The sequence below is a fragment of the Melanerpes formicivorus genome, unplaced genomic scaffold (genome assembly GCF_026170545.1).
Source record: "Melanerpes formicivorus ecotype bairdi unplaced genomic scaffold, bMelFor1.0.p_v2 SCAF_29, whole genome shotgun sequence".
In the NCBI taxonomy this organism is placed as follows: Eukaryota; Metazoa; Chordata; class Aves; order Piciformes; family Picidae; genus Melanerpes; species Melanerpes formicivorus.
This window is the reverse complement of record NW_027142381.1, coordinates 8,648,758-8,699,994: the sequence shown is the minus strand read 5'-3', so window position 1 is coordinate 8,699,994 and position 51,237 is coordinate 8,648,758. Positions and strand designations below refer to the sequence as shown.

At 61.3% G+C, this 51,237-nt stretch overlaps 1 protein-coding gene across 1 annotated transcript; it reads right to left on the bottom strand.

The window, feature by feature from the left end:
* Positions 1-236: 236 nt before the first annotated feature.
* MNT (MAX network transcriptional repressor) lies at positions 237-41,665 on the bottom strand. The gene is made up of 6 exons (XM_068154892.1): positions 41,461-41,665; positions 27,222-27,783; positions 24,922-24,963; positions 24,100-24,211; positions 4,973-5,165; positions 237-1,877 (listed from the first exon to the last, which is right to left on the bottom strand). The coding sequence occupies exons 1-6, from the start codon at positions 41,531-41,533 to the stop codon at positions 1,162-1,164; spliced, it is 1,698 nt and encodes a 565-aa protein (XP_068010993.1). The 5' UTR covers positions 41,534-41,665; the 3' UTR covers positions 237-1,161.
* Positions 41,666-51,237: the final 9,572 nt, after the last annotated feature.

The following is a 51,237-nucleotide window of genomic DNA, read 5'->3' as shown; positions in this document are numbered from 1 at the left end:
TCCTTTCTTTCAAGGTGGGTTTGAAATGTTAACAGAGAGGAAGGAGGGGGAGTGAAAAACCAACCAAACAAACAGCTTTCCCCCACCCCCACCCCCTTTGAACTGCCCCCTGGATGTCTCTGTGTGTGTGTGCACACCCCTGCTCCACCAAACCATCTGACCAACCACTGCTTGGGCAGGGAGGACAACTCTGCCTCCTTCCTCCACACACACACACCCCCACCCACCCACCCCCCCAGCAACCAAACCAAAGAACAAATAGAAAACAAAACACAACAACAGCAACAAAAAGCCAGCAACAACAAAGGCTGAGGTTGGTTCCTTTTGTGTGGGGTTGGTTTTGTTTTGGGGAGGGGGGCCCTGATCACCCTGCAAAAGAGTCAACCCTTTACAAGAAGGCCTCCTGCCGAGGTTATATTTATATATCTATATATATGCATATACAGCTATGTACACACAGATACACACATATATAAATATATGGGCTTCTGGGGGGGGGGGGGAGGGGGGAGGGGAGGGGGGGGTGTGGGTTTGGCTCCCCTCTTCCCCCCCCCTTCCCCCTCTCCCCCCATCCTTGCTCTACTCCAAAGGTCTCGATACAGAGATCAGCAAAGTTTCGTTGTTGTTTTATTCTACAAAGAAGCAACACAGAAAAGGGAGAGGGGAGGGGAGGGGGGAGGGGAGGAGGGGGAGGGGAGGGGAAGGGGAGGGGGGAGGAGAGGAGGGGGAATTAAAACTCTCTTTAAGAACAACATAGCCATAGGGTCACCGATTACACAGGGGAAAGGAAAACAAACCAAAGGAAATAATAATAAATCACCGTCAACAACGCCTCTGAAGTGTCCTCAGATTAGCAAAATTCAAGTGCAGAGAGGCCATCCCCTCCCCCCCCCACCCCCAGCCCCCCCTCCCCTCCCCCACCCCGCCCCCTCCTCACCTCCCACCTCCCAGCCCTGCTCCCTCGCTGCCGGCAGGGGCAGGTGGGGGGGGGGTCGCTGGACGGCTGAGGGTCGGCCCAGCCCTGCCTGCTGCCCCTCGCTCCCTCCCCGGTGTCCTCCGCGCGTCCCTCCCGCGGCTGGAATGTTTGGAATGTCGAGGAAAGGCTCCCGACAAAGCCCTCCTGGCTGCTGCGGAGCTCCCCTCCCCTCTCTCCCTCTCTCCCTAGGCCAGCTTGAGCGTGCTGACGGGGAAGGAGGGCATGGTCACCATAGTCACCGGGTTGAGGACCGTCTGCCCCACCAGCTGCGGGTGGTGCACCACCTGGGTGCCCACGGCGGGCTTGGCCATCACGGCCGGCTGGCCCAGGCTGGTGGTTCCGTTCACCGGCTGGTGGGAGATGGTGTGGGCGATGTGGCTCACCACGGGCTGGCTGACGGCCACGGGCTGGGGGTAGAGGGGCAGCTGCTGGCCCAGGTGCGCCATGTGGTTGATGGCGGCGGGGTGCACAGTGATGTGGCCGATGGGCTGGGCGGCGGCGCCCAGCGGCACGGGGCTGGAGGTGGAAGGTGCGATGTGGGCGATGTGCTTGGCCGGGGGGCCCTGCAGCACGTGGTTGACAGTCTGGATGACCGAGGCGTGGGTGGTGGCCGTGTGGGCGATAACAGTCGATTGCACGGTGGAGGCCGCCACCAGGTGAGTCTGTGCGGGCACCATGGCCTGCGGCGGCACCAGGGCTTGCGTCGGCAGCGGGGGCTGCCCGGGGGCCGGGGGCTGCTTCTGCGGCAGGGCGAGGGGCTGGGGCAGGACTGCCGGGTGGTGGGGCGCGGCGGCGGCGGGGACGGCTTTCAGCAGCTCGGGGTGCTGGCGCTGGGGGAGCTTGGGTAGGGAGTTCACTGGCCTGTCGTCCTCCATGTCCTCATCCATGTTGTCTTCGCCCTCTGCAAGAAATCAGAGCAGTGTGGTGGGCTGCACCGCCCCCCGCGCCCCCTCCCCAACAGGAAACCACAGCATCAAGAAGGTTGGCAGAGGCCTCAGAGATCACCAAGTCCAAGCTGTCACCCAGCACCTCCTGACAGCTAAACCAGGGCTCCAAGTGCCACATCCAGTCCCCTCTTGAGCACCTCCAGGGATGGGGACTCCACCACCTCCCTGGGCAGCACATCCCAAGGGCAAATTCCTCTTGCTGGGAAGAACTTTTTCCTCCCCTCCAGCCTAAACCTCCCCTGGCACAGCTTGAGACTGTGTCCTCTTGTTCTGCTGCTGGCTGCCTGGGAGAAGAGACCAACCCCCACCTGGCTACAACCTCCCTTCAGGGAGTTGGAGAGAGCAAGAAGGTCTCCCCTGAGCCTCCTCCTCTCCAGGCTAAGCAACCCCAGCTCCCTCAGCCTCTCCTCCCAGGGCTGTGCCCGAGGCCTCTCCCCAGCCTCGCTGCCCTCTCTGAATGGAAGCTGCTCACAAGCAGAACTACAATCTGCAATGGAATGCAATGGACAGGTACAAAATATACAGCAGTGGCAACATTTACAACTGATGGACAGCACAAGGACCTCCCTGGCCAAGGACCAGGAGCAGCTAATTGCTTCTCCCTTCCCTGCCTCCTTTCCTACCCTGCTGGTCACAAAGGGAAAGGAGAAGACAGAGAAGTTAAGATCAGCCACAACAGAGCAGTGCAGCCAAGGCCAAGCAGAAGCCACTCAGCATTTCCCAGCCCAAGGAAGCCAGGAGAGAGAGATGGTTTTGCACAAGCAGCTTCAGTCTGTTACCTTCTCCAGTGGGGATGTTTAGAGCTGTCATTCTTTTCCTTTTCACACCCAAGAGCGATCTGTTTACATTCTGCCACTTTCTGTCCAAGATCTGGGAATGATTCTTAAAGGCACAGCCTCGAACTACCACACTCCCATAGGACAGGGAAGCAGCAGGGCCCGGAGGAAGCAGCCTCCCTGCGAGGCAGTGCAGGCAGCAGAGGCAACAGCAGGAGGAGTCGCTGAGCTGCAGGCAGCACAGCACCGCCCGGCACGGCACGGCACAGCAGGCTCCACCGAGCCCTGCGGGGCTGGCACACTCCTCCCCTCCCCTCCTCTCCCTGCCTGTGGGTCAAGGATCTAGAGCCAGGCAGCCAGACCGACTCGAAGCCCCAACTAGAGCTGGGAGCTCACAAGAGGCTGAGAGATGTCTCTCAGAGTGAGAAGTCTCACTCAGCAGGCAGAGGCAGACAGAGAGCACCTGGGCTGAGCTGTGCCTGGCTGAAGAGGAGCAGGGTCTCCTTCCCTCTCCAGCTGTGCCCAGGTCGGTACCAGCCCTCCTGCCCCCAGAGCAGGAAGGGAGCAGCCATGGAGAAACACAGCAGCAAGCTCCTTGCCTGGTTCTGGAACACTGACCCTCCTCCAGCCCAGGAACTGAGGAAGCCAGGCAGGAAGGTGCTGACCCCATGGAGATCAGGAAGACAAGCAGGGCACTGCCTGCTGGAGGGCAGCCCAGCAGCAGGGGGGCCAGGGAGCCCCTCCCCTGCACAGGCTCTGTGCTCAGGGCTAGCTGAAGCGACCCTTGCGCGGCAGCCGGCTGCGGGGCTGGCACCGTCCTGATCAAGCTCCCTCCTACCCTTAGCTGCCATCCACCCATGCCTGGAGTCTGCCAGCGTGCTCAGAGGTGATGAGCCTGGCACAAGCCTGAATGAATCAGGAAACTCCAGGTCCTCCCTTCCTGGAATCTGCTGCACCATCAGCCCAGGGCACCCAGAGCAGGCACTGGCACAGCTTGGCAGGCCTGCTGCTGGCACAGCTACGCCTGCTGGAGCCTCCCCATCCCTGGAGAGCAGAGCTCTGTGCACCCACAGGCTGCCTGCTCCTCCTGCTGCAGGGCACTGCTCTGGAGGAGAGCAGCCACCCTCCTACCCCCCAGAAACGTCACAGGGAGCAGCACCTCAGCTACTCATCAGCATCGTTTCTTCCTCACCGGGAATCCTTTTCACACAACGTGAAGGCTCATTAAGCTCCTCAAAGGCTCTGGTGAGCCTTCCTGCACCGACTCCTCCTCCTCTACACGGCTGAGCACCCCCCACACACACCCACAAATCCATCTGGGTGCTCACACAGCAGGCAGCCGCAGCAAGCAGAGACGCAGAGCTGTGCGAGAGGAAAGCTGAGCTCTGCAGGCCAGGATCTCCACAGCCTGACCCTGCAGGCCTGCCCCCTGCAGCTGTCCACCACTGCTGCCTGCTTTTCAGCTCGCTCCAGGCAGGCAGCAGCGGTGCCACCAGCCCACAATGACCTCCAACCACCTGAACTCCTTCTGCCTGAGCCTGACACAAAGAACCACAGAATGAGTCACAGGCTGGAAGGGACCTCCAAAGCTCCCCCAGTCCAACCTCCTCTGCACTCAGCAGGGACATCCTCCACTAGATAGAATAGAATAGAATAGAATAGAATAGAATAGAATATAGAATAGAATAGAATAGACCAGACCAGACCAGACCAGACCAGACCAGGTTGGAAGAGACCTTCAAGATCGAGTCCAACCTCTCACCCAACACCACCTGATCAACTGAACCATGGCACCAAGCACCCCAGCAAGTCTCCTGAACATCTCCAGGGATGGTGACTCCACCACCTCCCCAGGCAGCCCATTCCAATGGGCAATCTCTCTCTCTGTGTAGAACTTCCTCCTGACCTCCAGCCTAAACCTCCCCTGGCACAGCCTGAGACTGTGTGCTCTTGTTCTGGTGCTGGCTGCCTGGGAGAAGAGACCAACCTCTGCCTGTCTACAACCCCCCTTAAGGTAGTTGTAGAGAGCAAGAAGGTCTCCCCTGAGTTTCCTCTTCTCCAGGCTAAGCAAGCCCAGCTCCCTCAGCCTCTCCTCACAGGCTGCCCAGAGCCTTGTGCAGCCTCACCTTGGATGCTCTCAGGGGAGGAGCCTCAGCCACCTCCCCGAGCAGCCTGCTGCGGCTCCACAGCCCCGAGGGCGCTCAGCGCGGATCCCCCTACCGCCGCGCGCAGGGGGGGGAGTGGGGGTGGTGAGGGGAGCAGAAGGCTGGTACCTGATGCAGTGGAGGTAGATGCCTGGTCATCCTCTGGCTGGACTGTCTGTCGAATGATCCTGTCAATCTCCAGGACGTCCATCCACTGGCTCAGCTCGTTCTTCAGCTCCGCCAGGCGCTGCTGCGTCGCGATCTTCTCCCGCGCCAGCCGCTCCATCTCGTGCTCGTACTCCTTCTCCTTCCTCTTTAAAGTCTGAACACAGAGGGAAGCAAAAGAAATGAGAGGAGTAAAGGCAAGCACAAGCCACAGGCACCTGCTCCCTCCCCTGCCCACAGCCCCTCATGCTGCTGTAGAAAGTGCTCAGGTGTAGTTACACCTTGCAAATTCAGCCAGCGGGACAGGAGCTGGCCACAAACCAACCCCAGCCCTGGAGGGTGCCCTTGGCCAACTGCCTTCTGCCTTATGAAGGAGACCTGATGAGCCTCCCAAACTGAAGTGCTTAACCACACCAGGTGCTGGCAGCTGCTGGGGAGGAGAGACAAGTTTGGGGCACAGAAGCTGACAAAGGGATGGTGCAGTTCTGTGAGCAGCACAGCAGTCCTGGGCAGGGAGCCTGGAGGGGGCCAGAAGGAAAAGCACAAGTACTCATTAGCTCCTGAGCCACACACACCACACCAACAGCTCCTGAGCCAGGAGAGGTGGCTGGGAGCTGACAAGACTTTGCCTGACACAGGAAATCCTGAGGTCAAACACCAAGGAGCAGTGAATGCTCTCCTCTGACGATGCTGGGAACTGGAGGCAGCAAGGCAGGGAGCTGCTGCCTCAGCCAGAACAGGACAGAGATGCCAAACACCACTGCTGGGGAACAGGAACCACACAGACCTGAAGGGCATCAGTTCCTGAGCAGGGCAGCAGGAAGGCAACAGCTGATCCCCACAGAAAGTATGGGGTCAGAGGACTTTAAGCCAGCAGTGAGCACTGAATAGCAACAGGACAGAGAAGCTGCTCCCCAGCCCAGCCCAGCACTTACCCTCAGCACAGAAGAGACAAACTGAAGACTCTGCAGACCCACACACAGCCTGCCCACCCCCTGAGGCTCTGGGTCACTGCTGGGATCCTCACAGACCCACACACAGCCTGCCCACCCCCTGAGGCTCTGGGTCACTGCTGGGAGCCTCACTCAGACCCACACACAGCCTGCCCACCCCCTGAGGCCCTGGGTCACTGCTGGGAGCCTCACTCAGACCCACACACAGCCTGCCCACCCCCTGAGGCCCTGGGTCACTGCTGGGAGCCTCACTCAGACCCACACACAGCCTGCCCACCCCCTGAGGCCCTGGGTCACTGCTGGGAGCCTCACTCAGACCCACACACAGCCTGCCCACCCCCTGAGGCTCTGGGTCACTGCTGGGAGCCTCACTCACAGACCCACACACAGCCTGCCCACCCCCTGAGGCCCTGGGTCACTGCTGGGAGCCTCACTCAGACCCACACACAGCCTGCCCACCCCCTGAGGCTCTGGGTCACTGTTGGGAGCCTCACTCACACTTGCCTCAGGGAGCACCAGCCCCAGGGAACCACTTGGTGCTGGCAGAGGCTGCCTGAGAGCCAAGCTCAGCCTCAGCAGGGCAGCAGGGATCAGCCCCAGGCTGCTCTGAGCACACACACTGCTCATTCCCCTCCCAGGTTCTGCAGTCTGTGTTTGATGGTTCTGCTGGGCTCTGATCTCCAACATCAGCCAGAAATAGCTCTGCAGCCTGCCTTTCATTCAGCCTCAGCCAGCACTGACTCAGGGAGCTCCTGCCTCCTCACACTACAAGGACAGCAAAGTGGCACAGCAAAGGGACCTTTGTCCTGGTAGTACCCAAAAAAGGAACTCTTTAAGCTGGCCAAACAATGCAGACCAGCAGGGCACAGCCCCTCCAGAGGTGTGTGTGCAGACAGCTGCTCTCAGCACAGCTCTGCCCCTGGGCAAAAGCCCCCCCAGCTGGGCAGCCTGCAGGCCAAGGGGCAGGCCTGTGCCTCTGGCTGCTCTCTCAGGCAGACAGCACACCTGGGGCTTCTCCACAGCAAGGCTTTGCAGTGGGAGGCCCCAGAGGCCAGGGCTCCCTGGGCCAGCAGCAGAGGCTGTGGTGCCAGGCAGGCAGGTAGGCAGGGTGGGGACTCCAGGACTCCCTGGCTCCCAGCCCAGAGACAGCTCTGAGATGCACACGTGGCTGAAGCCAAAGTCCAGGCTCCAGCCTGAGCCCCAGTTCCCCACTCTGCCTGACCCAGAAAGCCCCAGGGGCACCCTGCTGAGACGTGCTGGCAGCCACGGCGCCGGGGGTGGCACACGGAGGGCATGGGGGAGGCCGGGAGCAAGGTGCCTGCTGCTGTGCCCGGGGTCAGAGGTGCCAGCAGGGAGCTCAGCTGCCTGCCTGCCTGCTCTGGGGAGAGGGCAGCAGGAGCAGGGCTGAGCCTGCAGCCCCTGCCTGCAGCCAGCAGCCCCTGCCTGCAGCCAGCAGCCCCTCTGCAGCCCCTGCCTGCAGCCAGCAGCCCCTCTGCAGCCAGCAGCCCCTCTGCAGCCAGCAGCCCCTGCCTGCAGCCAGCAGCCCCTCTACAGCCAGCAGCCCCTCTGCAGCCAGCAGCCCCTCTGCAGCCAGCAGCCCCTGCCTGCAGCCAGCAGCCCCTGCCTGCAGCCAGCAGCCCCTCTGCAGCCCCTGCCTGCAGCCAGCAGCCCCTCTGCAGCCAGCAGCCCCTCTGCAGCCAGCAGCCCCTGCCTGCAGCCAGCAGCCCCTGCCTGCAGCCAGCAGCCCCTCTGCAGCCAGCAGCCCCTCTGCAGCCAGCAGCCCCTGCCTGCAGCCAGCAGCCCCTCTGCAGCCAGCAGCCCCTCTGCAGCCAGCAGCCCCTGCCTGCAGCCAGCAGCCCCTGCCTGCAGCCAGCAGCCCCTCTGCAGCCAGCAGCCCCTCTACAGCCAGCAGCCCCTCTGCAGCCAGCAGCCCCTCTGCAGCCAGCAGCCCCTCTGCAGCCAGCAGCCCCTGCCTGCAGCCAGCAGCCCCTCTGCAGCCCCTCTGCAGCCAGCAGCCCCTGCCTGCAGCCAGCAGCCCCTCTGCAGCCAGCAGCCCCTGCCTGCAGCCAGCAGCCCCTCTGCAGCCCCTCTGCAGCCAGCAGCCCCTCTGCAGCCAGCAGCCCCTCTGCAGCAAGGCTCTCCAGCAGGCTCTGTGCCCTGGCACGCAGGGGCACCACAGGACAGGATCCAGGCAAGGGCAGGAACCAGGCAGGGACAGACTCCAGGAATGTGGCTTTCCAGGAAGAGCTCAGCAAGAAATCCCAGCAGCCTGCTCTGCACAGCACCAGCATGCTCAGGCAGACTTGGCTTCCTTCCCTGCTGTGAGGGAAGCCTCCCAGCACCGGGGGAGAGCAGGCCTGGGAGGTATGGGAGGCAGCTGCTAATTAGTTACAAACTTTTAATTACTGCAAATGCAGGCAGACCCTTAGTGAGCAGCAGGAGGTGTCCCAGCCAGCTCTGGTGCTCCCTGGGTGCTGCACTGCAGCCCTTAGGAGCTGGCACTGCTCCAAGCCCATCCCGTGGGCTCCAGTCCTCCCCAGGAGCCCCCAGCCCAGGCTGCTCCTGGGGCTCCTCAGCCAGCCAGGGCTGCCAGCCACAGGCTGGGTGCTCTCCAAGGGAGCTGCTGGAGGAGCAGATGGGATGGAGTCTCTGCTGGCACCAGTCATCCTTCAGAAACTATTCTGGGATGCAGCTCACTGTGGATCTCCCTGCCGAGCTGCTGCTTGGGCTGAGGAGGCACTGGGTGTGAGTGATGAACTGCAGCCAGCAGCTCCCTCCTCAGCAGCTCCCTCCCCAGCAGGGTACAGCCCCTCCCAGGAGCTGCAATGGACCTGACCCTGCCCCACTGGCCTCCGTGCAGCACCCACAGGAACCTGCCAGGGAGGGGAGAGGAGCAGGGGGCCTCCTGCCGCTGTACTTCACAGCAGTATGGAAGGGCTGTGTCCCCCCTGCCCAGCCCCCCCAGCAGCCCCTGGGCAGGGGGCCACCAGGCTCTCTGCTGCTGCTCACCCTGCCCACAGCAGCTGCCAGGGCAGTAGAAAGTCCACAGTGAGAGCCAACCCTCAGGCATCCTGCCTTTGCTCACCTACCTACTCCCCAGCAGAAGCAGCTCTGGGGACATGTGCTGGGCCCCAGGCTCTCTCCAAGCCAGGAATGTCTCACCACAGCAGCAGCACCACCACAGCTCCTGCCCCAAGCTCCAACAGAAGCAGCTCCCACACAGACATTCCTTTCACCACACCTCTGGGATCTTCCCCCAGAGCTGGCAGGAGGCAACAGGCAGAGGGGACCCTGCAGCTCCATCAGATCACGTGGAGTTTCAGTAAGAGGAATTGCTACAAAGAGCCAAGCAGCTGTCTTCCATGGTCTGAAACCAAGGCCTGCAGAGAGCTGTGCCTGGGACCCACCCCCCAGCCCCAGCCCCCAGAGCAGCAAGGGTGAAGGTTCCAGCAAGGGGCTGGTACCTGGGATGACAATTCAGCCATCTGCCTGGATCCTGAGGGCTGCACATCCCCAGCCTTGGCCTGAGGCCTCAAACCCTTGCTCCTGAGCTCCTTCCACAGAAGATGCTGCTTTCCTCTGCCCTGTCTTGCAGGGGCAGGGGCCAGGTCTGGAGCCCCCCAGGAAGGCTGCAGGAAGGCTGCACCAGAAGGTGAGCAATCCTGAGGAGAGTTCAAACCAAGCAGCTCTGCCTGGCCCAGGCATGCCTTGGCCATGGCTGCTCGTGGCAGATGCCACCCAGAGCTCCCTGAGCAGCAGAGCTCTGCCCCCCAAAGCTGCTGAGGCTGGGTCTGAGCATGCCCCACGTGTGCCATGGATGGCAGCACGATTCCCCCCAGCCCTGCCCCCATCCCCCCTCCCAGGACTGCTCTTTTCCAAGCAACAAACTCCAGCACAGCCTCTTCTCCTTCTGTTTGCAGAGAGATGGTTGTGGGCTTGCTTTTTTTACCAGGAAGGAGCAGGAGGCCCTGGTTGCCCAGGCAACTTCCACTCTGCAGTGCAGGGAAGCTACAGAAGCTACAACTTTGAAGCTGATTTAGATTTTGCACTTCTCTGCACTTAAAAACATGCCACAAGAGCCAACAAATCCTGGTCCTGAGCTGGGGGAAGCTCATCTGCCCCAGCAAGCAAGAATGGGGCTCCTCACTCCCATGGGAATCCAGCCCTGGCTCTCCCTGGCTGGGGAGTGCTGCAGGGCAGCTGCTGGCTCTGCTGGGCAGGAGCTGATCAAACATTTGCAGCCTTCACAGTTCAGCTCCTGAGCATGGTGTGAGGCAGGGAGCTGAGGCTGGGAGCACAGCAGTGGCTGGCTGCAGGGATGAGGACCCCTGCAAGAACAGGTCTGAAGGTCAGAAGGTGGCAGGAGGGGCCCAGGAAAAGCAGCCTGAGCTGGAAGCTGAGAGGTCCTTCAGTGCTTGCAGAGGAGCCAGGACCTGGCTGTGAGCTGCTCCAGTGCAGCCCCCAGCAGAGCAGCTGCAGGCAGAAGCAAGGGCAGTGGGGCAGAGCTCCTTCATCCAAAGAGCAGTGACCCAGTCAGAATCCATCCATACCTGGCTGTGCTTGTGAGGTGCTCTGCCCCCTTCACAGGCAGCTGCCAGCCTCCAAGCAGCTTCTGCCCACCCAGGCTCCTGAAGCCAGCCCAGCAGCACCGTGGTGCCAGCTCCACCCCCCTGCTCCTTTGTGCCCAAGTGCTGGGGTGGTGCTGGGGTGGTGCCGGGGTGGTGCCCAGCCCCACTGGCTGTTATTTGGTGACCAGACACAGCCCACTGCTGGCCCTGCACTGCAACAGCCCCTTGTCACTGAGGAGGATTTGCCATCTCCTAGCTGCCTGTAATTAAATTGCTTTATTCTTATGGCATGATGGAAAACAATGCCCCCAGGGCTGGCTCTGAGCTCGCCTCCAGAGCTGTGCTGGCCCTGGAGCTGGCAGTGGTGAGGTTTAAAAGCCTCCTCTTGAAAGAGAACCCCAACACCCTCCCCTGACAAACACCACAGCAGCAATTCAACAACACACTTTCAATTACCAGCTCTTCCAGGAACATCTTCCAGGCTGCTGTGGTTATTAGGTGGTGCTCACTGATTAACAATTGCTCATCAATGAGCACTCACCACAGTGATCTGCAAGCCTCAGCCAGATGCCTTTAACCCTCTGCTAGTGGGACTGCAGCCACTGCAGTACAGCAGGGCCAGGGAGGGTTCCCCAGCAGCAATGCCACCTGCAGGACCCCCACAGGAGCCAGCCTGGCAGCACCTCCAGTGCCAGGCTGAGATCTGATCCCTGGATCAGGGGAAAGAAGCTCAGTCCTCAGGGAAAGATCCAGTCCTTGCAGTGACTGCAGTGGTGCAGCACACCTACAGTACAAGCAGTCCACCAGCCTGGCTCCAGCATGGCTGCAGCAACCAAACCCACACAAGGCACGGAGGGACCAGAAGACCTCTGGAGATCCCTTCCAACCCAGACCACTGTGATGCTGAGGAGCCTGGGGGCCGCAAACAGCCCAAGGCTGCCACACTCCCCTGCAGTACCCTGGGGTCCTGCATTGCTGGCAGCAGTCTGGGGCACTCCTCACCAGGCTGACTTTCCTCTCAAGCTCTTCAGGGGTGATGAGCAGACTGTGAGGCTCAGCCTCCAGAGAAGCCACCTGCTCCAGCTCCACCCAGCCTGCCGTGACGGAGGAGGGCCCAGGGAAGCTGGGAAACCGAGGGCTGTCTGCCCCTGTGGAGCCAGGCTGCCCCCAGCCCCTGCCCGGCAGCGCCGAAGGCACCACTGGAGCCTGCCTGCAGAGGGATGCTCCCTGCAGCTCCCAGCCCCAGGCTGCCTGCAGGGCCCCGCAGCGCCCTGCGGCGTGCAGGCAGGGTGGGGCCGGCAGGGTGGGGCCGGCAGGGCGGGGCCGGCAGGGCGGGGCCGGCAGGGCGGGGCCGGCAGGGCGGGGCCGCAGAGGCAGCAGTGGTTCCTCTCCCACTTGTGTGGAACCCCGGCCGGTTGCCAGGGGAACCAAAGCCGTGGTTGCCGTGGCAACCGCTGCCTCTGCTGGCGCCAGGAGATGGAATCCCGCAGCGGTGCCCGAGGGGCGAGCCTGGCACCGGCGCCAGGGACGGGCAGGTCCCGGCCCGAGAGCCCCACCGCAGGCACCACTGCACCCGCACCTGCCTGCACCCGCACCTGCCTACAGCCGCACCTGCCTACAGCCGCACCTGCCTGCACCCGCACCCGCACCTGCCTGCACCCGCACCTGCCTGCAGCCTCACCCGCACCTGCCTGCACCCGCACCTGCCTGCACCCGCACCTGCCTGCAGCCTCACCCGCACCTGCCTGCACCCGCACCTGCCTGCAGCCTCACCTGCCTGCAGCCTCACCTGCCTGCAGCCGCACCCGCACCTGCCTGCAGCCTCACCTGCCTGCAGCCGCACCTGCCTGCAGCCGCACCTGCCTGCAGCCGCACCTGCCTGCAGCCGCACCCGCACCTGCCTGCAGCCTCACCTGCCTGCACCCGCACCTGCCTGCAGCCGCACCTGCCTGCAGCCTCACCCGCACCTGCCTGCAGCCTCACCCGCACCTGCCTGCAGCCTCACCCACACCTGCCTGCAGCCGCACCTGCCTGCACCTGCACCTGCCTACAGCCTCACCCGCACCTGCCTGCAGCCGCACCCACACCCGCACCTGCCTGCACCCGCATCTGCCTGCAGCCGCACCCGCACCTCCACAGCAGCCTCCCCACAGCCCCTGCCCAGCACCACACCAGGGCCTTGGGTTCCCCCTGTGGAAGCACAAGCGGCACGACCCAAGGTGTGGGGAGGGGTCCCGCAGGGGCCAGGTCTCAGCGGCTGGGCAGCAGTCACAGCTTGTGTGTGAGGGAGAGGAGCAGCACAAGCACTGCAGGCTACCACCCTCTGTGCCCACCGCAGCCTCAAAGCCTCCAAAGCTCAGGCTCTAAGCCCCAAGCCTGCAGCAGAGACCACCCCGCACCGCTGACAGCTCTGGCCCCCAGCAGCCGGCAGGAGCTGCTCCCCTCAGAGCAGTCTGGGGTGGAAAGGACCTTTAAAGGTCACTGGGTCCAACCCCCCTGCAGTCAGCAGAGCATCTTCAGCCGGATCAGGCTGCCCAGAGCTGCAATCCCAGGCGTGGCTGCTGCCCTGCAGCCCCCTCCTAGCAGCCGAGGCCATGTGCAGTGTGGCTGAGCCATGGCCCAGCTCTGCCCTGGCTCCCCAGCCCTGCCCAGGCACCCTGGCCCTGCCCTGGCTCCCCAGCCCTGCCCTGGTGCCCCGGCCCTGGCAGGCCCTCAGCAGCAGCCTCCTGAGCCAGCTCTGCCCGGAGCCTACCCAGGGCCACAGCAGGCGGCCAGGGAGCGCAGCTGGGGGTGGCCTCAGCCTCACCTTGGCACTGCAGGGCACAGGGGAGCCCTTGGCTGCAGAGGCTGTGCTGGCTTTTGTGCAAGGACAGGAGGAACTGAGCTGGGCTGGGGCTTGCCAGCAGCCTGAGCTCCTGCAGCCAGCACTGCTCCAGCTGGCTGCAAGGCAAGAGATGGAGGTCTGATAGAAACCCTTCACCCCACAGGAAACCTGCCTGCGGCACGGCAAGCATGGGAACATGAGGCCAGGCATTGTTACTGGCACTGAGCATTGGCCATTGTGAGCACTGAAAGGCTCCTGATAAAAGAGGGGGAAAGAAAAGCCCTTGGGCCACAATCTCTGCCCCAGAGCTCCAGAATCCATGAATCCAGAAGCCCACAACCCATGGCAGCTTGCCCTGGCCTTGCAGATCCAAGGGGTCCCAGCCCCCTGCAGCACTGCTCTCTGGACAAGCAGCTGCCAGGGTAGAGGGGGGGAAGAAGCCAAATCAGGAAGACAAAGAGTAAATTCATCAACAAAGCAAGCAGCACAAGCCTGGAACACTCAGTACAGAACCAGGCCCAGGCCCAGCCATGCCCAGGGCAAGCACCAGAGCCATGCTGGCTTCCCCCAGCTCAGCACAGCTGCTTCCCTCCTCCCTCTGACTCTCTGCTGTTACCTGCAGTGCCCAGGTGTTAAGTTCTCTCTCCCCTCCCCAGCTTTGGTGGTTTTTAAAGCACCTCTGTCACCCCCAGGGAGGCCTCTCTCTCTCTTGGTGCTGATGGATGGATCCCAGACCCTCAGGCCCTGTGGGGTTTGCTGCCTGGGAAGCTATCCCCAAGGAGCTGCTTCCATTAGGCTGGGGTGGGAAATGTGTCTCTGGTAGAACAGACTTCTCTGCAAGCAACCCCAAAGTATGCTGCACTGCAGGGAGTGATGATTAACAGCACAGCTGCTGGACTTGGGACCCTCAGAAAGCCCTTCCTGAGCTATGTGGCCATGTGCAGACAGCAGCACTGGAGGGCAACAAGCAGGGAGGCCTTGGAGCTGCAGCCAGCTCTCCTGCTGCTGGAGATGAGGAGGAGATGAATGTGGAGACACATTATCAGTGCATCTGCTGGCTGCACTGCGCTGCTGGTTCTCCTGGAGGCATCTCACAGCAGCTGCTGTGGGAGACAAAGCAGAGTTTTGGAGGGGGCCTGGGCACAGGACTCCCTTTGTTCATATTCCTCCAGACTTGGCTCAGCCACGGAGCAAGGCCCAGCAGTGTGCTGCACATCAGAGCATGAGCAGTGCCCAGGCCTCAGTGGCAGCAGAGGTGAGGGCTTCCCCTGGGAGAGCAGCACAGCTCAGCCAGGTGATGCTGGGGGGCTGGCAGGAGGAGCCACCACCCTGCCCCACACACGTGGCAGCTGTCCTGGCAGCCCCAGGTCCTGGTGACTCAGAGCAGGATGCCAGCCTCCTGCACCACCTCTGCTCCCTGTTTCTCTATCCTTGTAAGGAGGTCAGTGCTGGTTACTCATACCCCAGTGGCTCCACCTACGGCCCACGGAGCAGATCTGGGTCAGCAGAGGATTTCTCCTGACCTGCCTCCCTCTTATGGCCACGGCAGCAAACCCAGCTGTTAAACATAAACCAGCCCTGGCACCTCTGGGAGGCTGTGGAGCCAAGCCAGGTACCAGGGCACAGATCTCTGCCTCTGTGCTGAAGGGCTGAGGGCTGCAGGCAGCAGAGCAACTCTGACACCCACCCTGCCTGCACACTCCAGGACTTGCACTCCCTCCCAAAGGTGGTCCCAAGGCTGAAGCTGCTCTGCATGGCACAGCACAGCCCCCTGGGCTGAGGTAAAGCCCCGTGGAACTCTTCACTCTGAAGGGGCAGGAAGGTGCCAGCTGCTGGGCACCAGGGGCTCAGAATCACCACACAGAGCAGAATGCAGCAGGAGCTGCCCAGCTCTCTGCAAACCCACCCAAGCTGCACAGCACCAGCAGCACTGCAGAACCTCTGCAGAATGAAATCAATCTTCTTCCAGAGACACTTCCAGAGACCTCAGCCTTTTGGGGAGAGGAGCAAAATAAGAGCTCTTCTTTCTAATGCCAAAGGAAAATGGGGAGGGACTTTTGAGGGTGTCAGGGAGGGGTAGGACTGGGGGGGATGGAGCAGAACTAGAAGTGGGGAGACTGAGATTGGATGTGAGGAAGAAGTTGTTCCCCAGGAGGGTGGTGAGAGCCTGGCACAGGCTGCCCAGGGAGGTGGTGGAAGCCTCCTGCCTGGAGGTGTTTGCAGCCAGGCTGGAGGTGGCTGTGAGCAACCTGCTGCAGTGTGAGGTGTCCCTGCCCATGGCAGGGGGCTGGGACTGGCTGAGGCTTGAGCTACCTTCCAGCCCTGAGAGTTCTATGATTCTATTCACAGCCAGCCCAAGGGAGCCAGTTCCTGGTCTCCTAAAACACAAACCACAGGCAACCATCAGGTACCTGCCCAGCTGGGAGCTGCTCCACACAGGACAACAGCTCCCCTGCCACCACCTCCCTCCTCCAACCACAACTCTCAAGGACAGGATTTTCCCCAGCTGCTCTCTGGAGGTGACCTGAGCAGCCTCCTCCTTCAGATCAAGAGGTAGCTCATCAGGACAGGACCAACAGCCCCTTCAGATCAAGATGTTGCTCATTAAGACAGGGCCAACAGTGCCTACTTGGCAGCCTCATTACCAGGCTGTGGGCTCTCTTTTCTCCTGTGGCTGCTATCCTGGCTGTCCCTGGGTGAACAGCACGTCACCAAGAGGGGACTGGGAGAGCAGGAGGAAGGCCACAGAGAAAGGGACATTCTAAACCTGAACTTGATACAGCACTTGAACTCACAGTGATGTAAAAAAGGAGCAGGACAGATGGAAGGGAAGAAAGCCCCTGCCTGACAGACACTCTTTAGCTGTTTGAGCCACATGTTCCCACCCTGAGCAGCAGGAAGGTCACAGCCCCACCAGGTCACCCCATGGCCTCCACACATCTTCCCCACAGTGACAGGGGGGAAAGAGAGCCAGAGCTGCACACCCAAGTGTGTGATCAGGGCAAGACTGGCAGGGCACATCCCAGGCACAGGCAGTCCCCAGGGAGCTGCATGCAGCCTCCCTCCCTTCCTCCCTCCCCAGCTCCCAGGCAGGCTCTATCAGCATTTACATCACAGCAGAGTAACACTGACATGACAACAGCAGATGAAGCTGATACCAACTTCCTGCTGCTGTACAACAGTCTCAAACCCACCCCCAGTCATTATTCTGCAGATGCCAATGTCTAGCCAGGCTGGCAGTGCCAGCCACCACCCCCAGCTCTGGGGCCAGGGGCTCAGTGCTGCTGCACCCAGGCACACCCGAGGATTATTCTCCCTTGCAACGACTTGCTTGCAAGTTTAATTGCTCAGCAGCTCCTCCAGTGTCACTTCCAAGAGTTACCACACACCCAGGGGGAGCTTTGCTAACCAGCACAGGAACCCAGCCTGCCCTGCAGCCTGTGCCACAGGCCCCTGAGCTCAGCCCTGTCAGGCTCTCGGGGAAGAGCAGAAAGACCAAAGGAAGCCAGCAGCCACAGTGGCCAGAGGGCTTCCTGTCTGGAGGCTTTGGCTTGCTTTGAAGGGAGGTGACTTCTGCAATCCTGCAACAAAGGCTGTGCAACCAAGCTGCCATCATCACCTCACCTGCTGCCACCTCACCTGCAGCCTCTCCTGCCCCGTGCCCGCCCCGAGGGCAGCTGCCAACCCCCACCGGCCACGGGCAGCCCCAAGGCAGCCCCAGAACCACCCTGAGCTGGGCTGCACTTTGCAGGCTGGTTTGGTTTTCACAGCCTGGAGAGCCTCTTTAAACTGCTCCCTAGATGACAGCAGCACGATGGAGGGAGGCTGCCTGCCCGTTCAGGAGCAGGCACAGGATCTGCAGCCCTGCTCCGGCGTGAGTCACTGCGCCGAGCACAGTCACCAGCCCTGCTGGCAAGGCTCTGAGTGGCAGCTTCCTCTCACTCACAGGTTCAAGCCCTGGGCATTTTTGAACACCCTGCTGCACGACACTCTGTGGCCACTCCTGCCAATAAACCCCTGGCTGCTCTCTGCATGGAGCCTCCCCTTCAAGCGGCACTGGGGAGGGCTGGCACAGGCTGGGACTTCAGGTGCCCGCAGCTGCCTGGGAGCCCATCCCAGCTCTGGCCAGCTGGAGCACCACAGACATTCCTGATGGGAATCCCACGTTGTACTGACTGTGCAAGCCATCCAAAGGGAGAGCAGTGTCAGTGCTCCTGCCTGCTAAGCACAGTCCCAGCTGCAAGCTGGAAGCTATTAGAACATGCCTGGCAGCGGGGATGCAGTCTGGCTGGCTCCGACTGGCACGCTGAGTGCCAAGGGGCTGGAAGCAATCTGAGCATCCCCTGGCTTCTCAGGTTGAGCACCCCATCTCCCACACCCATGCAGCCTGGTGGTGTGCCTCAGAAGCTCCAACCAATTCCTCAGTGACTCCATGAAGGGCAGCAACCTGCACTTGCTGTGCAGGAGCAGCTCCCCTGCCTCCCCCTGCCTGCACCCCAGGCCTTGGCCCATCCCACAGCTTCCTGCTTGCTCTCCTTTACCAAACACCACCTTTTCCACAGGGCTCACTGCCCTGAAATCTGCAGGTGACACCATGCTGCATGACCACAGCCTGCTCTTGCTGGAAGCCTTTATTATTGGCAATGAAATTCAGCTAATTAGAGAAGATGGAATCAATTGATCAGGTCAGGTAAACAGCACGGAGGAGCCCTGCTTGGCATGTGAGTGCTGCTCACATGAAGGAGGCACTGAAAGCACCAAAGCACCCAGCTCCTCCTGGGCAAGTCTCACAGGAGGAAAGCAGCTTCACCTAGGAAATGGCCCCCAAATGGCCAACCCCATCCTGGATTTGCAGGGTGGGGAACTTGAGTGATTCAGCATCACAGCATTTGGATCAATAAACCAACTGCTGCAGAGCTGGAACCTGAATGAGCTCCACTCTCCAGGCAGGACCAGGTGCTGATGCCAGAGGTGTGGGGTTTGTGTGTGGGATGGCATCTCCCTGCACCAGGGTCCAGCATGTTCATAGTGTCCTCCTCCACCTATGCAACACCTCAACCCCAACTTAACCATCACATGGAGACTTTCAGAGCCCACTGCAGTGAGCTGATGAGCACAGGTGAGGCAACTCAGGAGGGGTTCCTGCCCCTGGCAGGTCAGGGTCAGCTCTGCTGTGCACTCTGTGTCCTACACAGGGCCCTGTGCCCTCAGCTGCTGAGAACACACCCCAGGGACAGGGAGGTGGCAGAGGGCCACATGCTGCAAAGGGTGATGGAGGAGGAAACAGACCCAAGGAGAGTCAAAGGAACCAAAGTGCTGATGGGGAAATCTGCAGCAAGCTCCTGCATCCAGGCAGTGGCTGCTGCCCCATCCTGCACCGCAGGGCCACGGTGCTTGCTCAGGATGGGACAGAGTCTGCTCCCCCACCTGGGACAATCACCTCTCCCTTCTTCTTTACACCTGACAGTGACCTGGGAGCTCCTGCTCCTGCTGTAAGTCCAGCCTGAAGCTGCTGCACAGGACAATGAGGTGGATGTGGGCAGCAGTGACCCTGCCGGGGTCGGCTGAGGCCGTGCGCAGCCAGGTCAGCTGAGGGAGCAGAGCTGCTAATCAGCAGGAAATTAGGCACACTTCCCCCAGACCAACAATGCAGTAATTGACTTGGGGAGCTGCAGAGCACTCAATTACCTTGAGGCCAGGACATCAGGATTTGTACTTTTTTTCCAGCATGAACATTTTTTTCCCCAGCTCCTGAGAAACCATCAGAGCTCAGAAGTGTCACAGCCAGCACCTGCCCCAGCCCCAGCTGCCCTTGGCAGGCCAAGCTTTGCCAGCCTGGAGACTACTGCACTGCTAAGATGCCTCCCTGGTGAGCTGGCCAACAGCTCAGGTGACAGCAAAAGGCCTGCAGCCTGCCCAGACAATCCTGTGGCTCCTGCACTGCTCTGCCCCTCACTCACACGTCTCTGGAAGTGCACACAACCAAAACCATCAAAGGGCTGCCCTGCCTCAAAAGGTAGCTGGCTGGCTCCTGGCAAGGCTCCAGGCATGGCCCAGGAAGCAAAGTTCCAGCTCCTGCCAGTTAGTGGCCTTGCTCCAAACCCCACTGAGCCAGTGGGACACGGGGTACAACTCCAGCCTCAGCTCCTGGGGAGAAGAGACACTCTCCTGCCCCTTGCTGAGGCCAAGCTGCTCACTCTCCTGCCCCAGGGGAGGCCAAGCTGCTCACATCACAGCTCCTAGGTGCAGCACAGCTATTTTCCATCTCTAACACTACCAGCAGCCAGCAGGACTGGTAGATGAGGTCTAGGAACTTGCAGGCAGTTTGCCAATGCTCCTCTGTAGGACTAAGACAAACTCCTACCATCAGGGCATCCCCCACAACAGCTTCTGCAGTGGGCCAGCAGCACAGGCAGCTCCCTGCCTGGCAGCCTGCACAGCATTTCACTGCCTCTGCAGCCCTGGGAAGCTCAGCTGTGCCTCCTGTTGTGTAAGCACATCATTACTGAGTCAGCACTGGACTGGCTGTAGTGGGGACACTGGCACAGGAGCAGGACTTGCAGTGTGATCTGAAGGCTGCCACCATGCTGCTTGTGAGCTCTCCCTTTGGCTGCCCTGGTGTCACCCAGGGAGCCATCACTTGCATGCCACCTTACACTGGGCACCCAACAGGGCAGCACCCCTGGCACTGGAAGCTGTTCAGGTACCCGTGATGGGCACAGTCTGAGAGCACAGAAGGGAGAAGCCTTGCTACAGGGCCTCCACCAGCTCCCAGCTATGATTACAGCATCTCCTGGGGCACAAGGGATCCTTCAGAGAGAACCAACCCCAGAGAACCACCTGCAGAGACAACTCCTAGGCAGGGCCCTGCTCCCTGGCACCCCTGCAGCAGGGCTCCCTGCCAGCTCTCTGCTGGGGGGCACTGCCTGGGCAGTGGGTGCTGGGCTGCCCCAGCTGAGGGGAGAGGTCTCTACCCCCTCACAGCCAACAGTTTTTGCTTCCCACTGGGGTTTTTCCCCACACCACTTCATGCATCTCAAACGTTCTGGAGGCCTCCAGCACTCCCACTCCTGCCTGGGGGTGAGGGAGGCAAAGGCTGAAGGGTGAGGTGGCCTGGGTGACAAACTCTGGTCACAGGCTCAGGACCTGAGCCCAGCCCACTGCTGTGACCCACAGGCACAGCTGCCTCAGCCCAAGGCCAGGGCACTGCCCCAGCCTGAGCCCCCTCTTGCAGGGCTCACTGACCCCCAGCTGCGTTCAGCCTCATTTCCTCTGCAGCCTGGTGTTTAATTGCAGAGGCTCTCATTTACTGCTGCAGAGCACAGGCCCCAGCCCCAAGGATAAATTAAAGTGACAGCTCCATGGGAAGCCTGGAATTTAACTTTCTGACTTATCTGATCTGATGCAGATACAAATATTTCAATCCAGCCCAGGAAACAAAGAGCCTGCCTCCAAGGAGCTGCAGCTGGAAGAGGGGAGAGGCTTGAGCAGCAAGAGAGGCTGCAGCCATTAGTGCACTGTCATGCTCCTGGTGGGCACAGCTCAGCTAAGCAGAGCTTCAGGAGCTGCACTCCCCTGCCAGGCTCACCAGGGTTTGGCCTCTGGGTGCTCTTCCCTCCCCCCACCCCACCCCCCTAGTGAAAAGCTACTTTGCTACCACTGAGAGTAAGAGGTTTTAATCTGCTTTGTACAGCTCCCAGTCGGAGGCAGAGGTAAGCACCAAGCCTGCCGAGTGCAACACACCCAGGCTGGCCCAAAAGAGGCAAAGTTCCTTCTGCTTTGTGCTGCCATGATCACAGCTCTGGGCCTGTCTGCAGGCTGGGCTGGGCTTAAGCTCACCCTGCCTGAGCAGGGAAGAGGTGTCCCAGCCCAGCCCAGAGTCCTACCTATGTCCTCTGTAACCCCTGAGGAGAGGCCAGCAGCACCTGCAGGCTGCTCATCCCCACACCCAGGCACCTCCTCTGTGGCTGGGACAGAGCAGAGTGAATTCAAACTGAACTAACTAACTAATTAACCAACTAAGCACTCACTCTTTCCCAATGCTGATGTTTGATTCTGAGCTCTGAAAAGGCCTCTCAGATCTGTGAATTGAGCTGATAAACAATACATGTTTATAGCAAAGGTTGATAGATACCTGAGGGCTGGGGGTCGAGAGGGAGGGGACAGGGCCAGGCTCTGCTCAGTTGCACCCCGGGATGGGCCAGGGGGCAATGGATAGAAACTCCAGCACAGGAGGCTGCACCTCACCATGAGGAGGAGCTTTTGTGAGGGTCACAGAGCCCTGGAGCAGGCTGCCCAGAGAGGCTGTGGAGCCTCCTTCTCTGGAGCCTTTCCAGCCCTGTCTGGATGTGTTCCTGTGTGCCCTGTGCTGGATTCCATGCTCCTGCTCTGGCAGGGGGTTGGACTGGATGATCTCGGGAGGTCCCTTCCAACCCCTAAGCTCCTGGGAGCTCTCCAGCCAGCTGTTTTCCGCGGGCCCACACCGCGGAGCCTTCAGCACAGGCACATCCCGCGCTGCAGACCCAGCCCCGCGGCTGCCATGCGAACACCGGGAGCGGGGCTCGGGCTCCTCCCTGCGCGCAGCGCCGGGCTCCGGCCGCCCCGGAGCGCGGGAGGAGGCGGCTGGGAGCGGCGGGGGGAGGTTACACAAGCGGCATGACTGTGCCTTGTCAGCTGCCCAGCGGGCGGCAGGCCAGCGGCGGGGCCGGGGCGGGCACGGCGGGCAGGCGGCCGGGCAGTCCCCGGCGCCGGCCATGTGCTCCCCGCACACGTGGAGCCGGCCGCTGGCACCGCCGCCGCTGGCACCGCCGCCGGCACCGCACGGCGAGCGGCCGGCCGGCACCAGAACGGGGTTGGTGTGACCTTGGCTGCCATGGCAGCGAGTGCCCGGCCGCAGGGTGCTGCCGGACGGACAGACGGACGGACGGAGCGGCGCACGGGCTGGCCTCGGCCGCCGCTGCAGCCACAGGGCAGCTCCCTCCAGGGCGCTCCAGGCAGACTGCAGCCTTCGGCGGGGCTTTGTTCCTATACTCCACCTGCATCCCACCAGTTCTCAGCCACCTCTCCCCTGGCCTCCCCTGCCACCCACGGGGCCAGCCCAGCGCGGGGGTCCCGCAGCATCCTGACCCTCTGTGCTCACCACAAAGCCAGCTCCACTACCCTGGAAGCCACCTCTGAGTGGGCAGCCAGAGAGACAACATTTGGACAAGAGTTCACTGTCTGTGCACTGAAACTGGTGGGAGAAGAGGAGGGCTGCCCCTTACACGCTCCCCAAACCCAGCCTGGAGGGAATGTGGGCAGCTGGGGGGCTGTGAGAGGCTGGCACCAGTGCCATGCATCCAAGTCACCACAGCAGCTTCCCCCTCCCCGACCTCTGAGGTGCAGAGGCAGCACTGGGATGGAACCCTCAGAGCTTCCGCACTTTCCCTTCACTCAGTGATGGAACACTGCAGTGGTACCAGCACAGCACAGCTGCTGGGCACCAGGCCAGCACGGGCACACGGGTGGGTGCACAGCCCTGACCCCAGCTACACTGACTCCCAGGGTGGATCCATGCTGGGGGAAAAGCAATGCAAAGGCAGCACTGAAACAGACCCCGAGGGGCAGAAACAAACCAAAAGGCAGTTCTGAAGGTGTGAACAGCTCCTGGGCCAGCGGAAAGGAGCTGACACCTCCCAGGAGGGCACACCAAGAGCTGCCCAGCAGTTTATGGAGATGCCAGCACGGATGCCTGGGGGTAGCACAAACCTGCACTGCATCCAAGCCTCCAACCCTTCACAACAGAGCCAGAGAAGAGGGAGAGGAAGAATCAGCCATCCCCACTGGCACACTCAAAGAGAATCTTCAGCTGCCTTCCAAAAGCACAGAACAGAACTGCTGCCAGAGAGCAGAGTCTGCTCACGGAGAGCTCTGCACCGGCATTGACATTCACGGAGCAGCAGCTGCCGTGCCAGGAGCAGCTCCATCTGACACCCAGAACAGCCCTGCCCACAGTGGCACCCCAAACAATGGCACCCCCAAACAGCCCTGTCCATGGCACCCCCAAACAGCCCTGTCCATGGCACCCCCAAGCAGCTCTGTCCACAATGGCACCCCCAAACAATGACACCCCCAAACAGCCCTGTCCATGGCACCTCCAAGCAGCTCTGTCCACAATGGCACCCCAAACAATGACACCCCCGAACAGCCCTGTCCATGGCACCCCCAAACAGCCTCATCCATAGCACCTCCAAACAGCTCTGTCCACAATGGCACCCCCAAACAGCCCTGTCCATGGCATGTCCAAACAGCTCTGTCCATGGCACCCCCAAACAATGGCACCCCCAAACAGCCCTGTCCATGGCACCCCCAAACAATGACACCCCCAAACAGCCCTGTCCATGGCACCCCCAAACAGCTCTGTCCACAGTGGCACCCCCAAACAGCCCTGTCCACAGTGGCACCCCCGAAGAGTCTCATCCATAGCACCTCCAAACAGCTCTGTCCATGGCACCCCCAAACAATGACACCCCCAAACAGCCTCATCCACAGCACCCCCAATGACACCCCCAAACAGCAACACCCCCAAACAGCTCTGTCCACAGCACCCCCATCCATGCCACCCCCAAGCACCCCCGGGCAGCGGCCAGCCTGCCCCAGCTCGCCCTGCTCGCAGCAGCTCATCTGCAGCCCCAGCAAAGCTCTCAGGTTTCAGCAGCTGCAGGGCCCGGCGGTGCCGGCCGCCAGCCCCCCGAGCGCTGCACCCACCTGGATGTATCTCAAGGCACTCCTTAGGACACTGAGGTTTGAGGTCTTCTTGTCGTCCACGTTGGGGATGTTGCGCTTCAAGGTCTCAAAGCACTCTTTCAAGTGTGCTCGTCTAGAGAGAACACAGGGGGCGGTCAGCCCGGGGGAGCACACACCAGAGGGCACTGAGCAGAGGGCAGGGGCTTCAGCTGAGCCTTCATCCAGCAAAGCACTGACACATGTGCACAGCAGGCACTGGGACCGCCTGCCTGTGTCCACCTGAGCCAGCCCAAGCCAGCAGAGACACCTGGGGCTGCAGGCCTGGGCTCTAGGCCCAGCCTCTTGGGAAGCCGCTGCGCAGCCTTCAGCGGAGCGTTTCCTCTCCCCCTGCTGTTGCTTCCCTTATCCCTGTGTGTCCAATTGAGCTAGTTAAAGAGCTCTGGGTCAGGTCTTGGGCCAGCCTTCACCCTGAGCCCCAGCCTGGGCTGGTTTATTACTTTGGAGCCAGAGAGGTCCCACCGCTGTGCACATGGGGATGGACTCTGCAGGATCAGGGCTCTGCAGGGCTACTGTGAGGCAATGATGCAGCCAGGTAAAACACACTGGGAGGCAGAAGATGCAGAGCTGGGCTGTAAGAAAGCAAAGCAACACTGCAAGGTTCATTAAAAGCCACTACAAATTTCAGGGGGGGTTTTGTTGTTGTTGCTGTTAGAAAGGGCAACCAAACAAAAATGCCAAAGCCAACCAAACACTGACAAACTACAGGCCAGAAACAGGGAGACAAAACAGTAAAGGAGGAAGGGGAATGACAAGGAAAGCCCAGAGCCTTGGCTTTCTACCCACCTGTTCTTCTCCAATTTATTATGTACTTCCCTGGTCCCAACCCTGCAACCCAAACAGAACAAAGATAAGCTCAGTGTCAGGTTTAAAACTCACCCCTGGCAGTCAAGCTGTGCTGCAGCAGTGTGTGTGTGTGGGGCCAGGCTATGCAAAGCAACAGAGGTGTTCAGCTAGCACTGCCTGCATATCAATCACAGATTTGTTTCTGCCTCTCAAGGCACAAATCCAGAGTTTCCAGTGGATGTGAGCTGGGGCAAGCATTAGGCATTCACTGCACAGAGGATCCAAGCAGGTGTGGAGGAGGTGTATATACAGACAGCTACTACTGACAGCAGGGAGAGACACACATGAATGCAGGCAGGGTACAGGGCCAGGCAGCCCAGATCCTGACCCATTCCTGAGGCCTGCACTCAGGAGGCTAAGTATGGTGCAGTTTAGAATCAAAGGGTACAGGGCTTGGCAGAGAGACTTCAAACTGCCTTGGATTGTTCCTGTGCCTGAAATAACTGAGCTGGGATGGAGTAATCCAGGAATCCTCTGGTTGCTGCTAAGGAAGCAGCAGCAGGGTGAGCTCCTGGGGGCTTGGGGCTCTGGTCTGCCCCCACCCTCCAAATCAGAGGGATACTGCTAGGAAAAGCCAAACAAATTTGCTATCATCTGAGTTTTTCAGCCAGAGTGTGGATGAAACACACTGAGCAGACACGTGGAGACTTCAAACATCCCTTGATTCAGGCACAGATAGGCTCCTTGAGTCTTCTGCAGACAAGCTGAGGATCAAAGCTGTCCTGGAGGAGCTGGGCTGGCATTTTACAGAGGCTGCTTTGCAAACTCTACACCACCTGTGCTAATTCCTCCTCTGCATTTTGGGATCTCTGCAGCCCCAAGGACACTATGAGCCCTTTCTTACTGTCTGCTACATCTTTTCTCTCTTTCTGCTCCCACAAGATGCCACTGACACTGCCCCTGTGATCCAGGGAAGGTCACAGCCCCCCCCTCGTGCTCCTCTCAGCTGGGTCACAGTGGATCTGCATCACAGCTCAGAGCAAGCACCAGGGGGCCTGGGGAAAGGAAAAGGGAACTGCCACATCCTGACCTTCTGATGCATTCCAATTGCTGACTCCATCCAGGAGGGAGCAACAGGCAAGGCCAGATTCTGGCCTGGCCAAAACATGTCTCCTGAGCAGGGCACTAGCCTGCAGAGGGCTGCATCTTCTCTGTCTCTTCTGCTGGCACCTGCTTAGGTCCAGCTTTACTGGCTCTGTCTCGACACAGCAGCCTGGGAGGGGGACAGAGACTGCTGCACTGTGCAGCAAGAAGGGGTCTCCAGCTGACAGTCTGGCCAGCAGCATCTCCAGAGCCTGACCCTCTGCCCTGAAACCAGGGGTGCATTAGCTTTACTGTACTGCAGAGGCCAGGCACTCAGAGGGACTTTCTGCTCAGCCTCAGCAGGATCCCCACAGCATTTTAAACACCACTGCAGAGCCATCAAGGAGCTGCAGGAGGTTGGACAACATGGCCCAGGAGAAAAGACTGAGCAGATCCAGGTCATCCATCCTGCAGGAAGGAAGACTGAGGGGCCAAGGGAAACAGATAACAGCTTGCTGCAAAGAAGGGAATGATTTGTTCTCCCAGCCCACAAGAGGTAACAGCAGGCTAGGAGTAGCCTGGAAACAGCCACCAAAGGGGAAGACAGAGTCTCCACCAGCCAAAGTCCTTAAGAACAAGGTAGACAAAGACTAACCTGGAGCACCATCAGAGCCACAAGTCCTGTTGGGGGGTGAGGACAGATTAAACAGCCTTCAGTCCCAGCTGCAGGAGTTCTCAACAAGCTGGAGGCCCTTAGCACTCAAGCACTGAGGAAAGTGCAGCAGCAGCAGCAGCTAAGGCCATCCCTGGGCTGGGAAACACAAGCTCCCAGGTCACAGCCCAGCTTTCAGGCCAGGTCCTGCAAGCAGCAGGGCTGCAGCCTTCCCCTCAGCAGTACAAGCAGAGCTCTTCTGCCAAGCACCACACCAGATGCCACCTGAGACCAGGCAGGCAGTGCTGGGCCTTGCTTCCTAACGTGGTCCTGGCTTGGTACAGGGAATCCTTGCAGGGAATCCTACAGTGCGGTCAGGGAGGAGCAACCAAAACCTCCAAGCTAAGAACCCCTGCGGTGGAGACCCCCAACAGACATCCCAACATCCACAGATCCTGGGGGGGTCCTGGGCTGCCTGCAGCTCTTTGCAGCAGCTGCTCAGGCTGGCTGCAGCCTTCGGCCCGGCTTCTGTCCGCCCCCCCTGGGCAGCCAAGGCGGCACTCACCCTCCGGGCCTCTTCTTCTGCTCGCTGGGTTTCGCCTCCTCCGCCGGAGCCAGCTTCAGGGCGCCGAGCGGCGGCGGCGCCCCGGGGTGCTGCAGGGGCTGGTGGGGCTGGGGCTGGATGGGCTGCTGGACCACGTGGTGCTGGGAGATGGCCAGGACCGGCGCCGCGTAGTGCTGGAGCTGCTTGGGGCTGCCCGAGGGCGGCGTGGCCGCTTTGCCGTCCGGCAGCAGGGGGCCCGGGGGCCGCTGGATGACCGGAGCCACCGAGGGCACCTCCTTGGGCACGCCCGGAGCGCTCACCAGGGGCGGGTGGCGCTGCACCAGCGGCGGGGACAGGGCTGCCTGGGCCGCCTGCTGCGGGGGGCTGGTGACGACCGGGATGGGAATGACGGAAATGGGGGCTGCGAGGGGCGGGGGCGGCGGAGGGGCCGGGGCCGGGGGGGAGATGGGCACCAGCAGCTCGCTGCGCGGCTCCTCGGGGGCGAGGGCGCTGCTGGCCTTGCCGGCCTTCTTCTGCTCCTGCTCCCTCTCCAGCCGGAGCTGCTCATGCTTCTCATTCTCCTCTGCAAGAGAAACGGGGCCGTCAGCAGGGCTGCTCCCTCGCCCTCCCCTCCCCGGGCCTCCGGCCGACCTCCCCTCCACAGGCAGCCCGCAGCGGGACCCCGGAGAGCCCTGCCCCGGCCCGGCCACGCCGCACCCTGCCCTCAGCACCCCGGCGCTGCAGCAGGGGCTGCTCGCACGGGCACCGAGGGCTGCTCACACGGGCACCGAGGGCTGCTCACACGGGCACCGAGGGCTGCTCGCACGGGCACCGAGGGCTGCTCGCACGGGCACCGAGGGCTGCTCGCACGGGCACCGAGGGCTGCTCGCACGGGCACCGAGGGCTGCTCGCACGGGCACCGAGGGCAGCTCGCACGGGCACCGAGGGCTGCTCACACGGGCACCGAGGGCAGCTCACACGGGCACCGAGGGCTGCCCCCACCCGCAGCCCTGCAGCCCTGCAGCCCCAGCCGTGGGGCGGCTCCCGGCTCCTCCGCCCTGGGCAGCAGCCCCAGCGCCTCCAGGGAGGCCACGACGGCAGCACCGATGAAAATCCAGACAGCACCCACCCAACCTCCTGCCCCCCACCCCAGCACGAAGAGACACAGCCTGCCCCCCACCCCAGCACAGAGAGACACAGCCTGCCCCCCACCCCAGCACGGAGAGACACAGCCTGCCCCCCACCCCAGCACGGAGAGACACAGCCTGCCCCCCACCCCAGCACGGAGAGACACAGCCTGCCCCAGCCACGGCCTGCCCCCGAGGTCCCAGCCCACGACAATCCAAGGCCCTTCCGCCCAGGGCAGACGTCACTGAGCTGAGCAAGACCACTGACCTCCAAGAGCTGGGGCAGGACCCGGCCAGCAGCCTCTGCCTGCTCCTCAGGGGGGTGCAGGGCAGGTGCAGGATTAGTCCCTGCTTGCCCCTCTGCAGCAGCCCGCTAGGATGGACTCAGCACCCCAGGCGATGCCTCCAGCACCTTCCCGAAGGCCTCCCTGCTCCTGCCCATATGGACAGGATCCAACTCACAGCACAGCATCTCCAACCCTTCCTTTTCTCTCCTGCACCCCACAAAGAGCTGCTGAGCATGCCCCCAAGGAGCTGCCCTGGCCCTCTGACAGCCCCAGGGTAATGCCAGCCTTCCCTCCCAGGGAGGCAGGACAAGCCTGGAGAGCAGCCCAGCCTAACAGCATCCCAGGACAAAAACTGCCCCTCAGGAGCACCTCCTACACCACAGCCTGTGGGGGGGACACAGGGAAACCTGGTGAGCTCCCAGTGCTCCCAGCACCGACCCGGGACAAGGAACAGCCACAGGAGTGCAGCTGGTGCTGAGCAGCCCCCCAGGCAGGGCAGGGCAGGGCAGGCTCCTGGGGTTAAACCAGCCTGGATTTGGTACTGTCCTTGGGCTTCAGCCTGGGACAAACCCACAGGGCTCTTCTCCTCTGCTGTGCAGTGTGCTCAGGCTCCTGGCCTGGCTGTGCTGTGTTTCTGCCCCTGTTCTCAGAGCAGCAGACAGGAGTCCATGCACTCTGTGTGGCCCAGCTAGCCAAACCAGCCTCACTGAACAGGATCCAGGCCTCCAGCTTTAATTGTGTGAACACAGCACACAGGGACCTTATCCATCCAAGTCCTGAGGTGCCAGTGGCACCCAGGGACACCTCACAGCCTCCAGCAAGCAGCTCCAAAGCCACTGCCTGGGAAGCTCAGCTGATCCCATTCCTGACAGCCCCCGAGGAGTGGAGCAGCCCTGGCAGGCTCAGGGCTGGGCCACACACAAGTGCTTGGACAGCAAAGCCTTGCTGCAGGGAGTGAGGGACCAGGGACATGCTGAGGGACCAGGGACATGCAGAGTCTGGTGTCCTGCCTCACACAGTGCCCAGCAGCAGGGAATCCAGAGGAAGCTGTCCACAGAAGCCTGGGCTGGAGCTGGGTGCTGAGCCTGGGGGGAGTTGTTCAGGAGACCTGGCAGAACCTGGGCCCTGGGCCTGCCAGGTTCTGCTCAGCCCCAGCACAGCTCCACTCAGCACCGAGGGGGAACAGAGGGGAAAGGCCTCCCTGGCAGGGCAGCCTCCCCAGCCACAGCCACACCACCCACAGGGTACCTTCCCCACCAAGCCTGGGTACCTCCTGACCCAGCCTGTGATTCGGAGGCTGCAGAGCAAGCAAGGCAACAGAGCTGCTCCTGCTGACTCTGAATGAGCTCTGCTCCCTGGGACTGGCACTGCCCCTGGCTCACAGACATCACTCCCTGCAGTTCCCACACACCACACTGCCTCCAGCCTTTAGCTTTGGTCCAGGGCCTGCACAGCTCCATCCAGAGCCACACCAGGCCTGCTGCAGGGTGTCCAAGAGCCTGGGTGGAGGAGGCCAGCGAGGAGTGACCACAGAGACCTGCAGTGTGAGCTGCAGGGAGGGCAGCCTGGCTCCACATCTGCTGCCCAGGGGGACAAGGAGGGGAACTTCAAACCTTCCAGACCTCAGCAGCTCAACACTCAGCTGCAGCCACAGCCCCAACACACCTGGTGAGAGCAGGGAGCAGGTCAAGCACCCAGCGCTGCCCAGCACCACCAGCAGAGCAAGCTCCAGCACCAGGGCTGCGCCTCCAGGCCCTGGGGAAGGCACCCTGGGAAACTCAGCCACCTGGAAGGATTTCACATCCAGACAGCACTCCTCCCATGGCTGCCTGAGACTCAGATCCACAGGTTTGTGGCCTTAGGCTGCAGGTTGGACTCGATGACCCAACCCAAACAATTCTGTGGCTCTCACTTGACTCAGCTCCTTGCAGCACCCAGCCAGCAGGGTGAGGGAGCTCAAGCCCTCACTGACCCCAAACGTGAGGCTGCTCCAAGAGGAGCCAGAGGCTGCATGCAGCACTTCTCCCCCCTGAGGTACTTAGAGAAAGCAGAATTACCAACATTTCCTTAAAGGAAGAAGTGGGGCAGGGTGGCAAAAGACCTCAGCAGGCATCCCCTGCTGTCTACACAAACCTCAGCTCCCAGTGCCTCCAGATGGGTTCAGCTGAGCACCATGAAGGGCTAACAAATAAAAGCCCTTTGTCTGCAGCTCTCCTGCTCCACTTTGCTGCCTGCTTTGCTGCCAGGGGCAAGGAGGCACAGGGAAATTCAACCCCAGTGACCTGCTGGCTAATCCTGCTCCCTACCTGCCTGCTGGGCCAGGCAGCCAGCCCCGGGCTGACCCAGGCAGCTGGCCTCTGGGGGAAGGGGACTGCTCAAGGGCTGGGGAGGGCAGCAGAGCCTGCCCCTGCTGCAGCACAGAAGCACAGCACTGGCAGGGCTGGAAGGGAGCTCAAGGCTCAGCCAGCTCCAAGCCCCCTGCCATGGGCAGGGACACCTCACACCACAGCAGGTTGCTGCAAACACCTCCAGGCAGGAGGCTTCCACCACCTCCCTGGGCAGCCTGTGCCAGGCTCTCACCACCCTCAGGGGGAAGAACTTCTGCCCTCCTGCACCAGCAGAGGGGAGGACCTGGCCAGGAGACCTGCAGCTGAGGCCTGCACTGATGGCAGAGCTCCTCCAGTGCCCCCTTCAGCAGCAGCCAGCAGTGGAACTCCTGGGAGTCATTTTCATTCATCAGGGAAGCCCAGAGCAGAGGGAAGGCAGAGTCCAACCCTGCACTGCTGATCACAAATACTTATGGAGATGTCTCTGCAAAGCAGGTGCAGCCCTGGGGCTGCTGACAAGCTGCCAACAAAGCCTTTGGTGCTGCAAACCTTCAGCTCCCTTCAGCTAAAGTTTATCCCAAGGATTTCTGTACCTTTCTTTTAGCCAAAATGTGACACCAGGGAGCCACTGTCCCCTGTGCCTGGCCAGAGGCAGAGAGGAGCCTGGCAAGTGACCTCCCCTGCCCAGGAGGGGCCTGAGAGGTCTCTAGGCCACCTCTCCCTAACACAGACACTGCTGCAGGACAGAGACACCTCCTCTGAGCTGTGCTCTGTGCCCTGCTCACTTTGTGCTCCCACCCTGCAAACAGGCTGAAGCCATGATTCCCAGAGCCCCCCAGGGCGCTGAGGGGGGGTGCTCCCCTTCACAGACACAACAAGTGGGCAGCAGGGCAGCTGTGCTCATCCCACCACAGGCAGAGCACTCAGGACATGAGCTCCTGGGAGCCCCTGATGTAGGAACCACCCAAGGGCACTTGCCTGGGCTCAGGGCTCGGCTGGGCATCAGAGCTGGGGGTGGTTTCCATGCACTCCTGACACTTCCATCACAGAGACCCAGGGCTGAACAGAGCGAGGCAGCAAACCAGCCCCCCCAGCACCCCCGCCCCCGGGGGTCAGCACCACAACCCAAGCACCAGGGGGGAAGGAATCTCACACCCTGCCCACACCCCACACCGCCTGCCTAAGGGCCACACGGCAAGGGCAGGGAGCTCAGCTCCCGTGCCAGCCGTGCCAGCAGCCAGAGGCCACCCCCAGCAGCACAGCGCGGCACAGCGCGGCACAGCGCGGCACGGCGCGGCACGGCGGTCCTGGGAGCACACACAACTGGGGGCAGTGTTCCTGGCTGCAGCGTTCCCGGCTGCAGCGTTCCCCAGCTGCTGCGCTCCCGGCTGCTGTGCTCCCGGCTGCTGCATTTCAGGCTGCTGCGCTCCCGGCTGCAGTGTTCCTGGCTGCTGTGCCCCCGGCTGCTGCACTCCCGGCTGCTGCGCGCCCGGCTGCTGTGCCCCCGGCTGCTGCATTTCAGGCTGCTGTGCTCCCGGCTGCAGTGCTCCCGGCTGCTGCATTTCAGGCTGCTGCGCTCCCGGCTGCTGCGCTCCCAGCTGCTGCGCTCCCGGCTGCTGCGCTGGTGCTATTTTGGGCCCTGCTGGGCCAGGAGTACACAGTGCCAGGCACTCTTCACTTTGTTACCTAATCATCTGTCAGGTTTCAATCTATCTCCTCGCCCCAGCCCGGCCTGGCCGTGCCAGCAGCCCGAGGCGTGAGCGCTGCCAGCCGAGGCGGCCACGAGCAGGCAGCCCCACACGTGCCCAGGGCACGGCACCGAGCCTGCTGCCCAGGCTGTGCTGCAGGAGCAGGGCTCACAGCCCTGCAGTGCCCCTTGCAGCGCTGCTGCCCTGGGCTGGGGACACCATCAGCGCTCAGGAGCTCACCGACGTGCCCTGCCTCACCAGGAGCTCACCCAGGCGCCTCCCGGCACGCTCAACCCCCGCAGCAGGCAGGCACCGGCGCGGCAGGGCAGGGGGCGTCCTCTGAGCGCTCTGAAGCACTTCCCTGAAGCACTCAGTGCCCCTGGCAGCTTGCCCTGCACACCAAGGACAGCTGAGAGAACCTGCATTTCACCCTGCCAGTCCTAGGGCAGCACAGCCGCCCCCGGGAGGGAGCCGCCCCGGGGAGGGAGCCGCCCCGGGGTCACCCCAGGAAAGGGCTGGGGAAAGCCTGCAGGTATTTTCCACTGCTGTGCCTGGAGAGGGGCATGGCCGTGCTCAGGGGCAGGCAGGCTGCAGCCTGAAGCTTGGTTTCTGTTTCTGCAGGCTCTGGCAGGGAGAATGGGGAGAGGGAAGATAAGAACGGAGTCAGCAGTTCTGGAGGCCAGCAGAGCTCAGCCCGAGCCAGGCCACCTCTGACTCAGAGCTAAGGCTGCTGACACAAGAGGCTGCGCCAGCAGAAGCCACTGGGGCCTGCCAAGGGCCTGCAAACAAGCAGGAGCACTGAGACCCCTCTGAAACCAGGACCCCTCCCTCTGAGCCCCCCTCGACTGTAGCTGACAATGGCACAGCAGCAGCCCAGCTCCTCTCTCCAGCTTGGCCCAAGCCACTTTGTTGGGTGTCCACTCTGCCCCAGTGCCTCTCCCCAGAGCCCAGGGGGCTGCCAGCTGTGCTGCAAGCCCTCACAGTGAGCCCTGGGGAAGAGCTGGCTGCGAGGCAGCCCAGGGCTCACCCCCAGCTGCTCAGCTGGGTGCTGTCTCCAGATCCCAGCCTGCCACCAAAGCAGCCCTTCCTCCTTCCTGTGAACAGGGCCCCGGGCCCTGCATCCCCAGGGACTGAAGGAAAGCCTGCTGCTCACAGAGGACACTGACAGCTGTCACAAGAAGGCATCAGAAGCTTGTGACAGGCTGCAGAGTGAGAGCTGAGTTCAGCCCTCATGGGGTTTCAGTTTCAGGGGTTCAGAGACCTGTCCTACCTGCCACTGCCTCTGCTGAGCTATCTGCTGCACCAGCAGCCCTCACACTCCTCACACCTCACCTGCAGGCAGTGGCATCACTCACCATTAACAACCAAACCCACCTGAGTCTCCATCTTCTCAGCCAGAGGATGATGACACATTCACATCCTACCAGCAAGAGCACAGGAAAGCCAGCCTCCACAGGCAGCCTCCCTCCTGGGCACCAACCCTGGCAGACCAGAGCTGTGTCCAGCACAGTGGCCTTGTCTGCAGCTCCTAGGAACCAAAGCCACCTCACTATCCAAGCCTGAAGCCATTGGAGATGTTCCTCCTGCCTGACAAAGCCTAGGGAGAGACAGGCTTGGTGTGGAGGCAGATGGCTTTCAAGGAAGAGTATTTCCCCTCAGCAGAACCAGGGCAGCTCCTGGAATGCAGAAAGGGAGGTGGGAGAGGCCCTCAAGCCCCAGAGAAGGACAGAGCATAACTGAACCCCTGGCAGACATCCCTCAGGGCAGCAGCAACTCAAACCTCCCTGGCTAATTCACACAGTGCTTTGCTTTGCTGCTGCAGTGCTGAACTGAAACCCTGAGCCAGCCCCAGAGCCACTGTAGTTACAGCTAACTGGTAGTGGACAGAGGAAAGGCAGAGCCAGGATTCAGCAGAGCCACAGAGGAAAAGAAAACAGATCAAGAGTGCTGATGGAAAGGAAGCCATGGTGGACAGCCCTGTGTACACACACAGACCACCCCAGTGCCTCTGAGGTGCCAAGGGCACCATGAGCTGTGGCACCAGAGCTTGGCAGGCTGGGCTGATGTAAAACCTTGCTGTGGAGCCCAGGAAAAAGCACAGAGAAGCTCTGCCTCTGGCACCACTGACCACTGCCTCTGCTCCATCATCTAGAGGAGCTGGTGCCTCAGAGCTGCCCCATGGGACAAGGTGGTGTGTCCTGAGAAGCCACTGCTTGCAGGTGGAGCAGCTGCTGGGTGGCAGCTCAGAGCTCTCCCTCCCTTCTGGCCTGGGTCAGTGTGGCACACTCAGCCTGCAGAAGCATGGCAAATGTTGATACACTTGGGATGTGCTGCTTGGAAAAGAGTGATAACCCTGGGCTGACTTCACCAAGCATATCACAGAGCAGCCATGCACTCCCCACACAACACAGCCCAGCCACTGCTGTGCCCACAGCAGAGACTCCCACACCCCCCACCGCCCCCAGGCAGGTCTCAGACCCTCAGGATGCCAAGGGAGCTGCAGACCTGCACTCACAGAACTGTCAGGGCTGGAAGGGACCTCAAGGCTCAGCCAGCTCCAACCCCCTGCCATGGCCAGGGACACCTCACACCACAGCAGGTTGCTCACAGCCACCTCCAGCCTGGCTGCAAACACCTCCAGGCAGGAGGCTTCCACCACCTCCCTGGGCAGCCTGTGCCAGGCTCTCACCACCCTCCTGGGGAAGAACTTCTTCCTGACATCCAATCTGGATCTCCCCACTTCTAGTTTTGCTCCACCCCCCCAGTCCTGTCCCTCCCTGACGCCCTCAAAAGTCCCTCCCCAAAGCTCTCTGAGTCAGACACACACTGCTGGTGCCTCACAGCCAGGGCAGGTGAGATGAGTTCATGTCACACCCTGAGTCATGGCACAGCCAGGCCTGGTGCTCCATGACCAGCCTGTCAGGTGAGCACATTTGCTCAGCACCAGCTCAGGAATTGCTCCTCCATCCCTGTGACAAGAGCAGGAGCCCTGTGCTGCACCTTGGCTGCAGGGCTGTGCCAGGGGCTGTCTGCACAGGCTGCTCACACCTGCCAGCTCCCTTCTCAAAGGAAGAAGTGGAAGTGTGCAGATGACCCTTCAGAGCCCCATCCTTGAGAGAGAAAAGCAGGCAAGACCCCAAGGGCATCTGCCCATCAATGCAGGTGGTGCACAGCAGCTTCCCTCCATCACCTGAGGTGGCTGCAGCAGGGCAGCTGTCCTGTCACCCCTGAGTGCACACAGGCACTGCCCTCAGCCACACAGCAAGGCTCTTCCACAGCCAACCTCTAGCCATGGAGCCAACGTGCCAGTGCCCCGAGAGGCAGAGCAGGGTCCTGGAGCAGGCCACATGTTACAGCATGCCCAGGGCTCTGCCCACCTGCCCAGCAACAGCCTGGCACCTACAGCATCCTCTGCAGGCACTGAAGGTGCTGTCCTCAGCAGGAGCACCTGGTGTGCTCTTTGTTCACCTGGCTTCCTGCACAAGAGCTCGGTCTGAAGACACAGCATGGCCTCAGCAGCAGGCCCCTGCCAGCAGCCTGCCCCAGGGAGTGCTTTGTGCTCTACTGGCACAGCCTGGGGTCTTCTGAGCTGCAGAGGGATGGGTCTGGAGACTTCCCAAGCACTGCTGGCAAGCTAGATGGGGCTGTGAAGGAGAGAGAACACACAGTGGGACCAGAATTTCACAGCCTGGACAGGGAATTCAGACAGACCTGGCCACAGGAGATGGTTCTGAGTGCTGCAAAGACTGAGTGCCACAAGGCACCACTGCGAGGATCAGAGCTCTCCTCAGCTTCAAAGCAGAAGGCACTGTTCTGATGTTTGTGCAGCTTTGCCAGGTTTCAGGAAGTTCAGTATCTCATGGGCAACATTCAGCTGCTGTGCCCCACAGTGCACAGAAAGGCAGCACTGGGGCTGAGGAAGGCAGACTGCCAAGGTCCAGCCCTGCTGCTGCCCTGTGCCACAGCGCTGCTCCCAAACCAGGAGCTAAGTCACTTCAGAGCACCAGGGGAGATGAACTGTGCAGACACCAGCAGGTGTGGCAAGCCTGATCTGCTGCAGCCACTGTGACCCCACACCTGAGAGAGCTGCTCCTCTTCCTCACCCACCAGCAGGAGGTGGGTGCCCTGCAGCCAGAGGAGAGCCTTCTGGTCACCTCACACCTCGGGGTCATGCACTTCAGATGTGTGCCACAACTGGCAGCTGGATGAGATGGGAAGAGACCAGGACTGCACCTACTGTTCAGGTCACCACCCAAGCTTGGCTCAGCAAAAGGAGAGGCCTCCAACCCCAGTGAGCAGCATCAAGCACAGCAGGGAGCACAAACCCAGGGGTCCTGCAGGGGCATCTGTGGGAAGAACTCCAGGAAAGCACAGATCAGCTCCTTGCAGTGACAAAGATGTTTGTTTGCTTGGCTCATGAAGCATTCCTGGATTAACCCAAACTCAAAAAGCAACCAGCCACCCTCCAGCCCATGGCAAATGCCTCTGGAGTTTGCCAGCAAAGCCAGAGGAAGGCCCTGGCTGCGGGTTTGTGCCTGTGCACACAGCCCCTGCACGGGGAGGAAGGCTGAGCAGCAGCACCGCTGTGCAGCAGATGTGGATGGAGGAGCAGAGGAATGCTGCAAGCCCCTGACTCCCAAACCCCCCCAGCAACTCCCCAGGACGTGGCCAGCGTGGTGCACGGCCAGGGTGTGCCTCCTGTTGTTTGCATTCCACGACCTGGATATTGCAAGGGAGAAAGGCAAAACATCGACTCCCCTCCTCGCCTCCCCCGAGCCTGGTGGGGCTTTTGTTCCCCCCCACACAGATAATGAGAGCCAAACACCGCTGCCACCACTGCCACCATTTACATAACAGTTCTGTCGGTGTGGAGTGGCTCTGCTGGGTGTTGGAGCAGGAGGAGGGCGAGGAGGCAAACCGCTGCAGTTTCACTTTCGTTAGGGCTCTGCATGCCCACGGAGCAGCCACAGCCGCCGGGGAGAGGCTGCCTCTGAGCCCTGCGAGCCCGGCACGGGGAGGGCAGCAGAACCACCACCCCCAGGGGATCAGAATGGGACATGCAAGGAGCTCACAAGCAGAAGAGCCTCCAGAAAGTGTAAACAGCAGAAGTGTTGATGCTGTGGAAGTGTCACCAGGGTGAGGATTCCATGGCGTGTCTGACCATGGCGTGTCTGAGGAGCTGCTCTGACTCTGCCTCTCGGCTGCAGTTCATCTGCTCCCAGATGAGTGGCTTGGGAGCTACGAGCCAGCCCCCTCTGCTGTGTCCTTCCCAACTTTTCCAGCACCTCAACAACAAACAGCACAACTCCACAGCGGCAGAGCCTCCTTCCCCCACCAGGGTCCCAGGCACAGGCACCCCAGGGTGCTAGTCTCCACCCAGCTGCTGCTCTCTGGGTGCATCTCAAGCCAAGGGATTCAGACTCTGAACCATTCCAGCGTGGCACATGGCAACATTCAACAGGCTTTGGGGCAAACACCTCGCAAACCCAGCCGGGAGCTGCGCTGTAGGCAGTGCCTGATCACCCAGGGACAGGAGTGGCACCGCTGGGTGTGAGCTGATGGCTCCACACAAAGCCTGGGGGGTCAAGGTGGCTGCGGCCCCGCCACGCAGGCAGACCCAGAGAGGGTCACAGCCAGCTCCACACAGCAGCACCGGCCCTCAGGCAGCTGTGGGCACGGAACAAGCCCTGCTCTGGTGCTAAATTAAGGCAGGCAAAGCCTGCATGGTTTAATTTTCCACTGGTGGAGGAGGCTGAGGGAGCAGCAAAGCCACACGCACACCTGCCCGGGCAAAGGCCTCAGCTGAGCTGGGGGAGGAGGACACTCTGCAGCTCCTGGCAGGTTTGAAAGCATCTGGACACCAGGTGTGTGCTGAGGGAAACCAGCAGCAGGACACAGCTCCCACCTCCAGTGCTGCTACACCTGCAGCCCAGTGAAATGTGGCACCACGGGGGAGCAAGGACACCCCCCCCCCCCCGCCTGCACCCCTGCCCTCCTCCTGGTGCCCCAGGGGCTGCAGTGTCATGCACAGCACCAAGCAGCGTGTGGAAGGAGAGGGTAGCTGCTGGGGCAGCTGCTGGGGCAGATGTCGATCTCACAGCTTTGCAGGCACTGCTTTGCTCCCCAAAGGATGTGATTTCATTTCAGGTTAGTCTGTGGAGCTCTCCCAGCAGCTCTACCCTGAACTGCTCCCTAAGCCTGAGATCACTCCAGCTGCACCCCAGCATCTTAGCAACCACGGCAAGAAGCAGAGCAGTGACAAGGAGCTGCTGGCCTGACCTCCTGGCAAGTCCAAGGAGAATGTGCAGATCCAGCTGGTGTCTGCATTCAGGAATCCTTCTTCATCTCCTCCTTTCAGAGGGCTCTCCTCAGTCACACACCATGGAAGGAGACAGTCCTCCACCACCTCTGTCCAGCTGGGCAGTGGCCCCAAAGCCTGCAGGCAGGCAGTGAGTGGCTGTGTCCCACAGGCTGCATCTCCACATGCAGTGCTGCAGTGCTCCATGGCACCAGGAATCCCCACCACGGGCCCAGCCACACCTTGGTCCCCTTCCCTCCCAAAGCCTCTCTGCTCTCTTTTCTCCCTACTTTTCCCTTCTATCCTCCATGTTCTTCCTCAGTATGACAAACATCTGGATGAGAGGGAACTCCAGAGGGACTGCAGGCACTCCTGAGCAGGTTCCCATCCTGCTCCCCCACCTGAGGCCAAGCACTCTGCAGCACCTTCCTACCCAGCAGCCTTAAACCAGCTCCACTTGACATTTTTGATGCTGTTCCCAGACTGGGTTGATCTTAAGGCCAGCCTGGACCCCCAGAGTCACACAGTGCAGTGCAGATCGTGGAGCTTCTCTGAGCACATTTGGAGGAGGAGGAGGAGAAGAGGGGGGTGACAAGGGAAGGAAACCAATCCACAATGTTTTAGCCTTTCCCAGGCATTCTCTGCTACTTCTCCGCTTGTGCTCCCCCCTGTCACCCCAAGTGCAGGCAATGGGCTCCTTCTGATGCCACTCCTGTCCCTGGTGCTCCTGCCTTCCCTGAAGTAGCCACCTCTGCACTGAAGCTGCTGCTCCAGCAGCCAGTTCAGCCCTGACACGCCTGCTGCAGCAGCACGGCGATGGTGTGGACCACAGCAGGGCTCCGAGCACCCAGCCAGGCCCTGGGCTGGGTGCTGTGCAGGCTCACCCAGGCTGCCCCTTCCTGCAGTGGGCTTTGGAACCAGGCAGCATCTCCACACTTCCCTGCCTGCTGCTCCTTGAAACTAGGAACCCCTCCCCATTGTTTTTGGTGCATTGCCTTGGCCATGCCCCACTGAAGCATCAGTTCTGTCTCCAGAGGTTACCCAACATGATGGGACTGGGCTGCTTCTGCCTCTCCTCTGCCTCTCACAGTTGGCACCTGTAGGTATGCCAGGGCCTTGACTTGTTGCATCCATTTACAAACCTCTCCCAGAGTGGGGAGCAGTCAGATACCGACTGAGAGCTTGGCTAGCAGCAGCAGATCTGAGGAACAACCCTGCTGAGCATCACTTCCCCCGAGTGTAACCTCTGCCGGACCCCAAGCACCGGCACCTTCTGTGCCCACAGAGCTGCAGCGCTAAGAGCCAGGCAGCAGGGCTGAGGGGGTGCCCAAGCTCTCTGCCACCGCCCTGCGCGGGGCTGCGCGGGGCTGCGGGGACAGCGGCGCCAGGGCCCGGCCGGGACGAGGGGAGCTGCCCCCTGCAGACCCTTCCTGCGCCTGGCTCGAAGGCCGCTGCCCGTCCGCTCCCAGCGCCGGTCCCCGCCGTGACTCATCACCGACACAATGGCGAGGCGGCCGCGGCCCGGCGCGCACACAAAGCGCTGCCCCCGCCGCAGGTACGCGCTGCTGTCACCGGCAGAATGCCGCAGCCCGGCCCCAGCGCCGCCGGCACGGCGCGGAACGACCGGATCACACCGGCCCCGCGGCACCGGCAGCGGAGCCGTTCTCCAGGAGCCGTGAGCCGCCCACGGTGGCACGGCCGAGCCCCGGCGTCGTCCTGCGACAGCCAGCCCCCGAGGGAAGCGGGAGCCCGGGGAAGGGCGGGCGGGACACAGCCGCAACGGGGAGCGGAGCGGGGGCAGCGCGGGAGCTGCGAGAGCCGCAACGGCGCGACGGAACGGGGCGATCCCCGCGGGGCTCCCCCGGCCCCGCCGCCCTCCCCCAGCCCCGGGGCGGGCGCGGGAGCCGCAGCCCCGCGGCGGGGCCGCAGGGGGGAGCGGCGCAGGTCGGCGCGGGCCGGGCCAGGGCTCCCCGGGGCTCCCGGCGGGACGGGGCGGGGCTCCCCGCGCGCGGGCCGCGAGGGCGGGGCGGGGCCGCGCGCACGTGGTGGCGGGCGGCGCCTGCAGCGTCACGCGGCACGGCCCCGCCCCCGCCCCGCCGGCGGCGCGGGGACACGCAGCGCGCGCGGCGGCGGCGCGCCCGCGGGAGGGGCGGGGGCGGCCGGAGCCCCCCGGCGCGGCCCCGGGGAGCGGGGCCGGGGGGCGCTCAGACCGCCCCCGCCCGCAGGCTGTCCCCGCCGCGGCGGCGTCGCGCTGTCCTCTCGTCCCCCGTCCCGATCGCCGCCCCCCCGCTCCTTGGGCGCCCTGTCACTTCCCCGCGCCGCGGCACCCACCCGCCGCGGGCTTTCCCTGCCGCCAACGCCCCCGGGCGGGCCCCGGCGGCAGCGCCTCGCAACGCCAGCGCCGCGTCTCCCCGCCGTGCCCGCCCGCTCCGACCCGCCCGGCGCCGCCCCGGGCCCCCTGCCCACGCCGCCTCGGCCGGTCACCGGCGGGCTGTCAGGCGGCGGCCCCGGCGCGGCGCGGCCGGCCCCTTACCACGTGCGGTCTGCTGCTGCTGCGCCTGCCACTCCAGGAACCGCGCCGCCTCCAGCAGCGTCTCGATGCTCATGGCGCGGGCCCCGGCCGCCGCCGCCGCCGCCTCCCCGGTAGCGCGGGCCCGGCCGCAGGCGCCGCGCCGCCCCGCGGCTCGCCCCGACGGCAGCAGCGCTGGCGACAAGATGGCGGGCGGCAACAGAAACACAACAGGCGGGCGCTGGCGCGGCCCCGCTACTACGCGGCGGGCGGCTGCAAGACGCGGCGCGGAGCCGCCGGGCGCCGCCCGGACGGGACGGGGCGGGACGGGACGAGGAGGCCGGCTCGGCTCGCCGTGAGGCGGGGGCGGCTCGCCGGATCCGCTGCCGCGCGTGGTGGCGGCGGCCGGCGGCTCGCCCTGGGGCGGGTTGTTGGACGCGGGCAGGGCGGCGGGGGCGGGCGGGGCCCGGCCGGGCCGGCGGCGCCGCGATCCGGCCGCCGGGTTTTGCGGGCGGCCCTCCCCCCGCAGTGCGCTGGCTGCCCATCACCGGGTGTCAGCGCGGCGCTGGCCAATGGGCGCGCAGCACAACACGGCGTGCAGCACCTCCACATGGGCGCCCCGCGCCGCCGCCAGCCGCCTTAAAGGGGCCGCACCGCCCCCGCCGCGCCCCGCCCGCCGCCCGCACACCGCGCCCGGCCCTGCCGCGGCCCCTGCGCCCGGCTCCCCAGGGCTCGGCACCGGCGGAGCGCTGCGGTTCGCTGTTTTAAGTAAGTTCCCGCATTGCGCGCCGCTGCCGGAGCGGGGCCGGTAGCTCGGCACGGCCCGGGCCGGGCGCGGCGGGGAGCGGGATCGCGCAGAGCCGCAGCGAGCGGGCAGCGTCCCCCTCGCCCGGGCGGCCCCGCGGGCTGCGGGGTGGGGACTTTGTTCCGAGCGCTGGTGGGAGCCGTGCCCGGTGCCAGCGCAGAGCGAACACGCACGTCCCCGCGTGTCAGGCTGAAGGGGTGTGCGCCCCCGCATGCCCTTCCTCCGGCGGCTGGATTTCCCGGAATACCCTGATGTCACGAGAATAAACCTGTTTTTCTGAATGCACACCCGTGTGGCCTTGGCCAGCCGGTGCGGAATCCGTGCTGCGCCTGGAATGCTCCGAGTGCCACAAACGCAAGTTCTGATCACCAGCAGGCTGGCATCTGGGCGCAGTCTCGCCCGCAGCAGATCCTTTTCCAGGTTCTGCTCTCTGCACTGCTTTAGCAGAGCCTTCTCTGAGCTGTTCTGGGGCACACGCTCTGGGGGTGCCCATGAAGGAGTCTGCTCAGGGAAGGGCTTGTGCCCCCTTCCCTGCCCCTGGGCTGCACCAAAAGGAAAAGCAGAGGAAGCAGACCTTTGGGGAAGCATCTACAGAAGGGCCCCGCGGGCCGTGCCTGGGGGCTGGAAATGCCTGGCAGTGGAGCTGGAAGTGCTGCCTAGGCTGATCCTCGGCAGGCATTTCCCTTTCTAAGGCCTTTTTTGGGTTTCAGCAGCTTGCAAAACCCAAACTTTAATTATCTGCACTGAAATTTTCCCTGTCTCTGATGGGGTTTGGGGCTGGGAAAAGATGCTGAAGTAAAGGAAAAATAGAAACTGATTGGGGAAAAAAACCATGTACCCATGGGAGGAATGGGGCTGGGGGAAAAGGAATATATATATATATATATATAAAACATGAGAATTTTCATTCTGGTTTACATAAATGAGGGAACTTACAGACCCAAAAGTGCACTGAGGAATGGCCACTAGCTGGGGGCCAGCCTGGCTTGTGGAGCCTGGGGCTGGCTCCTGCAGGTGCACCTATTCCTCATGGCCTGCACACACCAGACAAGACTTTGCCTCCTCCTCCTCACTCAGCATGTGGCTGATGGCCTCGCTCAGACCTTCCTCTGTGGATGGAAGTGGCCATTTCCTCCAGGGCTTTGCTGTGAGCTCATCTCTGAGCCCTCTGAACACCTCACAAGGTTAATGGGTGTGTGGTCCCCTCTCTGCCACTGCAGGACTGGCTGGGAGAGCCTGGCTGAAGAGATGCACCCACCCTAGTAGCTAATGGAGGGACCTGCTGGGTGCTGCTCTCAGCAGGAGAGCTCTGAGAGCCACACAACACACACAGCCTGGAGGAGCTCCCTGAAAGCTACTGCAGGGCAAACTTCATCAGCCACTTCCTGAAGCCTCCCTTTGCAAGCTGGCCATACCCAGACCCATTTTGCACGAGGGGTGTGTGTTGCATCCATGTGCATCAGGTTTGTTGTACCTGTCAGAGCCAAGCACCAGCTTTGCAGACCAGGTCTGTGTGTTTTAAGTGCCAATAAACCCCAGACTCCTCCTCTGGCCACCCTCCTCTTGTCTTTCATACCTTGCAGAGTCCAACAAGCCACACAGTGCCCCTCTGGATGGCCTCAGCCCCAGGGAGGAATTGCCCTTCTGCAGCCAAAGCTGCTTTACAAGCGATGCCTCTTTAGCACCCAGCCTGTGCCCATGCAGAGAGCCACAGCAGCTGCCTGCAGCTCTGCAGTGCAGCTCGGGGCCCTGCTGGCCCTGCTGGCCCTGCTCTCCTGCAAGTGCTGCAAGCTCTCAAGGTTTGAGTATGCAAGATGAGGGAAAAACCAAAACCCAAGGCAACAAAAATGAATCATTAGAGGAACTTGCTGCCAATACAACAGCCCCTGGTCTGTAGCAGTGTGGCTGATGGAGCACAGCTTCAGATGAAACCCTTTCAGAGCCCTGTGGATAGCTCAGTCCTGGGGCTGGGTTAGCTGCTTCATCAGGAGGCAAAACTTCCCTGCTGCCTGCCACACTCTGAATCTCCACGGAGAGCTGTTCCTCCTGAAACTCTGAGCTCTGTGGGCTCTGGCTGCTGAAGCCAGCTCCTGGCTTTGGCAGCTGAAGGTAGAAATCAGAGCCATTAGAGATCCCTCTCGGAGCGACAGCTCCTGATTAGATTCAATACACTGGGAGCTTCTGGACCCAAGTGATGCAGCAGCTTGGGAGCTCGTCCAAAAGCCACCAACTGTGCATTCATCTACCTCTGGAGGGTTATAGCAGGAAAGCTTTTTGCTGAATCATTTGACCCTGTTGCTGGGGACAGCAGCAAACCAGAACACTTGAGTTATTTGGATGGACTTTGGGAACACTCAGGGAGGGGGTTAAAAACTTGGATGTGTGCTGGAAGTACAAAGGAGGCTGCTTGCTGCCCTGCTGCAGCCCACACTGCTGAGGAGCAGCTGCTGGGCTACCAAACCAGCCAACCACACCCGGGCTGGGGGCTTGAGGACCCCCAGAAGCAGAGCAGCTCGGTCTGCAGCCAGGGCTGTCCTTCCCCTCAGACCACCTGGCCTGGTGGACTCTGCTCTGGGTTGCTGCTCTTCCCTCTCTGGGCTGCTCCTGAGGACAGCCCAGGGGCAGGAATCCAGCCCGGAGCAGCCTCCCCGGGGTGGGTGGGCTCCTGCACTCCCACTGCCTGCCCGGTGGCTCTTGCTCGCTTCCTCAGGGGCAGCCACATCCAGCCCTGCTCTTGGGGGACAGGAGGGCTCCCCTCAGCTTCCATCTGTGGCTCCTAAGCTTTCAGGCAAAACCTTTGACTAATTGTTCTCTTTTGATCTCCTGCAGAGATCAGATGTACCTCAGAAGAGGAGAATTGGAAGCTTTTGTTTCCCACACACACCAGGCTCAGAGCTGTCTCCTTTTCTTTACCTGTTTTGGGGGAGTGCCAAGAGCATTTTAACTTCTTATCTGCTCTGTATTTCCTGTTTAGTCAGGCCTTTAGATGATATGGGGTGATAGTCAGATGGCACAGATGTTATCTCTCCTGTATGCTGGCTGTGGTAAGTCTGGGAGCCGTGGAGAGGAGCAGGAATGAAGCAAGCAGTGGATCTGGAGAGCACCTTCAGCCTGAAGCCAGGCTGTGAAAACAAAAGCCAGCAAGGTGGAAGTGTTTGGCAGGACACAACAAATGCAGCCTTGCAGCTCTCAGCAAAGTGCACTTCTGTATTTCAGGCACTGTACCAAGTTTGAATGGGCTTAGATTTCTCCAGATGTGATTATGATCAGCCACACACAAACAGTGCAGGGGGAAGGAGCAGTGGTTGCAGGTCCTGTTTTCATAGGACCACAGAGCTGTCAGGGCTGGAAGGGAGCTCAAGGCTCAGCCAGCTCCAACCCCCTGCCATGGGCAGGGACACCTCACACCACAGCAGGTTGCTCACAGCCACATCCAGCCTGGCTGCAAACACCTCCAGGGCTGAGGCTTCCACCACCTCCCTGGGCACCTTGGGCAGGGTAAGCACATGAAATGTCTCTTGGAACCCCCAGCTAGGTTGTGCCCTGAAGTTCAAGAGCTGTCACTGCTCCTACTGCTCATAAACACTCAGACAAAAAAGGGATGAGCAGCTTGGGTAAGTGGATTGTGTGCCACACTCTGGCAGGTGCTGGCAGCAGGGGATGGAGTGTTGGAACTTCCCCCAGGCCCTACCAAACCCTGCCAGGCAGGGAAGCACCCTGAGCCTCTCTTCTTCACCCCAGATCACAAACTCCTCCTCCTCCATCTCCCCCACATGACTTTGCTTTGTTCTGCTCTTTCCCTTTCTCTGAACAAACAACTTTTCACTCCAGGCCTCTGGATAATGCTTCTGGAGTCGGTGGGAATGCTCCACTGCCTCAAGTTCTAGTGTCTGCTAAACACTTAGTTGCTCAGGGCCCCAAATTATGGCTGAACATAAATGATTAGAGGAGTGTTGATTCTCCTCCCCCCCCCCCCCCCCCCCCCCTTTAGGCTTCACACTGAATGAGGAATGGCTCCAACTCTCCTCCCATGAAAGAGGGAAGTTTATCTCAGTAGTTTCACCTTGAAATCCAAGGCTTGAACGCAGGGAAGACCCCACAAGGGTGACAATAATTACTGACTGAACCATCCTGGCTGCCTCTGTAATCCCTTTGCTTATGGCCTTAATGATGAATAAATTCTAAGGGCAAATGTTTAATCACAGAGAGGGGTTAGGCAGGGCTTGAGTGACGAATGCATCTTGCACAGATCTGCAGAGGGGGCTGAGAGCTTCCCCAAGCACCCAACACCCACCCTCAGGCAGGAATCACAAGGTCTTGGCCACCCAGGTTTTGTCCTGCTTCCACCCACACTGGTGCAGTAACTCTGGCATGACACAAGGACAGCCTCTGTTACCTTCTGCAAATCCCAAGCTGTCACCTGGAAATGCCAGGAGCAGCATCATGGAATGGGTTGGGCTGGAAGGGACCTTCAAGACTGTCCAGTTCCAAACCCCCCAGCCATAGGCAGGGATGGATCCTGCCCCAAATTGATCAAGACCCCATCCAGCATGGCTTTGAACAGTTCCAGGCTTGGAGCCCCCACAGCTTCTCTGGGCAACCTGAGTGTTCCCACTCAGTGCTGGCTTTGGGGGCACAGTGCTAAATCCCAGGGCTTTTACTTGTGTACGTGTTCAGGCCTGGATGGCAGCTTCTGACATGGTCTCTGCTGAAGCATGAGGCCATTGGCAGCAGCTTTGCAGGTGTCTGAGCAGGTAAAACCTGACCTCCTGTGGTGCACAGCCGGACAAGGAAGTGCCCTGTGGCAGGAACAGACTGCAGCTGGCTGCAGAAAGTGCTTCTGAACTGCTGATAAACTGGAAGGGGAAGGTCCATCCAAAGTCCATAGGCCACATGGGGAGGACTCCTGGGTTTGGGAAGCAATTGCTGACTAAGAAAGGAACACTGAGTGTGTCCTCCTGCTCTGCTGCAAGCTGTCTGTGATCAAATGACTCAGGGTGATAAACTTCATGTACAAAACAGAGAGAAGTCCAACTGCTCTCCCCTGAGAGCCAGACCTGCCTGCACCTCCTGCCTTCAGATCGGTGCCAAACACGGGAGGGGGCAGCAGGGCACTGCCCAGCGGGTCTGACCCAGCCTAGCTCTGTTCTGCTGCCGAAGAGACCCCCAGAACCTACCCAAAAGTTTTTAACAGACACCCACCTGTCTCCCTGCTGCTGAAGGTGCTGCTGTGGCAAGAGACTGCAGGGACGGGAGCCACCGGTCCGGGCTGCGCAGGGCTGCAGGGTGGTTCGGGGGTGCGGTTCGGGGGTGCCCCAGGGGGGTGGTTCGGGGGTGCGGTTCGGGGGTGCCCCAGGGGGGTGGTTCGGGGGTGCCCCAGGGGTGCGGTTCGGGGGTGCCCCATGGGGGTGGTTCAGGGGTGCCCCAGGGGGGTGGTTCGGGGGTGCGGTTCAGGGGTGCCCCAGGGGTGCGGTTCGGGGGTTCCTGCTCTGCAGCGCCGGGACCCAGCCCGCAGCCGAGGCCCGGCAGTACCCGCAGCGGCCGGCAGAGGGCCCCCGCGCTGCTCCAGCCGCACCGGCCCCACGGGCACCGGAGAGCCGCGGCCGTGGGCAGCAGGCGCAGAGCCCGGTGTGCCCAGCCCCGGGGGCCGTGCCGCAGGCCCCTCGCACAGGTATTTTCGAGCGGGCAGTCCAGCCCGGGGCAGGGCTCGGCTGCGGGTCCAATGACGGAGCCCGCGGTCCCCTCCGGAGCAGCGCAGCCGGCGCCGCTGCTGTTTCGGCTGCTCAGGCACCGCCGGCTGCTCAGTGCGGCAGCTACCGGCGGGTACCACGGGCCCCGCGCACAGCAGGTCCGGACAGACGCCGGACTAAGGGCCGGGGCTTGCTAGAAGCTGGTAAAGACCAGACATGAACTGGCCTCTCCGGGTCCAGGAGTCCCTTTGCTGTTCAGAGGACTCAGCCCCCAGTTAATTAAGACACCGACCGCAGCACACTCCCGGGGGAGTCCTGCTAGGGACAGAGAGGTTCTCCACACAGCGAGCAGCTGGGCAGTTGGATTCTCCCCCTTTAGACCAGGAACCTTTTGGTTGGAAAAGGCCTTTCAGATCACCAAGTCCAACTGTTAACCTGGCACTGCCAGGTCACCACTGAACCATGGCCCTCAGCACCACATCTCCATGGCTTTGAAACCCCTGCAGGGATGAGGACTCCACCACTACCTTGGACAACCGTTTGGGGGAAGAAATTGCTCATGACCAACCTAACCCTCCCCTGCAGCAACTGGAGAAGGAGCCCAACCCTGCCTTCAGCCCTTCCCTGCACAGCCACGGCCACTTCCTTGGCCATGCAATCCCTGCCCAGGGAAGGATCTCTGCCCTTGTGTGGGCAAAGCCAAGGGCAGGAGTGACAGGGCAGGATGAAAGCACTGCAAGCAGCCACCCACTCCCAGCACCAAACGATCTCTGTCAATAATCCCCCTGGAAATGTCAACCTCGGCCGTGGTGTCAATACCTTATTGTGTAAGGACAATGAGCCCACCTGCTGCAGCCCGGGGTCTGGGCCGGTTTGCAGCCAGCATTGTGTGACCACAATGACCGAGGGGCTTTCATCCACGGGGTCAATCAGCTGATGGCTGGAAGCTGGGTGTATGTAGGTGAGATTATTAGAGTGCTGCTGAATAGCAGCGTTTGGAGTTGCTCAGAGCAGCGTTTCTCAGACCTCAGGCTCCTCTCCTGGGAGGCTGTGACCTTTGAGGGACACAGAAACTGGTCTGGAGAAAATGAGAGAGAGAGGGGGGAAAAATAAGATTTGCTGCTCCCTGCAAGTTCATTTAAATTGAGGACTGAGCAGAAGAACAACTTAATAGGTGGTTCTTGCTTCATGGTGATTTCACCAAAGCTGGCCCAAGGGCAAGAGGAAAACCCAACACATTCTGCCCTGTTTGCTGCAGCCAGGGAAGATGCAGGATATTGACAACCAACTGAAGTCAGAGGAATCACACACCTGCCATCAGCCACTGTGCAGGGCTTACACTCCTCCAGGAGTGTATCAGGCTCCTCAGAGACAAAGCCTCTGCAAGCACCCAGTTAAATAACTCCACATGCAGTTAAAGCTGCGTTCTGCAGAATGCAAGCGTGGGAGCAGGAGGCTCTGAGCAGCAGAGGCCAGTTCCATTGGCAGAAAGTTCTGAAAGATTGATTTCCTTTAGGTTCTTGACCAACATCTGCACGGGTCAGAGAGCCACAAGCCTCCCTTTCTGTCTGCATGCCCTCCTGCTTGTACTGAACCGTTCTCTGTTGCAAGATAGAGCCACAGGGAGAGGCAGGGACAGGTTCTAAGGAGCAGCAGCTCTAAGAATCAGGCCTTGTGTTTGCAGCAGGATCAGACAATTTGGCACTGTAAAATAAGACACCAAATAACATAATAATAGAAAGCAATCCCCCCCACTCCCCCCGTTTATTTTTTAAAGCAGGCACTAAAAAAGAGTTCAAAGTTTGCCTCTCTCTTAAGCCAGTTGTTGCCTGGGGCTGCTCTGAGAAGGGGCAGGGCCAGCAAAGTGCCACAGCCCAGCTCAGGAGGCAGCGTGCACATCCATTATTGAGCACTCTAAAGTTTGAGCATCGATGCTTTGCACCGCTTAGTCCAGGTGAATGTGACAGCCAGGGCACCAAATTGTGAGCAATTTCAGCCTGGGTTTCCCACCAGAGCCTCAAGAAGTGCAGCAAGGAAGGAGGGGACCCAAGCCCCTGCCCGGCTCTGCCGCCCCGGCCCCTGCCCCGCTCTGCCGCCCCGGCCCCTGCCCCGCTCTGCCGCCCAAGCCCTGTGGCTGGGGCCACAGCACAGGCTGTGACTGCTGCCTGCCGCCTAACCTTCCTCCCTCCTGCACTGTCATTAGGGATGGAGCTCCACTCCAAACGCTGCCATCAGGCTTCTAACCCCTTCCTGCTGGCTGAAGGAGCAGCGCTGCCGCCGGAGCCCTCTCTCGTCCCTCGCTGTCGTTTCTTGGCGGCAGGAATGCCGAGGAGGGGAAGGGGCAGCGCGGTGCCCTGCGGGCTGCAAGCTGCTGCCGGCTGCGGCCGGGGAAGCAGCAGCTGTGCAAAACAGCCACCCAGCAGCAGGCACTTCATCCCTGCTCCCTCCAGTACCAGCCCGACGGCCAGGGCTTAAATAATGACTGCACCTTTCACCCCAGGATCCCCAAGCGCTCCGCAGCCGGTGGGGATGGGGTTTTCATTGGGCTGGGGTAAATAAGGTAGAGGAAGATTGAACTTGATCGACCAAGGTCTCGCTGCCGTCACAGTTTGGGTCTGCTCCGCCGTTCAGCTGGGGAGCTGCTGTGACCTTGGAAAGCCAGCAGAAGGCTGCGTTTCCAAGCTAACAATGTAAAGATAATCTGCCTTAAAGTGTGCCGTATGTGTGTGATTAGGGCAAAAGCAAGAGCTCTGGAAGAGCTGCCGGTGAGGGCGGAGTGGTCACGGCCTCTCTCCGGGCTGTAATCGCTGAGTTACCAGCCGAGCCGGAGAGGAGGAGACACAAAGCTCCCTGCCTCTTTCAAGGAAAGATTTCGGTTACTCAGCATCCCTGGGCTCTGCTGAGAAACCAAGCTCCTGTGCTTCTGGAAGCCTCCCAGTCAGAGAGCTGGGGTGACCAGGGGAGAGCAGGGAGGGTGTGCTGGGCAATTCCCACTCGAGTTTAGACCAAGGGAGTTCAGGATGCCACCACGAAGCCACAAATCAAACCTTCCAGCAAGGGACACTGCTCTGTGTGGGGGAAGCCAGGCTGCCAACCTGGGTGTCAGCAGCAACTTCAGAAGGGTTATCCCCACAGAGGTGTGCAGGAGCAGAGGTGTCTGCACTGCCTGCCTCCAGCTCTGGACATGCATCCACACCTTCCACTGAGCCATGCCCACGCCAGCTCTGACTCCCCTCGCACCCTCCTGGGCAGATGGATGCTCTCCCCACTGGCTCCTTCAGGCCTCTGCTTCTTCTGTCCCATCTC

Excerpts from the sequence above, each read along its gene's own strand:
- MNT (XM_068154892.1), bottom strand. The coding sequence starts at position 41,533 with ATGAGCATCGAGACGCTGCTGGAGGCGGCGCGGTTCCTGGAGTGGCAG. Across the intron at positions 24,212-24,921 it reads AATAAATTGGAGAAGAACAG|ACGAGCACACTTGAAAGAGT; the intron begins GTGGGTAGAAAG and ends TGTTCTCTCTAG. Across the intron at positions 1,878-4,972 it reads ATCTACCTCCACTGCATCAG|AGGGCGAAGACAACATGGAT; the intron begins GTACCAGCCTTC and ends GATTTCTTGCAG.